This window comes from Silene latifolia, chromosome 10 (assembly GCF_048544455.1).
Source record: "Silene latifolia isolate original U9 population chromosome 10, ASM4854445v1, whole genome shotgun sequence".
NCBI classification, from domain to species: Eukaryota; Viridiplantae; Streptophyta; class Magnoliopsida; order Caryophyllales; family Caryophyllaceae; genus Silene; species Silene latifolia.
In genome coordinates, this window is record NC_133535.1 from 77,793,006 (window position 1) to 77,865,094 (window position 72,089).

The 72,089-nt window shown below is 40.9% G+C and overlaps 1 non-coding gene across 1 annotated transcript; it reads right to left on the reverse strand.

Moving 5' to 3' along the window:
• Positions 1 to 1,137: 1,137 nt before the first annotated feature.
• LOC141610259 (small nucleolar RNA R71) lies at positions 1,138 to 1,244 on the reverse strand. Its single transcript, XR_012528162.1, has one exon. It is a non-coding gene; the product is annotated as a small nucleolar RNA R71 (small nucleolar RNA).
• Positions 1,245 to 72,089: the final 70,845 nt, after the last annotated feature.

Here is a 72,089-nt window from a genome sequence, read left to right on the forward strand (position 1 = left end):
TTAGACCATGCATATAGTTGAGTAGGGAGGATTAAGTCGACTTGTAGGTGTTGTACAATCTAATCGATTCGGCTCCGGGACCTAAACCTTCCTAGGATTGTAAGATATAAACCAACTCGATCCTTTCACAACAATAATTGCTTGCTTATAATTTGAGAATATGTTTGTATGATCAATTTCCATGAATCCCCTATGAACCCATGACACCCTAGTGCTTTTAATCAATTGTTTACATCTCATTTTAGTCATCTTGCTTGTTTACTTTTATTGTTATTTAGTTTAGTTATCTTCTTATCTCAACCCAAATTGTGACACCCCTAGACACCACTACTTGCAATCGAAAATCTTACATCAATACCCGTCCCTTGGGATCCGACCTTTACTTGCCTCTTTACTAGTAGTAGAGTTGTTTGTGAAGTTATAAATATTGTTTTGGTCTAGGTGCTCCTAACGACAAGTAACCGAAATCTAAGCTCAAAGCGGACCGACCAAAAATGGCGCCGTTGCCGGGGATGGTGTTAACTTGATTTGATTTTCTTTGATTGTTATTAGTTGTGTCTTTCTTTGCCTTGGGGAAATAAAACTCCTCAAGGTTTGTTCTAATTGTTTTCGAGTTGTTTGATATTTTGCATGTCTAGAAGATCACAAGGTAACTTGTTACCCATTGATCACGAAATTGAAAGGACTTTGACAACTAATAGAAGACATGCTAGAAATACTTCGAGAGGTATTGGTGAGGTTGTAGATATTCAACCAAATAATATTGAGTTTATCAACCCTTTTGCAAGAGAAGGTGAGGAGAACCCAACACAAAACCCACCAAACAATCAACCCACAATGCCTAAGTTTTCATCACAAAATCCGCATTTATCCAATTAGTCGAAAGAAGCCAATTTGGGGGGATGCCTAGTGAAGACCCTCATTCTCACATGGAGACTTTTTGTGACTATTGTGATGCGATTTCACAAACCGGAGTGACTCATGACCAAATTCGATGGGTCTTATTTCCTTTTTCTCTAATTGGTACCGCAAAAACAATGGTTGAAGAGCCTTGATAAGGCTACTCTTGAAATTGACTCTTGGAAGAAGTTGGCTCTAGCTTTCTACAAAAAAATCTACCCTCCGGAAAAGACTAACATGCTAAGAGCCAAAATCACGGGTTTTAAGCAAAGGGACGAAAAATCTTTGTAAGAAGCATGGGAGCGATTCAAAGGAACTTGTCGCTCATGTCCTCATCATGGACTTAGCGAGTGGTTCTTGGTACAACAATTTTGGAATGGTCTTTATGAAGACTCAAGAAACATTCTCAACATGGGATCAAATGGTATGTTCACCGAAGTTGACGATAATCAAACTTGGAACAAGATTGAGGAAATGGCGGTCCATAATTCACAATATAGTGGATCTCGCAAGGCTACTAGAGGAGGAAAGCATGTAGTGGACTCTATTACTTGATTGGGTGCTCAACTTTGTGCTCATATTGATACCATCAATTTGAAGTTTGAGAAGGCTATGGCTAAGCGTGAAGAAGCCTCAAAATCACCAAAGCATCATGTTAATGCCATGGTAGCATCTTCGTCAATCCCAAGTGGGATATGTGAGAATTGTGGAACTTTGGGACATGACCAAAGTGAATGTAGGGGAACAAATGAGCAAGTGAATGCTTTTCAAGCATACAAAAGTGGTACCCCTTATTCCAACTATTACAATGAAAATACCAAATTCCATCCAAATCTCTCATACAAAAACCAAAATGTTCAAAACCCTCAACCAAAATACACCCCACCTCCCATGAGAAACCAAAATCAAAGACCCTTTTACAACCAAAACCAAGGTTATCAAAATCAAACTCCATACAATCAACAAAATGACCAAGGTTTTGATGTTCAAAAAGCGGTCCTCCAAATGCAAAAGAATCAACAAGAATTTTTCACTCAAATGCAAAAAGATAACCAAGAAAAAGACATCACCATCAACAACATCCTAGCCCACACAAAAATGTTAGAAACTCAAATGACCCAACTAGCATCTCCAAGCTCTCAAAGACAAAAGGGGCAATTACCACCTCAAAGTAATCCCCCAAGACATGAAACGATTAGTGCATCCACTTGAGGAGTGGTACAAGATATAAAGGGCCAAAGAAGAAAGTTGAGGATAAAGTTGTGGAAGGTAGTGACAAGGAAAGAGTTGTGCAAAACTCTACGGAAGAAGAACCCACCAATCAAGAAGTTTCAAAGAAAAGTGAAGAAAAGGCCAAAGAGAAGGAGCCCATTGTGATTAGACTTCCATTCCCGAGTCATCAAGCTAAGCCTAAGTTTGATGACCAACTTGGAAAATTCATGGAAATTGTGAAGAATTTAGAAGTCTCGATTCCTTTCACGGAATAGATCAATCATGTTCCGGCCTATGCAAAGTACCTGAAGGACATCCTTACGAAGAAGAAATCAATCCGGAAGCTTGAGACTATTGCCTTCACTAAGGTGAGTAGTGCCATCCTTCAAGGGAGTTCACCTCCAAAGCTCAAGGATCCGGGAAGTTTCTCCATTCCATGCACTATTGATGACACTACAATCAACAAAGCTTTATGTGACCTTGGGGCAAGTGTTAGTGTCATGCCATATTCGGTTAGCAAGAGGCTAGGAATGGGAGAACTCAAACGTACCAACATCACGCTTCAAATGGTGGATATATCAACAAAGACACCTTTAGGGGTATGGGAAGATGTTCCCGTGAGAATTGGAAAATTCTTCATCCCGGTGGATTTCGTTATTGTTGACATGGAAGAAGACTCCAACATTACTATTATCTTAGCAAGACCTTTCTTGTACACCTCGGGAGCGGTGGTCGATGTGAAGCATGGAGAGCTCACCCTTTAAGTGGGAGATGAAACCATCACTTTTAATCTTGACAAGACCATGAGAGCTCCCCGATTGCATGAGCCATGTTTTATGGTTGATCACTATAGCCGGAAGGATGATCGGAAGAAGTTGGAATTTCAATGGAAAAAGAAAGTTGATGATGCTCCATCAAAAGAACAAGGAAATAGAAACAATGAGAGCTTGAAAAGCTCACCCATGACAAGTGAAGAATATGGCCCCATTGGCCAAGACAAGAAAGAAGGAGAGTGGTCTTTATCAACTCAAGAAATTTTTAGTGATCAAGTAGACGAAGTTTGCGGTCTTTGGGATGATGAGTTTGAAGGGATATTCAATCCCTATATTGGTAATGCTATGACACAAGACCATCATGGAGAACAACAAGTGCAAAAATCTATTGAGGACCTTTATCAGGAGAATGAGCAAGCTTTCGACTACTTCTTCAAGGTGTTGAGTAACATCAACAACACCTTGAACATGCCTCCTTGACATCTCACATTAGAATGAGAGTTTGGTGGAGTCCTCCCTAACCCACCATTTGTAAATATTCTAACTCCCTAACTTGCATTTCAATTATTACATTGCATTTTTGTCATTTTTGAATTTATATTTTTGTGCCTTGATCAAGATATTCATCATTTTGAGAGAAGTGAGAGAGGGACTTATGATTTTATCGATGTGTAGGGCTTTACCTTAGTGTGGGGATAGCAATTGCCTAGGCTATTCATGCCTTTGTAGTGCCCCTACAATGAAGAACACGAGAATTGAAGAATGAAAATGACACGGGTTACGAAGTACCCACGGATGGACATGAATCCGTGTGGTCAAGGAAGAATCCGAGCGGCCAAATGGAAAATCCGCTCGTCCGGAAGAAACCCGAGCGTCCAAGTTACCAGACGCTCGTCTGGTAGAGCTGCACAAATCAGAAATTTGGTCTGACTGTGAATCCGAGCGTCTTAGCTGAGAAACGGCTCGTCTCATTCTGGACGGTCGTCCTTCAAGAAAGACGCTCGTCTTTTTACTGCAAAATTTTGGGATTTTCTCTGTAAAGGAATCCGAGCGTCCACCTAGAAACACGCTCGTCTTACCACGAAGAATCCGCTCGTCTTTCCAGGAATCCGCTCGTCCTGTGGCGTCTTTTCCTAAGCCAAATTTTTGAAGAATCCGAGCGTCCCAACACCTTGTCCGCTCGTCTTCCCCTGCAGTTTCAAATGTAACGGGTCTTTTTAAAACCCTCTTCTCCCTTTCATTCTCATTTCTTCAACATACAAACACTACCCAAAACCCCAAAACCCTCATCCTCTCTATCAACAAAAACAAATTTCCTCAACCAAACTCAACCAAATCAAATCCAAACTTCCTCACAACAAAAATTAATCACTCCTTTTGCAACAACAAGTGATTCAAACACCAAAATCTTCAAGTTTTGAGTCGATTTTTAGGATACAAAGCAACATTCATTCATCGTAAATCGATTTGGACATTACTAAAAATTGAAGATTTCAATCTTTCATTGGTGTAATCAAGCAAAGGAGAATGGCAAGAACTAAAGGAGGCAACAAGGCACCACAAAAGAAGACACTTTCCAAAAGGCAATTGGCTCTTCAAGCAAAACAAGTATCAAAGGCATTGGTGGTCCATGAGGCAAGGTTGGAGGTTCAACAACAAGATCCCCCTATGGAAGCTACAACATCAACAACTCCGGTCATTGAACAATTATCCAATTATCCGGAGGTAATTTTCACTTCCGACTCCCATAGGGAGAAATTCATTCACTTTGCTAAGAAAACCATCATGCCTACTAAGTTTATTTGTGAAGATGCATTGTCAAAATTGGGTGTCCTTGAACAAACCAAAACCTTCTTGGAGTCTATGGGGTTGGGTAAATTGTTTACAATGAAAGAATTTTCATTCCCCTCCCTCACCTTGGAATTTTTAAGTTCTTTGAAAGTCACAATGCTGGAGACTCGAACCAACATCGAGTTTCGTCTTGAAAATGTAGATAGACGCATAACTTATGGCGAATTGGGTAAGATATTAGGCCGTAGTGATAACTCGAAATATACAAAGATTCCTATCAAGTATGACCCCGCTCCTCTTTTGATGGCAATTTCCGGAAAGAAATTCATACGCTTTCATGATTGTCGTTCTCTCTTAGTCCACCATACGGGCATTAGAGTATGGCATAAGGTCATTGGGAATACTTTGATAGCTAGAAATGGCACAAATCATCTTACCAAGCTCGATTGTATTCTTCTTGAGTCGGCCTTGAACATTGGGAGGGAATTTACCAAGCCATACAATACTCTAAGACTTTTGGTTGAACGATGGCTTAATGTCGATTGTGGCAAAGAAGGCACCGCCTTTATTGTCAATGGAGGGCTAGTTACCCATTTGGCTAAGCATTTCAAACGGAATTTCAACAAAAACAACACTTATGTGACGGTTAAAGGAGGCCATCTTATTGATATAGACACCATGATTCACAAGTTTAAGTGGGTCAAGCACGACACTCTTGACAACAAATATGGGTGGTTAACAAACGAAGCTAGATCCTTCACCTTGCCTTCCAAAATTTGCCGATTGAATGTTCACCGACCTAACTACCTTCTCCCACTCCCCGAAGAGACCGAGTATATCATTCAACAACAAAGGGGCAAAATTGTCGAGCCCTCCTCCTTCATTATCACCCCACCTTACCCATTTGAATACCACGAGTTCAAAGCCAAAGATGTCGAAGTGGGAAATGATTACTTGACTCTACTCATGAAGGAAATGCATAAGCAAGCTTACAATGATAGAGTGGATGCTTACAAGGCCAGGTATCCACCCCTTCTACATCTAGCTAGGCAAGGACTTCTTGATCCGTCTTGTCCTTTGCCTAGTTGGGCGGATAGGGAAGTATTCTTTCCTCCCATTTCTAGTGGTGGTACACCGGGTGGAGAGGAGATGGTTAATGAAGAGGGTGGTGACAAAGAAGGAGAATAAGAAGAGGTTTAAGAAAAAGAAGTCCAAGAAGAGGAAGAGAAAAGTGAGGAAGAACAAGCAAGTGAAAGTGAGAGTGGAGATGATTCCACATCTATGGAGGTTGATGATGCCTCAAGAGAGGAATATGATGATGATGATGATGATGATGATACGATGGGTGAGGATTAGCAAACTTTGGAGGCTCCTACATTCTTACACCTCCCTTATGGTTTGTCTACTTCTCTTGTTTTTATTTTATCTTGGTTATTTTATTGGAGTCCTAACAACATTGGAGGACTAACACCTTGGCTTCATTAAGGTGTTCATTATTATTCTTCCCGACTTGTAAAATACAAAATGACAATCTTTAGTTTCATGCATTGCATTCCATGTGCATGAACTCCCCCGAAATTCATGACTTTAGAAATAATGTCTATTTTGGTTTGGGGAAGTCCATGCATATGCATTGGGAGCTAATTTAAATTATGCTCTCCGCCATAACAAAAACACATGCATCATGTAGTGTAGTTTAGTATAGTTTGCATTTAGTTTAGAAATCATGAATATTCATTGCATAATTTCCTATCGTATTGGCCATTGAGGACAATTCCCATACTAGTGTGGGGATGAGAAATTCTAACTTGTCTTTTATACAAAATCCAAAAAAATCATAAATTTCGAAAAATCCAAAAAAATTGTAAAATTGAAAATCCAAAAAACAAGTTCATTTCCTTTGTAATATAGTCTTGTATATATTGTTTTGTATATATTGTGTTTGTTCATCCTTGTTCACATTGATTGACTATGCCACATCCGAGACATGAGGATATTAAAGACCGCATGGTATGATCTTTCGAATCTCCTTTTTCCTCTTTATGTTAATTACTATATGGCTTTATTTTGATTGATGCGGTATAAACAATGTGAATTTAGGACTTGCATTTAGATTATTTGGCATACTAGTTGGTAGAAGCATATGCATTAGGATGTATATATGTTAGTTGCATCATGGCATATAGATTGCATGTTAGGAAAATTTTGCGAAACCGTCTATTTGGAAAGCTTGACAAGTATATATAGACCCTAGTAGATGCTTTTTCTTCTTAAGACTTTGCTTGTTAGAATACTTGTAAAACACCCTAGGATGTGTCATGCTAGTATCTCTTGACCCATGGATTAAGGCCTAGTCAAAAGTACCTTGTGGTGTGATAACTCCTTGCCTACCGTTTATTCCAAGGTGACCCTTGAAACCATGCAATCATTCATACATGTTCTACCATATATTTTGTCATCAAAGGGAATGGGCACAAAAATTGTTCAAAAGTTTGAGTTCAAGAAGTGAAATGAAAAGTCAAAAAGTTTGCAAAATTGCATCAAAAGAAAAGAGGATTAACAAAAATGAAAACTCCTATGCTTCAAATATAAGCACCCTCCCTACAAATGGGGTGACTATGAAAATATTCAAAAAAAAAAAAAAAAAAAAAAAAGTTGAAAAATTATCAAGTATTGAAATGCCAAACATCAAAAGAAAAGGGCAAAAATAAAGTGTTCTCAAATGTCAAATGCCACAAGAAATTGGGGGGAAAAACAACAACAAAAGCAAACTCCCAAATGAAACTCATTTACTATTGATCCCTTTTTCCATCGTATCCACTTTTGTGCATGGTAGAGAGGGGACGACCCTTCTTCTTGTCTAGGCAAGAAGGGGAATTCCGCGATCCTCCAGTGTTTCTAACATCATAGGGAGACTATTCTTGACAAAAGCATTTAACGATTGAGGACAAAGGTACCCTAGCTTGACACAACTTGGAGGTGATTTATTGGTATCCTTCTAGGCTTAGTAGTTTGAAGAAACCATATCTATGAAGGAGTGTGTACCCTTGAATTGCTTCCCTTTATATAATTTCCGCCACTTAGATGAGGAAAGTGGCTATTCTTTTTGTAGATGCATCCATTACTTGATTTTGTGTGCTTTAATGATTGGATGTGTCGCCATTTTGGTAAGACCCACCTTGCCTTGCAAGAAGGCATCCTACCTCATGCTTGTCTTATTGTGAGTTGAAGGGCGGATTGAGACCCGCTAATTGTCTCATATCGGCTAAATTAGTAGGATAGTTTAAATAAGGGTCCTAGTTTTGTCACCTCTTTACTAGGGACGAGCAAGGGTTCGGTTTGGGGATATTTGATGTGATCAATATTTGAGCATATTTAGTCCCCGAATTAGCCTCGTTCCTATGCTTTTTAGTGCATATTTGGGTCATTTACTATCTTTAGTCCTTTGTTTTGCATATTCTTTGAGGTTTTGTTTCCTTGGTAGGAGAGGAGTGCAAACCTTGCATTTTCATGGCAAAATAGAGCTAAATTGATCGAATCTAATGACCAAGCGTCAAAGAGAAGACAAGACTAGAAGGCCTTTGTACATAATGTAGTAGATGGGCAATGATGAAGAAGATCCTTGCATCTCCGACAAAATCCCGGAGGATTGTTGGAAGAAGAAAAGAAGAAAAGAAGAAATGGCACGCTGGACTAGGATCCGAGCGTCTCACCCATCGGGACGCTCGTCCAGAAGCTGCACAAGCCGATTGTCCAAGCTGCCAGGCCGCTCGTCCAACACCTACACGATCCGCTCGTCCCGACCTTTTGGACGCTCGGATTGTCTTCCACTGCAACACGTCCTTTTCTTTCTCTATTCGAGATGCGCATATTTTTGAAATACTATCTAAAAGGAGACCCGCATCTTTCCTTGAGATGAGCGATTCCTCAAGGACTTAATCGTCATTTAAGCCCTTAGTAACGTTAATTTGTGCACCTAATCCCCACTATAAATACCCCATTAGTCTAATTAGATTATCATGTTCTTCTTATCAATCTTTAGTGTAGTTTATATTATTCTAATCTATCTTTAATCTTGTAATCAACTTCTAATCAAGTTTTAATACAAATCTCATTTCCTTAATCCCTCTATTGTTCATCCTTTATTTTGGGTAATTGAAGATTATTTGGGTATATTAGGAGATTGACAACCTTCCATCAATCATCAAGTACTTCTATTATTCTTTGCATTATTAGTTTGGAATCATCATTAGGTATAATTCTCTTAATCCCTTTTTAATTATTGTTAATCATCTTCATTTATTCATCATGTTTTGCTTTGTTAATATGATTGACAACATTGTTAACATGTTAAACTTGATAATGAGTGAGTAGTTTCCTTAACTAGGGTTAATGGGGAATTAGGGGAAACCAACATGGGGGATGATTCATACTTAATCTAATATTTTGACATAATTTATTTGCTTGCTTGTTGTGATCTCAACTTATGCACGTGTTATGTTTGATGAAATGCGAGCCTATGAATCCTTGGATTTTTTACCCATCACTTACCTTTTCAATGAGACTTGTAAGACATAAACACCAACTCGAGTCTCATTAGACCATGCATATAGTTGAGTAGGGAGGATTAAGTCGACTTTTATGTGTTGTACAATCTAATCGATTCGGCTCCGGGACCCAAACCTTCCTAGGATTGTAAAATATAAACACACTTGATCCTATCACAACAATAATTGCTTGCTTATAATTTAAGAATATGTTTGTATGATCAATTCCCATGAATCCCCTATGAACCCATGACACCCTAGTGCTTTTAATCAATTGTTTACATCTCATTTTAGTCATCTTGCTTGTTTACTTTTATTGTTATTTAGTTTAGTGATCTTCTTATCTCAACCCAAATTGTGACACCCCTAGACACCACTACTTGCAATTGAAAATCCTACATCAATACCCGTCCCTTGGGATCCGACCTTTACTTTCCTCTTTACTAGTATTAGAGTTGGTTGTGAAGTTATAAATATTGTTTTGGTCTAGGTGCCCCTAACGACAAGTAACCGAAATCTAAGCTCAAAGCGGACCGACCAGAAACACTCATTATAAATGACAAGTTTAGTGATTACAAACCGTTCATTAATGAATAAATACAACTCATAGTTACTATACTCATCTACATAACTATACTCGTCTCGTGACTCATCAAGTTCGCCTCATCTCAAGTGTGCTATCCAAACAACATGTACTTAACCTACTCCCCATATGACCAAAGGATATCATATGGATTGACATAGGCCACCCCAAAAGAGATATGTGACAATTACACAGACACAACAAACGTCTTATTCAATAAACAAATAAAGTGTGACACGACTCAAGTGTCTGAACATGCAACATGACTACTAGTATGAATGACATAACATCAAATGACTACCACCGCGGTACCGGGACACGCCCAGATATACCGACAACCACACTAGTACAAGGACACGCCCTGACATACCGATAACCACAAACAGGTATCGGGACACGCCCAGACGTAACGGGTCTAGAAGCCAACCGGATCCCCTGCCAGACGCCATGTCTCAAGCACACGAGTCCCTCCGTAACTCATGCCATTAATGTGCACATCCCTCTTGGAGTAGGATGATCCAAGAGGCGACTTAAGCGTAAGACGGTCTCCCAACCATCTTACGTCTCCAAAACAAGAACAAGAACAAGAACATCAACAAATCCTCCAACATATATGATAATAACCAATACATGAACCACACTCAACATATCATAATCATCCTCTTAATGATGTGATTACCACTAAACATGTTATAATATAAATGCCACTAATGATGGGAGATCAACAAACTTCTTTAAACACATGCTAGAGGAGAGCCAAAATAGGGACAATGTTCTTCAAGACATTGTTACCCAAGGTGAGGAGTTGGAAATTCAAATTGTCCAAATAAAGGTAACCCAAGCAACCACTCCTCACGAATTCTTGAGCATTGACAATGAATGTGAATTTGAGGTAATGACCTTTGATGAAGAAGATGTGAAGTGGGAAGAGCCAATCTCCTTGAGCTCTTATGAGTATGAAAGTGTGGTATTTGATGAGGACGATATGAGGTTAAGTAAGCCAAATACTCTTAGCCTTTGTGAGTATGAGGGTGTGTCTTTTAATGCGATTTATGAGGTGTTGGAGAAAGAGTTAATTAAGATAAATGAAGCCCCTATTTATGATTCATATGAAGATGGCCATGATGACAAGATTATGGAATAAGCTTATGAGGAACACGTGTCTTGCAAGGACTTCCGGAATGAAGAAGAGGAATGGAGTTGTGATATTGCCTCACTTAAGGAGCCCATCCTTGAGAATATCTCGGTATGCTTCCATGAAAAAATGAATGTCTCTTTCCTATTTCTTATGAAGACCATTCCACACCTACCATGGAACCTATGATTGTTGGAGATGATATGGTGGACCTTCTCCAAAAAGTCAAATCGTAATAAAAAAGGTACTTAGTGGAAAAGCTCAAGAACAAAGTTGCAAATGAGTTTACTTGTGGAGATTTGGCACCCACAATCTGAATTCCTAAGGTATTCGGTCATCAATGTTATGAGAATTCTCCTTCTACTTTGCAAGGATTGACAAATCCAAATGCTATCATCATCACCAAAATTAGAAGAGAAGGTGGTGAGTGGAAGTCTCCGGACGAAAATAGGCCATATTTCATGCCTCGTGTTGATAAGAATCATGGGCTTGTTGGTTGAAGGCATTACAAAGGCTCAAGTGCCAAGGGCAAGGTGAAAAAGAAAGTGAATGACAAGCTCCCTTGGCCAAGCTTTATTTTGAATTGCAGCAAACCATATTCATGCTTATTTGGGGCGTGCTTACAAGCCTTTGACCTTCTTCTAAGAGCCTTGAGCTCTATGGACAATGAATTTCGACAAATCGAACTAGTTTGGTGGAGTCCTATCTCAAACCACCATTTGTAATATATGCTTTTCCACAATTTTGCATTGTACAATTTTGTATATACTTTTAGATTACTTGCATTTTCTTACATGAGAGTTGTGAGGGAGGGTTACATACCCATTCTTTGAGTATATTTTCAGAAAATGATAAGAAGGGATCACAAAAAGGGTGAAAGGGAAAGAATTCTAAATAAAACAAATGAAGGATTGACGAGGAGTAGCTCAAGATTCTCGTCCTGGCAACAAGACGCTCGTCCTGAGCCCTGCTGCAGGCAAGAAAGAACACTGTCACAAAATCTGCACGGATTGCCAAAAAGACGCTCGTCCCGACCATGATCCGCTCGGATCGACACTAGGACGCTCGTCTTGGACAATGCCTTGAGCAGAATTTTACACTAGCAGAGAATCTGAGCAGATTCTCAAGAGGACGCTCGTCACAACAAAAACCCGCTCGTCCTGTAACTAAGCCACTCATCCCCGCCTGAATGCAAAACACGAAGACATACTGTTTGAGAATCCGCGCGTCTCCTGAGCAGGACGCTCGGGCAGCAACCCCGGGACGCTCGGATCGACATTGGGACGCTCGGATGAGCACGACAATTGACTGGGTTGTTAACATATCCGCCTGACCCCAGCCCAAACCCGCTCGTTCCCACCCCTTCTTCGTTATAAACACCCCCCACCATCCCTATTTTTCCTTATCTTATCTACTCAAAATCGCATATCATCATCCACAAACAAACCCCAAAATAAAAACCAAGCAAAACCCTAACATTCACATCAAGAAAAATGATGAACCTAAGAAGCAAGAGCAAGAAATCAGCCGAGGCCACACCTAAACGTCGCAAGGGTGCTACTTCATCCGCCTCACGGGAGGCAAGAGGTCGAGAAAATGTAGTGATACATGGTGTTACACAACTTGAGTATTTCCCCGAGGTACTCTTCACCGACGATGACCACCGCCAAAGATTCGAGCAATTGCTAGGTAAGGACTATGAGCCTACTCAATTTATTGATATTGATGCATTAGAGATATTTGCCATAAGGCATCAAACGGAGATGTTTTTCAATGGTTTGGATCTTGGGAAGCTGTTCTATGCCCATGAGGACACTTACTTGAGTTTCACCCTCGAGTTTTTGTGTAGTCTCTGTGTTGTCACTAATCAACGGAGAAATATTGGTTTGGAGTTCCGTCTTTGCAATAGAGACCATAGGTTAACTCTAGACCAATTTGCAATTATTTTTGGTCTTGAAGTGCCGAGGGAAAATATCGATAAGCCCTTTGACTTCACCGTTAACCAACTATGGAGAGCCATTTCTGGGAGAGAACTCCATTCCTTTAAATAATGCTATACTTTTGCCATCCAACATCCAGTGATTCGGGTCACTGAACGGTTTATAGCCAGAACTATTAATGGAAGGCTAGAACAAGATAGGTGCACCCTTCTCGACTTGACCTTCCTAGAATCCTACTTGAATGTGCAAGGGACAAGGGCTTACAATTTTAACACACCCCTTGAGATGCTTACAAGGCTCAATGACTATGCTCAAGGGAATTCTAATATCAAGACCTTTGTGATTGGAGGCCTTATCACAATTATGGCCATTGAACTTTGCCCCGGGTTCAACCTTCATGGGAGCTATGAAAAGCTCAAAGGGAGCACTTTGATTGATGAGGATGCTATCTTCAACCACCACCGGTGGTGTACTTATAACCAAGACGGAAGTGTAGAGTGGTTCACAAAGGGATGCACATCACTTATTCTCTTAGGTTGGAACATACCACCTACCGAGCCCCGGTTGAGTTGGTACTCACCTAGACCGAGCTACTTACACCCCATTGATATCCATAACAACCCACCGCCAAGAGAAGAAGCACCTTGTCAACCTCGTGAGTTGCCAGAATGGGGAGATGCACCACCATCCAATATACCCATTCCACCTTACGCAACGCAACATGTACCATTCACTCCTCAGGATCCGAGAGCTCTAAACATGAATGATTATTGCAACTCATGCAAATGTCAATCTTGGAGTGCACGAAGGGAGGGTTGACAACTACTTGGCCCAATACCCCTCCTACTACAACATGGCTCAATAAGGGTACATCAATCCTAGAGGTCCTCATCCATCTTGGGCTCAACCACATCTCTTGTTCCCCAAATATGGCAATAAAGAAGGGAATTTTGGTGACCAATGTGGAGGATTCTTTGGCCAAGGAGGAGGTTATGACCGAGGAGGATCTAGCGGACGTGCGTACCACAATGATGATGATGATGATGATGAGTGAGATGGCTAGAGGTGTTTAACCACACCACTTCCATTTGTATGATACTCTTTCCCTATCTCTTATGTATAGTTGCATTGCATTTTAAATTATCTTGCATTTAGTTTACACCTCACTTGTATTTGTATTATATTCCATATTGCATATACATTAGTTAGTTCATATAGTATAGTTTGCATTGTAATACATCTCACATGTTGCATGTAGTTAGTTAGTTGCATTCATGTATAGCCTCTAATGACCAAACCTATTCCTTTCTACACTAGAAATAGTGCTTAAATCGGTTTGGGGAGGTTTGATCATAGGTGAAAACATGCATCATCTAGTGTAGATTAGTTTGTATTCATTTGTTATCTATGTCATATAGAATTGCATTTAGTTAGAGCATGCATTCATTCATATAATATCATTGCATTTGTACTTCATTTCCATAAATTCAAAAATCCAAAAAAAAAATGTATTTCTTTTTTTTATTCTTACTCCTACATGTACATTGAGGACAATGTCCAAAATAAAGTGGGGGATGGGAATTTATATTCCAAAACACATAAAAATTGAAAAATTTCGAAAAATCCCAAAAATATGTTCTTTAATTTCATAAAAACAAAATCCATAAAAATTTGAAAAACTCAAAAACCAAAAACATGTTCTTTAATTTAGTAGTGTAGAATTGTATATACTTGTGTTTTTGTTCTCTTCTCACATAGATACAACACTACATTTGAGGAAGTGGCTGGAGAATGTGAAGACCGCTTGGTATGATCGTTCTAATATCTATTTCCCTTCCAATATTCATATGAGGAGGATGGGCTTACATGTCAAGGAGGATTTGGTCTATTTTGTTATTGCGATTTGTGTATCTATGTGTTGTTAGGAGTTCCATTTAGTTTATGTGGCATAATAGTTTATAGAAGCATATGCATTAGAGTTGTATATATGTTAGTTGCATCATGGCATGTAGTTGTATGGTTAGAAAATTTTGTGAAAATGCCTATTTGGGAATCTTGACAAGTGTATATAAGGCCCTTGTAGATAATTTTTCTCCTTGAGACTTTGTTTGCTAGAATACCCTCAAGACACCCTAGGATGTGTCATACTAGTATCTTTTGACACATGGACTAAGGCCTAATCAAGATTACCTTGTGGTGTAATGACTCCTTGGCTACCTTTTATTACAAGGTGATCTTTGAAGCCATGCAACCGTTCTTACACTTCTATCATCATATTTTGTCAACAAAAAGGGAATGGGCACAAACATCACCAAATGGAGTTCAAGTTATCAATGTCAAAATTTTCTAATTGCATCAAAGAAAAGAGGAGTACAAAAATAAACTCCTATGCTTCAATAAAAGCACCCTCTTTACAAATTGGGGTGACTTTGAAAATGTTCAAAAATACAAAAAGTTGAAAACTGTCAAGCATCAAATCGCCAAACATCAAAGAAATGGCAAGAAATGTTTTTCAAATGTCAAATACCACAAGAAATAGGGGGAAAAAATCAAAAAGCAAACTACCAATGTGAAACTCAAAACATCTTGATCCCTTTTATCCATTGATCTTATTTGTTGCATGGTGGAGGGGGACGACCCTTCTTCTTGTCTAGGCAAGAGGGGGAATTCTGCGATCCTACAGTGTTTCTAACATCATAGGGAGCCTACTCTTGACAAAAGCATTTAGCGATTGAGGATAAAAGTACCCTAGTTTGACATAACTTGGAGGTGATTTGTTGGTATCCTTTTAGACTTAGTAGCTTGGAGAAACAATATCTATGATGGAGTGTGTACCCTTAAATTGCTTCCCTTGTAGATGATTTCCGCCACTTAGATGAGGAAGGTGGTTATTCTTTTGTAGATGCATCCATTACTTGTTTTTTGTGCTTAATGCTTGGATGTATCGCCATTTTGGCAAGCCCCACCTTGCCTTGCAAGAAGGCACCCTACCTCATGGATGTCTTGTTGTGAGTTGAAGGGGCGGAGTGAGACCCTCTAATTGTGTCACATCGGTTATATTATTAGATTAGAATAACTAAAGGTCTAGTTCTAGTCACCTCTTTACCCGGGACGAGTAAAGGTTCGGTTTGGGGATGTTTGATGTGACTTTTAATTGCGCACATTTAGTCCCCTAATTGAACCCATTTTGCATACTAATATAGCATTTCATGACCATTTTATCCATCAATTCCTTCCTATTTTGCTTTCCTATTGCATTGTATATGTCTTGTAGGAAAGAAGATAATGAAGTGGAATTCCCGTCTCTCGCGCATATTCGGAAGCTTGTTGATGATCTTGGATGGCCCAGTATGAAGAGGAGGCAAGAATGATGACCAAAGAAGTAAGAATAAAGAGTATATATAAGGATCGTAGACTTATAAGGAAGAAGATGGAACCCTGTGCCAGGATCCGTGCGTTCTAAGCACAGGACGAGCGCGCCAGAATGCTATGATTCGAGCGGCTCGATCACGGGACGAGCGGATTAAGGAGCTACGATCCGAGCGTGTCCCTTGTGATCCGAGTGGATCCCTTTACAGATTCAACCGTGCTTCAAGCCAGGACGCACGGATCTCCCTAGGAGTTGCTACATGATCCGCGCATTACCCTCGGGACTTGCAAAGCTCTACTCAACACTTAGCATTGTTATTTACTAATCTACCCTTGCTTAACCTAATGATGTACCACCATATATACTCCATTATATTACCTAGCTAAGAATCAAGTTTTCTTAGATTAAATCAAGCTCTCTTAGATTAGATTATAAGTAGATTAGAATAGATTAATCTCAATCATTCCACATTAATCTTTCCTTAATTATTGTTCAAGCATTCTTATTTATTATTGGGTAATTGAAGATTATTGGGTTATTATTGGAGAATTGACAAATCTTTATCAATCAATCAAGTTTTCTTCTATTATTCTTTCCTTTCCATTTGTCCATCTTAAAGTTTGGTATAATCTCTTTACCCTTTACTCTTTATTGTTTATTTCCTCACTCTCTTATCATGTTTTTACTTGTTGTGATGATTGACACCATTGATAACATGTCTTCCATGATAATGAGTGAGTAGTTACTTAGCTAGGATTGGAGGGGGGCTAGGGGAGTTAATAATGGAATGAATTTATGCATAATGAGTTCATATGAATGCTTGCTTATTGTTCTTCAACTTATGCACATGTTATGTTTGATGAAATGTTAGACTATGAAACCTTGCATTTTTTGACCATCTACTATCGTTTTAATGAGGCTTGTAAGATATAAACCAACTCAAGCCTTGTTAGACCTTGCTTATAGTTGAAATAGGGAAAACCCAAGTCGACTTGTAGGTGTTGTAAAGTCTTAACCGACTCAGCTCCGAGACGTAAGTTTCTCTAGGATTCGGTTTATCATGCATGTAGTTTAATAAAAAGAATTAAGTCGACTTGTAGGTGTTGTACAGTCACAAATGACTCGGCTCCGGGACCCAAATCTTTTTATGAATTATAAGACATGAACTAACCCAATTCCAACAATAATAATTGCTTGCTTCCACGTAACTCATTTATGCTATCTTACCATGATTCCCTTATGATCCCATGACATCCTAGTATCTTTAATAAATTGTTTGCATCTCTTGATTTATTGTCTGTTTTACTTTATTGCTTTCATTAGTTTAGACACACCAACTCCAACCCCAACAATTGTGACACTAGCATAAATTGAGATAGATAGACTTAGAACCCAAAGCACACCGTCCCGTGGATCGACCTTGACTTAACCACTAACTAGTTGTTTGTTGAGAAATATAAATGTGTTTGATTGGGCGTGTGACGACCGATTGACCATCAATTAGATAGGTGAAAGGAGGTGTACTTGAATCGGAAGCTCAGGGTATGGTCTTTTGGATTGTAGAAGAAGGAGCACAAGAATTCTAAGGTAAGGTTGTGGTAGCTTATTTCCACTAGGTTATACAATCCTTCCATTCCAAGCACGCTAAAGATACCATGCACTTGCACCTCTATCCCTAAGGCTTCTAAGGCATTCTCTGTTACACACCTAGTGGCGTTCATACGCCTGTCGGTGAGGGCCAAGAAGGGATTCATATGGGGTTCACTCTCAAATTCTAATCCCGGGTATCCTGGATGGGTAATGGCGGGTGGTGTCGCCGGTTCGGGTTGAGTTGACGGTTGTTTATCCCACGGTTACTCCTCGTGTTCCTTAACATGCTACAAGGGAAATCACACAACAAGACATTAAAGATAAAGATGAGAGTTGGGACTAAATTTGAAAATGGATGAAATTCTCTCCCAGTTCCCCAACTTATAAATTAACCATGTAGTGAGCATCAAAATGAAGTTTTTGACATAGTTAGTGTTAAATTTTGAGAAATTAATTTACATTTTTAAGATGAACTTTCTTGATTTACCTCATAGGGTAATAATAACCATCAAGTTCCTAACTTATAAACACTCTCAAAACCTTTTTCAAGACAAAATCAAAGTGTTCATGGCTACTTAGGAAGTTTTCAAGAGTTTCCCCCAGATTTCAAGATGGAAAATTTTCATTTTGAGATCACATACCGCATTATCAATTAGGATGGTAGTCTTATAAGGCAATTAACCCAACTTTACTCATGGAAATCAAAATTTGGGCATGACTTGTCTAGAATTCAAAAATTTAAGACGAAGTTTTAAGGCGAAATTTTCATATATTAAACAAAATCCATCCATAACAACAAAGGTTAAGCCTTTGTTGTCCAATTATTCACAACAACAATCACCAAAATCCATATATAAATTCTTTGTTAAAATTCCGTTTTCCTTGGTGATATGTACCAAAAATAAAACCTAGTACTACTAACAGAAGTTAGCGGTAAGTAGGGTCGATCTCCACAGGGAGGCGGTCGCTATCTACTTATCAATTTAGTCTGTCTGAGGTCACAAGATGGGGGGGGGGGGGGGGGTTGTAATGTTTGAACTAAACTAAAGAGCTTAAAGTAAGAAAAAAGAATAAGAGGGATTAACAATAAAGGAAGAGAACTAGGATTGTCGGGTCATCAATGAATATCGGCTAATTGCAGCTAAGGTCACATATCGGTCAATTGTATTGGTCGAAGGGGCAACGAATATCTCCTTTCGGTCTCAATTCGCCCTATAATACTATTAGCTTAGCTTCCGCTCTCACTAAAGCATCCTATTGTCCACTGCGGGTCTCACCCCTTCCAACCTTCCGGTCTAGGTTAAGGCTTACCAACATTAATTAAGCTAAATGCATCGATTCAAGTAGCTAGCTGCAATTAATTGTAGTAATTAACAACATAAACATGATAACAACGAGAGATCTGCAAACCTAATTAGCAACTAACGATAATTCATCGAATCCCCTATATCCTAGCAAGAGATTTAGCTAGACATAACGATAAATAAAGCAAGAGCAAAAGGCAAAGAAATAATAGACATCACAAAATAAAGAGAGAGCAAAGAAAGAAAGAGTAAAAGGAAGAATTACAGATTAAGAGATCCGGAAATTAGAGTCACAGTAACGTCGAACAGTATCCAGAGGTAAAACAAGAGAGAAAAAAAGGGAAAAGAGGAGAAAAGAAGAGAGTTTAGACCTAATGACGTCTTTCCTATTTATAGGAAAGACAATTATTAACCTAAACGATATTAAAACCTTGCGGCAGATAGAAAAGTACTCGATCGAGTCGTTTAAAACCTCTCGATCGAGTAAAATATAGCAAAACCTCTCGATCGAGGACTTTAAACTACTCGATCGAACACTATCTACTCGATCGAGTAGTTTCCAGCGTATAATTCCTGCTTCGCGCACTGAACTTCAAACGGCTGCCATTTCTTCGTTACTTGATCAAACAGAGCGTTTCCGGTGGCGTTGGAAAGCTAAGAGAACAAGATTTTATCTTTAATTAGAATAACCTGAAAATCGGTTGTACAACTCAAGATATGGCTCTTCTAATTAGGCACTGGTGATTTGAAGTTCTTCCTTTGCTCGCCTAGCTATCTTACTTCCTTGCGCGTCATAATTAGCAGTTTCGAAGCTCCGACTCAACTCATCTCCTAAATGCATGCATAAGGACATGTATTAAGCTTGATTATGCTCCTCTCCGGTTCATACCTGCAAATAATACAAGACAAACCAAAGTAGACAATTCGGGGGACATTTGTAGCTAAACACTACTAAATATGCATAAAGATGTGTGCAAATATGATACAAAAAGTCTATATAAAATGCACGCATCAATGAACAAAATTTTTGACACAAAAATTTGATTTTTAGCCACAACAATAATGTAGAAAGCTATTTGTTACTATGAATTATGTAAAAGCATGAAATTAATTGACAAAACTCAAGCACATTAGTGTAGATCTAATAAATTCAAGATGGAGAAACTAGAAGAAGAACGGTCTACTTACATTGTTAATTAGGAGAGATTTGAGACGAAAATTTTGAGTGGAAAACCTAGTCCAAGTAACAAATCACAAAAATGGAGTTTTGGAATTATTTTTAGAGAGATTTTGTTGTTGTTTGAATGAGGTGAAAATGAGATATGAGGAAGATAAGTAATGAAGAAAAGGGATTAAACTCGTGTAAAACCCATCCCAGGTCCACATGGTCGAGTGGCGAGTTCACTTGGTCGAGTGGCCGAGTTCACTCGGTCGAGTGCCCTATTTTCCAGGATGTTTCCAACTTCTGTAAAATGGCCCACTCGGTCGACTAAGAGGTTACTTGGTCGAGGGCGAATTCGTACTCGGTAGAGTGATTGCTTATGGTTTGAAATTTCAAGTCGAAATAGGACGATGAAATCCCTGGAACACAAAGATAAGGTTTAGGAGTCCACCGGCTCTCGGTGACTCACCCGAGTTAGCTCATACGTCAGCCTATTTTATCGCCTTTGGCACATTATCGTAGTACCAATAACTACTCTACCAACATAGTTCACCATTCATATACAACAAATACGCTAACATGCATTCATTTAACACACAGTGTAAAATTTAAAGAGCAATGTCATCATTCGCATTCCAACATATACCAACTATTTCCAAGCATACTACTCCTAACAACCTAACATATAACTTTCATACACCTTCATGAATAATGGCAAGTACTATATCATAAAAGAGCGTAATGTAAATACATATTCATGCAATCATGCCATTATAAAACTTCCACATAACGTTCACCCATACTCTTAACCACCCACGTAGTGACCAACCGAGACAATAGGCACTAGGTTTGATATGAGGGCGCCCACTCGTCCAAAATCCGTCTCCTATCGTACTCAAGTCGAGATCATTTTATTAGACACGCCTAGGTTCATTTTGGTTCATTGTTTTAGGTTCCAAAACTTGGCTCTGATACCACTTTGTAACACACCCTTCTTGTTCGGCCAAGGTAATTGGTAGTTGTTACCTTCTCGGTTTCCCGAGGCGGTAAATCGGAGAAACAATAAAAAAACACTCATTATAAATGACAAGTTTAGTGATTACAAACCGTTAACTAATGAATAAATATAACTCATGGTTACTATACTCATCTACATAACTATACTCGTCTCGTGACTCATCAAATTCGCCCCATCTCCCGTGTGCTATCCAAACAACTTGTACTTAACCTGCTACCCATATGACCAAAGATTATCATATAGATCGACACAGGCCACCCCAAAAGAGATAGGTGACAATTACACGGACACAACAAATGTCAGTTTCAATAAACATATAATGTGTGACACGACTCAAGTGTATGAACATGCAACATGACTACTAGTATGAATGACATAACATCAAATGACTACCACCACGGTACCGGGACATGCCCAGATATACAGATAACCACACTGGTACCGGGACACGCCCAGACATACCGATAACCACAAACAGGAACTGGTACATGCCCAGACGTACCGGGTCCGGAAGGCAACCGGATCCACCTGCTAGACGTCGTGTCTCAACCACACGAGTCCCTCCGTAACTCAAGCCATTAATGTGCACATCCCTCTTGGAGTGGGAAGCTCCAAGAGACGACTTCAGCGTAAGACGATCTCCCAACCGTCTTACGTCTCCAAAATAACAACAACAACAACAACAACAACAACAACAACAACAACAACAACAACAACAACAACAACAACAACAACAACAACAACAACAACAACAACAACAACAACAACAACAACAACAACAACAACAACAGCAACAACAACAACAACATCAACAAATCCTCCAACATATATGATAATAACCAATACATGAACCACAATCATCATATCATAATCATCCTCTTAATGATGTGATTACCACTAAACATGTTATAATGCAAATACCCTAATTATGTAAGACGAACTACAACATCAACATAAACAACATCACATTATTCAAACCGAGTAAGATTAACCTACGTTTTTCCAATCTCCTCAAGCTACTCGAATCCGGACCGAAACCGTCTCATCATGTACAAATCACATGATAACTATCACACTACATCCTATACTAATATACACTACAAAGCCCCTTGTTTTTACCCCTTAATTACCGCTATTACACATACTAATTACTAATTAATTACCTATAACGAATTCCCCCCAAAGGTGAGAAATCCTCTAGTCCAAGCTTGAATCCCAAATAGTAGGTGTTTGTGAGGTCTTAGAGAGAAGGCAGAGAGTTTGGAGAAATAGGGAGTAAGATGGAAATGATTTTAGGGTTAGGGGACAAAGGGGTTTAATCCCGTATTCTGAAACAGCGTCACTCGACCGAGTCCGAGTCCACTCGGTCGAGTGGACTCACTCGATCGAGTATACACTTCACTCGACCGTGTGGACCCACTCGATCCGCTGCAGCACCACTTGGTCTAGTGTAAGTTTATCCTTCCCTCCCAAGTTGTCTCTTATCGGTCTAAAGGTCCTTTCACGCGTCCCAAGGTCTAAATACGTGTCCCGCAAAAGGCCGGGTATTACATTCACCCATGAAAATGAAAAGTAAGTCAAAACTTTTAAATTGAAATCTGACATTAACAACAAGCGTTAAGCCTTTCTTGTTAAATATTACCCAACAATAAACGTGAAAATCCGGTTATCGACTCAAAAGCAAAATATCCAAGCTCATCCATGGTGGGAAAGAAAATTTAACATGAAATTTTGATTTTTGATGACACTAATAATACAGAAAATCAACCATTACTATGAAATTGAACAAAGTCATGTAATTATTTGATAAAGTTTGAATAAACAAGTGTATATATAAAACCATTTCAAATTGCAAATGAAGAAGATGAACTCAACTACATGGTCGAAATTTGAGAAGACATATAAAGAAAAGCAGAGTATCAAAGTGTAATTCAAACAACAAATCACAATATGAAAACTTTGAGTCATTTTAAGATAAATCAATGTCAAAGTTATGAGGTTCGAGATAGAATGAAAAGAGAAAGTAGAAAAAACAAATTTTACACGAATTCCTTAGCTCACCAGGCCCACTCGGCCGAGTACTTAGGGCATTCGGTCGAGTGCATCTCCACTCGGTCTAGTGACAAGTAACTCGATCGAGGGGAAATCTTCAATAAGTCTTTTAGTTTGTTAATATTTCCCACTCGATCGAGTGACAGGTCCACTCGGTCGAGTGACTAATCCACTCGGTCGAGTCACTGGTCAACTCGATCAAGTACTACTCTACTCGATTGGGTTTGGTCTCACACTCACTATCTTTGGTACATTACTCCAAAATCATAATTATTCTACCACTAACCATCATCATTTATACTCTGAACAACGACACTAGTGATACCCGTCGTTGTGAGTACCAAAAATAATATTTATAATTCCTATTAAAACTAACCTAGGATAGTGGTAACAGGGTCGAACCACAAGGAGGCGAATGTAATTAAAAGTTGTCTAAATTTAGTCTAAGGTAACAAGTGTAGGGGTTGATTTGATTTGGTCTATAGCTAATAACAATAAAAATTAAACTAAAGAAATATATTAAATCAAAAATAAAGAAGGGTACTAGGATGGTCGGTTCATTATAGTTTCGGCGGCAGCAAACTAAGTCAGTCTAAATCAAACATATGAGGCGGGAAAACAAGAGGTCCTCTCGGTCCACTCTTTACAGATAGCATCTTTCGATCTCGCTATAAGTCCCTAATATCACTAATACTGACTCTCGTCCTGAAAAGTGACTAATACTCTAAACTTTACCTATCTTTCGATCTCAGCATAGTTTAGTCATTTTAATTGGTGATCTAACAACCTTCCCTATCTTTCGATCTAATGGTCAGTCATATATTAAGCATTCAACTAGTCGCATGCATTCGATTCGTCAAATACAACATTTAAATCAATTAAAACGAAGGTAAACCTCACGTGGTCAGTCGATCGAACAGGTATGGCAGTCGATCGACTGACACGCGATTTCAGGCCATGATAATTCTAATGCCGCCTACACTATAATTCCCCTACATCCTAGCACGAATAAATTAGCTACTCATACTAAGAATGATAACAACAATAAGATTGACTATTAAATCTACTGAATTCATGATTAAAACGGAAAGATAAATAAATAACATAAAACGATAAAATTGACTTTGAATCTAACTAGCAATTTCTATACTATCAACGCAATAAAGATGAACTGAAATAGAACAGAAAGAATACCGAAATTACAGAGGAATTGTAACGGAATGATTAGAAGTACGAACGAAAATCCGATGCAAACCAATATTCCAAACCCTAATTATTGATATTCTAAAACTGATAAAACTGAATATAAAACTTAGATAATAATTCGATCCCTATTCTGATGTTCTAGGTTACGTTATATAGAAAATATGCGTAACACTTATTATCAAAACCTAAACACAATGGGCTTGCTTTTCCTCGATCTTTTAATTCTCGTCTGAAGTAGCGGTGTGGTCGATCGATCGATTGACCGGACCGATCGATCGATCGGGATGCGATGTCTGATAAGCTTCGGATCCGTGGATTGGTCGATCGACTAAAGTACTTGGTCGATCGATCGCTTTAGCTGTACTTGACTTCTATATTCTCGTGGATTTGTCTTTTGGGCCTTGAAATGCGCACCAAGCTCGTTCCTTAAGTGAATACTTCACGTCAAATGCAATGCAGGATACTCGGGGACGGATTTAGCTCAATTTCCGTTGAATTCTTCACATTACTGCTATAATGTACAAAAACACGAAAGTAGACGGAAATAGGGGAAATGGTAGCTTAAACTACACAAATGAGCTCTGAAATGCGTGTAAAATGAGGTATAAAACATCATATAAATGACACGCATCAAACTTCCCCAAACCAAACCCTTGCTTGTCCCCAAGCAAGAACTAGACTCGATCTAATGACCTAATGGAACGAGTTCAATCTCAGAGCGAATTACAACATGTAAAGCCTAAACCATTTTAATGCAACTAACAATCAATTAGCAACAATGAATCATGCAACCGAGTTATGAAGTCGTTAAAGACTGCTGAACCGTTAACTATAGAGACTTATCAAATTGGACTCTCATGGGTCGCTCATATCACACATAAGCACAGGTGAATATATAAGAGGATAGAAAGAATTCATTTTGTAAAGACTCTCACCTAACTACGACCTATAAGAACATGCCTGCAATATAATATGAAAACATACTCTACAACCGTACATATGCATTCCAACCAACAAAAGACCATGACACATACCGAGGTATATATGTGGATATGTGAGGTATGGGTAAGAAGGGGCAAAACATTTATAGGAAAGCGGAGGTACAGGTGATCAAGCTAGTACCAAAACTGAACCATATGGCAACATCCTTCTTCTTGCTCATAATCAAACGAAACGGTGCTATAGCAAGCACAAATCTCACAATCTCCGGTATAAAAGTAATCAACTAACTCCCCATAAGATACTAATGCAACATGGGAGCAAAAATCGCCATAAGATAAGGATTTTGAATTTATGCGAATTGATTTCTTCTTTTCTTTCGAATCTCAGTCGATCGACCAGAATTGGCAGTCGATCGACTGCTTTGAACAGTACAAAACTCTTTTTTTTTTCTTTTTCGAATCATTTTTCCTTTTTTTCTTTCTTTTCAACTTCTTTCTTTCCTTCTTTTCATTTACCCAACAAAATCTCAATAAGAGCAAATGCTACCAAAAACTAAGTAACAATCCCAAGAACATAGACTACTAGCTTGACAAGGGCAGGCTAAATGTAGGATGTAGTAATGGGACAAAAAGGCTGTTTTTGGCAGTGTGGAGCTTATGGGCAAAATGAAGAAAGGGAAACCTCTACCACATGTGCCAACAAACCACAAACCGAATGCATACATGTATTAAGCAGATTAAGTTCATATTTATGCACATTTATGTAACATGTCTCATAAGGAGTACTACTCACATCCTAGAGAAACTGGTCATGGGTATCACCAATTATAAGCTCTAATAACTCAGAATATGATGTAGTTTGCCAAAATTCTAAGCCAAGTCTTAAGTTCAGCAAGAAATCTAACGAAAACTCGTAGATATGCATATGTGATTCTACTAATAACATGTCAATTAGCAAGTCATAGGCGATAAAACAGATGCAAATGCAATGTCGTCATTGAAATACTACCGTTCCGACTCGACCTATATGCTAAAATAAACGTGAAAATTTTTTGAATTTTATGAAATTTTTCAATTTTTTTGGAATTTTTTTGTATATATATATATGAAATGAAATAAACAATGCAAGACAAAATGTAAACGTGAATGCAAGCAAATGATATGAGACGCAAAACCCTTCCCCAAACCAAATCGCACAATGTGCCCATTGTGCAAAATTATGTAATGAAGAAAAATGGAAAACGGGAATTTGCGAGAAAATAAAGAAATATGACATGAAGTGAAAATCGGGAACTCACAAGACTTTAAGCGCAGCAAAAGGAAATCTCCCCAAACCAGCGTGAGCTAGGAGGTTTCAGTAGCCAGCAATGCTACTAATAAGTACCTGAAAGACAAACAAATACCACGCATAAAACCGAGAAAGCAATAGCGAAGCGGTATAATGTGCACAAGGTCAGAAAAATAGAAGAAATAAATAATTTGACGGAAGATAAAGTGGAGTAGAAAACTCCCTCAAGTCCGCAAATCGACCAAACACAGCAGGGGAGAGGTCGTGAACAGATACAGCAATGCAGGGCGGTCGATCGGCCACATCACCCTGTCGATCGACCAAGGTGAAGGGAACAGTAACTCCTGGAAACTGCAGACCAGTCGATCAACCACATAGCCCAGTCGATCGACCAAGGTGAAGGGAACAGCAGCTCCTGGAAACTGTAGACCAGTCGATCGACTGAAAATACTGCTGTAACTTCTGAATTCTTCGTATTTGCTCAATTACTTGAGCTAATGAGGTCTAAAAACCTGCAAATGCACAATAATACGCGCCCAAAATTGCGCAAAACCCAAAGTAAAGTCTAAAGCACTTAGAAATCCTAAGCAACAAAAATAAATGCGAAGTCTCGCGCACACAAAAGCAATAAAAAAGAGTTTAAAAAGAAATAAAATGTTTGTAAGGCATGTGATCAACTAATAGTTGATCAAGAACGGCCACAGTATGGCCCACTTGGTCGGCTTTTGGCTACAAGAGGTAGCCTCAACGGTGCTCATCTTCTCAGCTGGACCTTTCTCAACTTCAGCATCCGTAGAGCTTGACGGATCAACAGCTTTATCATCTCCCCAATTAATGACCTCTTCCGACTCATCAAAGTCCAAGTCGGACTGTCTCACTTTGGCTGGCTCATCTTCAAGCTCCTCATCAGTGCCATAACGCAGGCATCCAAGACCGCCTCTCGAGACGATTTGCTCCTTCACAGCTGGAGCAACCCGCGGCTCTTCCTTCCCCAAACCAGCTGCTGCAATGTCCAAAACAACAGAATATTCCTCCTTCTTGCTCCCAGTCTGGGGCGGAGGTGTTATAACAGGAATAGGAATAGAGACAGGCATATTAGGAAGCACAAAGTATGATTTCTTTTCATAAACCGTATTACAGGTGACAGGCCACATGGGGTCTTTCTTCCTAGCTGTCTGGGCGAAGACAATAGAATGCTTCCCCACTTTGAAGGTCAGGGTCCCAGAACCAACATCAATAATCGCACCGGTGTGTGCGAAAATGGCCTACCTAGAATGATAGGTATGTGGGCATCCTCAGGCATATCTAGGACCACAAAGTCTACAGGGAAGAAAAACTTCCCTATTTGCACAGGGATGTCCTCTAAGACTCCTATAGGCTGGACCGCAGATCGGTCAGCCATCTGAACGGTCATGTTTGTAACTGCAAACCTATTCAATTTTAACTTTCTAGCTAGACTCAAGGGCATGACGCTAATGCTAGCTCCTAGGTCACATAATGCCTTCTCAATAGAGAAGGTACCTATATTACAAGGAACGGAAAAGCTACCCGGGTCCTCTAGCTTATGGGGTGCAGTGTGAGTCAAATAAGAACATCACTCTTTAGTGAGTGCGACAGTATACACTGTTTCAAGTGACCTCTTTTTAGAAAGCAATTGCTTCATGAACTTCATATAATCGGGCACTTGATTCACTAATTCAAGGAAAGGTACTTGTACGTTAAGACTACGAACAACATTTTCAAATTTATTGAAAGATACCTGTTCCTTTGTCGGCACTAGTCTCTCTGGATAAGAGGCTGAAAGAAGTAACTTAGCCCTCTCCTCTAAGTCTCGCATGCCGGCATCTGTGGACTTAGGCTGAAAGTCCACCACCTTCTCCTTATTGAAGCTTGACCCTTCTTCAGACCGTCTCAAATATGAACCATTGATTGACATTGGGTTGTACTTCGGAACCGGGACTGACCCATCAGCACTCGGGTCTTGCCCCAAAACTTTCGGAGTTGTCGTACCCCGAAACAAATGGTCTCTCAAATTATTGGGCATTGGAGGACGAAATTGCTCAATATCAGCAGGGGCCTCAGTCGATCGACCACCTTGCTCAGTCGATCGACTGAGGTCTACAGTTCCAGAAGCTCCTGTAACCCGCACTTCAGTCGATCGACCGGGTACATCAGTCGATCGACTGATATACCTAGTAGACGCCTTGTTCTTGCTATTTTTCGTTACAGCTTTCTTTTGACTCGGTTCCGCCTCATTCTTTCTAGCAGCGTCCTCGACCATGGCAGGCCTCTCCAGGGTAGACCCACTCCTCAAAGTAATGACATTTAGGGTCTCTTTCTGGTCAGTTTGAGTCGGTAAGTGTCCCGGAGCTCGAGTGGTACTCTTGCTAGCCAATTGAGCAATTTGGCTTTCTAAAAGTTTCATTCCGGCCTCTCTAGCTTGGGACTCTTTTTGCAACATATTCTTCAACTCAGCAAAGTCAGAATTTTGAGATTGTTGCTGCTGCGGCACATAGGGAGGTTTCTGATATTGTTGTTGCGTATGATGAGGGGGCTCATAGGCTTGCTGCTGCTGTTGCTGCTGCGGAGGTGGAGTTGGATTTAGGACATCCTAGCTACTCCACCTCAAGTTGGGATGAACATTAGGCTCATAGTAGGTGTTTGTCTGCCTATAATGTTGAAAGGCAGCGCAAGACTCAAAGGGACTATGACAATTTTTTGAAACATGTCCCTCAGCTCCACACGTTCTACAGACGAAACGACCGTCTGACACAGCATTTACTTGGTAAATACCTCCTTTTGAAGCTCCTCCCAGTTCATACTTGTCAAATCTCGCAGTGAGAACTTCAAGTGCAGCTACAGAAGGAGATTCAGTGCTTCTCCTTTGATTCCCCCTGGAATTCCCATACTCAGCCTTGTGGGTGGCTAAGTCATCAATGATCTTCCACCCCTTAGTCTCTCCCATATTCTCAGCAAATCGGCCATTGGCTGCAGTATCCAAAATAGCCCTCGATCGTCATACGACCCGTTATAGAACTGATTGCAAAGACTCCATTTTTCGAAACCATGGTGCGGTATGGTTCGCACCAACTTCTTGAAACGGACCCATGCTTCATGAAAATTCTCATCCGGCCCTTGTTTAAAGCTCGTGATCCGAGCTCTAATGGCATTCGTCTTCGAGGCGAGAAGTACTTCTTGTAAAATGCCGGGCTAAGGAATTCCAAATCGATGATCCCATGAGCGGCTCGGTCCGGATCTCTGTACCACTCCCTTGCGGATCACGGAGTGAGAATATAAACATAGTCTCGTTTATCCGGTCCCGAGTCACACCGGTCGGTGGGGGTATAGAGCGGCGATGTCGATAAATATCTACATATGCTTGGCTGCATCTTCATTTGCACTCCCCCGAATCGTTCCTCTCAACTAAGTTGATATAGGAAGGCTTCGGTTCGAATTTCCTATCGGCTCCGGGTAATTCGAACCCCTTGTAAAGATTTTCACTGTCGGCTCGAATGACTTGCTATAGTTGCTTCTTGACCATGACTGGAATTTCTGGAGAAGTGACTGTCTCACCAAGAAGTAGAAGCGAGGAGATGTAGGTGGATCTTCTTTGAACAGAGCGTTCTCGTAGTAACTTGACAGAGTACTCGGCTCTTCCTCTGTCGGCAATACCCTTGATGATCGTCTCAACTCGCGCAAGGATTTCTCAATCTCAGGATTGAACGGTACTAATTCACCACCCTGTGACCTGCGCATAAGAAGAAACTACAAAAAGAATATAAGAAAAGTTTAAGGAACAGATGTCCCTTAAACTAAGAAACAGACTAAAATAAAACAACTAAAAATTAGAACAATTGCCTCCCCGGCAACGGCGCCAAAATTTGATACCCGTCGTTGTGAGTACCAAAAATAATATTTATAATTCCTATTAAAACTAACCTAGGCTAGTGGTAACAGGGTCGAACCACAAGGAGGCGAATGTAATTAAAAGTTGTCTAAATTTAGTCTAAGGTAACAAGTGTGGGGGTTGATTTGATTTGGTCTATAGCTAATAACAATAAAAATTAAACTAAAGAAATATATTAAATAAAAAATAAAGAAGGGTACTAGGATGGTCGGTTCATTATAGTTTCGGCGGCAGCAAACTAAGTCGGTCTAAATCAAACACATGAGGCGGGAAAACAAGAGGTCCTCTCGGTCCACTCTTTACAGATAGCATCTTTCGATCTCGCTATAAGTCCCTAATATCACTAATACTGACTCTCGTCCTGAAAAGTGACTAATACTCTAAACTTTACCTATCTTTCGATCTCAGCATAGTTTAGTCATTTTAATTGGTGATCTAACAACCTTCCCTATCTTTCGATCTAATGGGTCAGTCATATATTAAGCATTCAACTAGTCGCATGCATTCGATTTGTCAAATACAACATTTAAATCAATTAAAACGAAGGTAAACCTCACGTGGTCAGTCGATCGACCAGGTATGGCAGTCGATCGACTGACACGCGATTTCAGGCCATGATAATTTTAATGCCGCCTACACTATAATTCCTCTACATCCTAGCACGAATAAATTAGCTACTCATACTAAGAATGATAACAACAATAAGATTGACTATTAAATCTACTGAATTCATGATTAAAACGGAAAGATAAATAAATAACATAAAACGATAAAATTGGCTTTGAATCTAACTAGCAATTTCAATACTAGCAACGCAATAAAGATGAACTGAAATAGAACAGAAAGAATACCGAAATTGCAGAGGAATTGTAACGGAATTATTAGAAGTACGAACGAAAATCCGATGCAAACCAATATTCCAAACCCTAATTATTGATATTATAAAACTGATAAAACTGAATGTAAAACTTAGATAATAATTTGATCCCTATTCTGATGTTCTAGGTTACGTTATATAGAAAATATGCGTAACACTTATTATCAAAACCTAAACACAATGGGCTTGCTTTTCCTCGATCTTTTAATTCTCGTCTGAAGTAGCGGTGTGGTCGATTGAGTGCTGGGACCGGTCGATCGACTGGGATGCAGTGTAGAGTAGCTTCTGGATCCCGTGGGTTGGTCGATCGACTAAGGGTACTGGTCGATCGACTGCTTTAGCTGGTACTTGACTTCTATAATCTCGTGGATTTGTCTTTTGGGCCTTGAAATGCGCACCAAGCTCGTTCCTTAAGTGAATACTTCACGTCAAATGCAATGCAGGATACTCGGGGACGGATTTAGCTCAATTTCCGTTGAATTCTTCACATTCCTGCAATAATGTACAAAAACACGAAAGTAGACGGAAATAGGGGAAATGGTAGCTTAAACTACACAAATGAGCTCTGAAATGCGTGTAAAATGAGGTATAAAACATCATATAAATGACACGCATCAACTAGCAAGTTTAAATACGCCTATGATATCGAAATGCCAAGATTGGGGACTAACATCCCTCACATCAACACACACTAATCATATCTACAACATATTACTCACATTAATCCACTTATCCATCAATCACATGCTATCTCATTCTACATGAACGATTCTATCATAATATAAACCTATTACGAGTCACAAAACACATGCATTCACACCACTTTCACCATGATCATATTTTATGCCATATTCAAACACACATTAAAACCATAACACATATACATTCATATCACCATTCAGATAATATTTCCCATACTCCTAGCCACCCACGTAGTGACCAACGGAGACGATAGGCACTAGCTTTAGCATGAGGGCGCCTAATCATGTAAAACCAATCTCCTATTGTACTCATGTCGGGTTCATTTTACTTATACTCTCCTAGATTCATTTTTGGTTTATTGGTTGTAGGTTCCAAAATCGTCGCTCTGATACCACTTTGCAACGCCCCAATTATCCGGCCAAGATAATTGAAGTATTACCGTCTTGGTTTTCCGAGGTTGTGTTTCAAAACTTTCACCAAAGAACACTTTATTAATGTAATGTTTAATGAATTACATAAATGTAAACTATACTCATCTAGTCAACTATACTCGTCTCGTGACTCATCAACCAAAGAACAACTCATGACAACTATACTCTTCTAGTCAACTATACTCGTCTCGTGACTCATCAAGCTCGTCCAGTCTCCCGCGTGCTATCCAAACAACATGTACTAAAACTGCTCCCCCATATGATCGGATATATCATATGGATCGACACAGGTCACCCCGAAAATAGGCGATAGCTACACAGACACAACAAACATGAGTTTCAATAATTAATTAAAGTGTGACACGACTCGAGTGTGTGAGCATGCAACATGACTATAACATGAATGGACCACTATCAAGCAACCACCACGACGGTACCGGGACACTGTCAGACATACCGATAACCACACTGGTACCGGGACACGCCCAGACATACCGATAACCACAAACACGCCCAGACGTACCGGGTCTGGAAGCCAACCGGATCTCCTGCCAGGCGTCGTGTCTCAACCATACGAGTCCCTTCGTAACTCAAGCTATTAATGTGGACATCCCTCTTAAAGTGGGAAGCTCCAAGAGGCGACTTAAGCATAAGACGGTCTCCCAACCGTCTTACGTCTCCAAAACAACAACAACAACAACAACAACAACAACAACAACAACAACAACAACAACAACAACAACAACAACAACAACAACAACAACAACAACAACAACAACAACAACAACAACAACAACAACAACAACAACAACAACAACAACAACAACAACAACTACAACAACAACTACAACTACAACTACACCAACACCAACACCAACACCAACACCACCACCACCACCACCACCACCAACAACAACAACAACAACAACAACTCTAACATATACGATGACAATATGCAACAACCATCACAATATAAAATGCATGACAGACAATATTCACCATGACATGCCAAAAATGCCATGGATACCAGATCCTCAAATATCCCGACTCCTCGAGTCGTCATGACCAACAACATGCAATACGACTCACTCAATGCAATTAAATGGTAAAAGACTCATTTTATAAATAAATACAACAATGAAACTGAGTAGGATAAACCTACCTCATAGCCTATATGCAGTGTAAAACCCAGGGTTTCACAACAAGCTAGGGTTGTTTGCAGGAGACACTAAAAATATCAAATGACGCTTAAAAATCCTGAAATTTTGTGACAATTAAGTTTTAGGGGTGAACTAAAACTGTGCCAAATTTCAAGATTTATGCGGAAGTTTAAGTATTTCTAAGACTACTCCTACACAGTATGCTCAGGAAATTGCAATTAAAAGACTTATTGTAGTGAATGCACTGAATTGATTAAAAAGGGGATATAGTTAAGATCCTAAACTCTCACAGAATTCTCACAGGAAATTTAAGAGATTAACTTAAGCAAATATAGACTCAAATCCACAAATAACACAGGATTGAAAGCCTATATTGCACAACATAATTAACAGGAATCACAATCAAACACAGGTTCAAATTAATTATGCTAAGCTGACTTTGATCAATTAGCCACAAAGATCACATGCTAATTATCAGGTCAGGACTCAAACTACAGTTTAAACACAAGTTTGAAGGTTTTGAGAGAAGTCTCAAGGCTAAATTTCATTCCAAAATAATCTACTTCAAACAGTTGAGACATAGGTCCTTATATAGGCCTTGTCTTGTATTACAATTCGAATAACCTAGCATCCACATGCCAAGATCTCTTTTAGGATGAGTACAAACAACATTAAAATATATTACAAGCTGGAATTGAGGTAACTAAGTGAAAATTAAAAACAATAGGGTAAAACAGACTGAAATAAAGCAACGATGTAGACTGATATTTGTCCATTGTGCACAGGTTGCTGTTATGTTGTTGGCTATCTGGATACTATCTAAATTCAAGGCTTCTTGTAGTTTTCTGTAGTTGATTTCGTGGAAGAATGGTGCAGTGGTCCCTTGATGTGACTCATATTTGAGCATATTTAGTCCCTGAATTAACCTCGTTCCCATGATTTCTAGCATATATTAGGGTCATTTCTTATCTTTAGTTTCCCATTTTGCATATTCTTTGAGGTTTTCTGTCCTTGGTAGGAGAGGATTGCTAGCCTTGCATTTATGGAGCAAAATGGAGCTAAATGGATCGCATCTAATGACTAAGCATCGAAGAGGAGACCGACACTAGAAGCCTAAGCAAATAAATGAAGTGAATTGGGCATTGATGAAAGATCCGTGCGTCCCTAAGACAGTCCCCACGGATTGTTAGGGAGCCAAGAACAAGAGAAGAACCCTATTCTATGATCCGAGCGTGCTGAGCTCAGGACGAGCGTCCCAGAGCCAGGATTCGAGCGTCCCGATAGCCAGCCCGAGCGGATCGCCTTACAGGACAAAACGTGCTTCGGGCAAGGACGTGCGGATTTTCTTGGGAGTTGCTACATGATCCGCGCATGTCCCTCGGGAGTTGCAAATTATCAAGCTTCTTCTAGGGTCTTAATCATCATTTAAGCCCTTTGTAACCCTAATCCTTGTACTTAATTTTAGTATAAATACCCTATTGTACTACCTAGATTAATACCTTATCATAATCAATCTCTTAATTTTATCTTAATCAAAGTTGTAATACACATTTCAATATTAATTACATCTTAATCTTTCATTAATCTCTCAATTGTTTTTAGTTTTAGTTGGGTAATTAGAAGATTATTTGGGGTTTATTGGAGGATTCACAACCTTCCATCAATCATCAAGTTTACTTCTATTATTTTTTGCTTTATTATTTGGATCATCTCACGTAGGTATAATCTCTTTTACCTTTGCTTAATTATTGTTAATCACATCATTTGTTCATCGTGTTTTTCTTTGTTAGTATGATTGACAAACTTATTAGCATGTTAAACTTGATCATGAGTGAGTAGTCCTTTAGCTAGGGTTAATGGGGAATCAGGGGAAACAATCATGGGAATTAATCTACGCTTAATCTAATATGCTTTCATAATTAATCGCTTGCTTATTGTGATTTCAACCTATGCACATGTTATGTTTGATAAAATGCTAAACTATGAAACCTTACATTTTTTACCCATCTCTTATCTTTTCAATGAGGCTTGTAAGAGAGAAACCAACTCGAGCCTTCTTAGACCATGCATAAAGTTGAATAGGAAGAGACTAAGTCGACTTGTAGGTGTTGTAAAGTCTTGATCGACTCGGCTCCGGGACCTAAATCTTCCTAGGGATTGTGAGATATCCATTAACTCGATCCCATCACAACAATAAGTTGCTTGTACTTATTTGAGAACATGTTTGTATAATCTATTTCCATGATTTCCTTATAAACCCATGACACCCTAGTGCCTTTAATCAATTGTGTAAAAACCCCTTTAATTGCTTTACTTTGTTTTCATTAATTTACATTTATCTTGTTGATTAGTTTAGACCACATCTCATCTCAACCCAATTTGTGACACTCTAAGACATAACTACTTGCAATTGAAATCTTAAATCGATACTCGTCCCTTGGGATCCGATCTTTGCTTACCACCCTACTAAAAGTAGTTTGTGAAGATATAAATATTGTTTTGGTTGATAGCGATAACGACTATGCATTACACAATAATACCCAACCAAAAATGGCGCCGTTGCCAGGGACGGTGTTCAATTGATTTTATTTTCGTTAATTGTTTATAGTTGTGTCTTTCTTTACCTTGGGGAAGAGCGTTTCCTCAAGGTACTTCTCACCATTTTCTCTTAGTTTATTTCGCAAGATGGATCTTATAGATTGTTATATATATGTAGAGGACCATGTGAGTACTACTCTCATGAAAGACCCTTTCCAAGCATTGGAAGCCTTAAAAGCAAGTGAGGCCAAAAACAAGCATTGGGCATTGGAAGTAGATCTCCTTGAAGCCTCTCTAGCCAACAAAGAGCCCACCTATGAGCAATCCATATTGATAAATGTTAATCTTGAGGAAGCATCACAATCCACTAAAGAAGAACAAGCAACTAAAGTCGAATATGCCATGAGGGTGGAATGTGTAATGGAGGTGGATGCATAGAATTCATCTAGAAGAAGATCATAGGCCGTGATTGTCAATGAAAAACTTGATGAGTATAAAAACTTGATGAGAATCAATTGGAAAGTTTACTTGAAGTGTTAAAAGAATATGAGAAAGCTATAGGCTATAGTCTAGATGATCTTAAGCGAATAAGCCCCAATTTTTGCATGCATAGAATTCATCAAGAAGAAGATCATAGGCCTACCATCCAAGGTCAAAGGAGACTAAACCCCCACATGCAAGAAGTTGTAAAAACGGAGGTTATAAAATTACTTGATCCGGGAATCGTTTATCCTATATTGGATTCTTTTTGGGTTAGCCCTGTTCAAGTGGTACCTAAGAAAGGAGGTACCACAGTGGTAACAAATGATAAGAACGAGTTTGAGAGGCTAGCCTCTAACAAATTATATTGCTACCCTGACGGGAACTCGGGATTCTTCCAAATCGTACTCGGGATTCTTCCAAATCCCGATACACCCGGATGCCCAACATAATACTACTTTCACATGTCCCTACGGTAATTTTGCATATAGGAGAATGCCCTTCGGGCTATGTAATGCTCCCGCTACTTTCCAATGATGCATGATGAGTATTTTTTCCGTTTACATAGAAACCATAATGGAAGTTTTTATGGATGATTTTAGCGTTTACGGAAAAGACTTTGAATCTTGTTTCCATAACCTTTCTCTTATATTGCAAAAGTGTTAAGATGTTAGCCTTGTCTTGAATTGGGAAAAGTGTCATTTTATGGTCAATGAAGGTATTGTCTTGGTAATTTAATCTCGAAAAAGAGCATCGAAGTTGACAATGCCAAAGTTGAGGTAATTGAAAAACTCCCACCCCCCGTAAATGTTAGAGGAGTGCGGAGCTTTCTCAGTCATCCGGGGTTCTATCGCCGTTTTATAAAAGACTTTTCCAAAATCGCGAAACCCCTTACTCAACTTTTGCTTAAGGATGCCCAATTCCAAATCACTAATGAGTGTGTTGAATCTTTTGATAGAATCAAGGAGGCACTAACCTCCGCATCAATCATCCAACCACCAAATTGGGAATTACCATTTGAGATCATGTGCGATGCAAGTAACTACGCCGTTGGAGCGATTCTTGGCCAACGGGTAGGAAAGGCTTTGCTTGCTATCTATTACATAAGTAAGACTCTTGATGCCGCCCAAGTGAACTACGACACCACAGAGAAGGAACTTCTCGCCATTGTCTATGCATTGGACAAATTTCGTTCTTATTTGCTTGGATCAAGAGTGATTGTCTTCTCGGACCACCGTGCTCTTAGACATCTCTTGATAAAGAAAGAAGCAAAACCAAGATTGTTGAGGTGGATCTTGCTACTTCAAGAATTTGATTTGGAGAAAAGGGATAAAAATGGAGCCGGGAATGTGGTAGCGGATCACTTATCAAGAATTCAATTCCATGATGATGAGGGAGAAACACAAATCAATGACTCTTTCCCTGATAATATTTTGATGGCCATCCATTCACAACTCGAGAAACACACAACACCATGGTTCGCCGACTATGCTAATTACATTGTGGGAGGAGTTATTCACCCAAACTTTAACTACAATCAAAGAAAGAGATTCTTGTTTGAAGTAAAGAGATACTTTTGGGACGATCCCAATCTTTATAAGGAATGTAGTGATGGACTTTACCGAAGATGTGTATCCCAATGGGAAGTTCAAGGTGTTTTAGAAGGATGTTATTCATCACCATATGGACGACATCATGGAGCACGAAGAACAATTGCTAAAGTCCTACAATCGGGCTTCTTTTGGCCTACCATGTTTGAAGATGCTAGAGAATTTATTCTCCATTGTGATCCTTGCCAAAGGACCGGAAACATTTCTTGGAGAAATGAGATGCCACAATGAGAAATATTGGAAGTAGAAATTTTCGATGTATGGGAAATTCTCAAGGAAACAAGTATATTCTTGTGGTCGTTGATTATGTGTCGAAATGAGTAGAAGCAATCGCTAACCCAACCGATGACGCAAAAACGGTTACTAAGCTTTTCAAGAAAGTAATGTTTCCAAGATTCGGAGTCCCTAGAGAAATTATTAGTGATGGAGGGACACACTTCCATGAAAAGAATCTCACATCTATTTTGACAAAATATGGTATTTAACATAGAATCGGCTTGGGATACCTGTTGGAATATGTGTCCTACGACAATAATGCGATCACAACTGTTGATCATGATGATCACATGTTTAAGTCTCATTCTAAAGAATACAATGGGAAGTAATATTTTACTGTCAACTGGTCCACACATATCGGTAATGATTGGCTGACTAGAGTTTGACATTACTGTCGTGAGACGGTGGTGATCAGTTGATCCCCTTAGGTCATACCTAAAGGGTAACACTCTTAATTGATTATTTAATTGATCGTATGACGATACGGGTTGATTAAATTACTTAAAATTGACGGACGATTTTGGAAGTAATATTTACGTATCTCATTATAATTTGATTAAATAAGATACGGTCTAAGTGATCGAATTGTTTTATTACTTAGATGAAATTATTGTTTAAGGAAACAATTGCATTTAAATGAACAATTTATTATAAATACAAGATGTTGTGATTTATAATTGGTAAAATATTTTGGTACAAGTAATTATGAATTACTAAGTCAATTTTGTATATGACGTATTTTTATTAATGCGTTGATTTTTAATATGTTAAAAATACATAACAATTTTACATGACATGTGACATGTGACAAATTGACAAAGATAAAATGAAATCCATTTTATCTTAATATGGACCGAAATTAGTGGGAGTATTAGGAAAATATTATGTTAATTAACTTAGAGGTAAACGTAATCATTTTTGCCTAAACCTAGCCATGCAAACCTAGTGTCTCTTGTGAAGAGCACCTTGCTCATGCATTGGCCCTAAAATCCCCTCCCTCTACCCGGTTTTATGAAGAGAAAAACCATGGGTTTTTCCTGTAATTTTTACCGAATATACACTACTTGAATATTAATATATTCATTCATTCATTCACACATCTAAAATAAGAGTTTTTAGAGAGATAAAATTCTTCCTTTTTCTCCCTTCTCTTAGCCAAAAATTAAGAGAACAAAAATAATATTTTGGTCAATTTTATTCAAATTAATATTGTTCTAGTATCAATAATATTAATTTTATTTAGAGGTTACCTTGGGTATTAGTCCTTGGGAGGGATTCTACACTTGAATTGGAGAGCTCAAAAACAAGTGACTAGGAGAACTCACTTGTGCCCAATAATCCGAAATATCAATGTAAGGGTTGATGATTTCTTCCTTATTCTTATTATTGTTTGCATGCATAAGATCAACATTTAATTTTATGACTAAATTAAATCATCACATATATGAATATGTTAAGTAATGAGATATAGATTTCTTACAAGCGGTATCAAGAGCCTTTGGTTGTTTGCATGCAAATCGGTTATAGTTTTTTCGAGTTATACGATTAACATATAAAACTTATAAATTTGTGTTTATTATGATATATCACGAAATCAATTATGCATGTTAAAGTTTCTGATCCTAAAATGTATTTAGGATATTTAGGTTAATTTATGGATTTTTATTGTTCATCTTGTATAATAATGGCATTAAAATGAGATTTTATGATAAAAATGTCATTTTCGGACTAAAATTAGCTAAACTTTGAATTTTCCAGTGGTTTTTGGATATGTTTTCACATAATTTTATTTTTAGATGACCTGTAACTTTTCAGAATTTTTGGAGTTTTTATGCTCGATATATGGATTTTTCATGATAAAAATCGAATTTAAATGAAAAATGGGTTAATATGAGATAAATTTCGAATCTGGTCATAAAAATTTAGTATGTTGTCACATGCAATTTTACAAGATGTGTGTAAAATAATAGGCTATAATGAAGTCTTTATGCATGATTTATGAATTTTTGATGAAAAATAGCATAAATAGTGACTTTAATAAGTGAATAATTGCTAAAACATACTTCATGACTTAGGAAAAACGTCACATATTGCATTTTATTACCTATTTTAGATCTAAAATTTAAAAGTTAATAAATATAATTTTTCTCATATTTTTATGATAATATTTGATAAATCCGAAAAACCGCAACATTGTTTTTCCGACACATTTTTGAAATTTTTAACCTAAGTTTTTGAACATTATGAGTGTCATGGTATTTTTCCAGAATGTTCATGAGTTTAAATTTCAAATTTTGAATTTATTTGAAATTTTTATGATTTATTTGGAGTTTATAGCATTTTATTGTAATTTTGAGTCCATTAATGAACAAATTTAAGAAATATAAGTTAATTATAGTCAATATGTTAGTGGAGACTAATTTTGAGTCCTAAGTTGGTTAGGGTAATTAACTTATGCATAAATATGATTTTATGTAATTTATTGTCATTTTAAAAGGTTGAATCACGCAAATTCGTAAAAACCGTTTAATATACGATATTGGCTCCTTAAAGGCGATTTAGCATAAAATTGGGCATGTTCATACATATTATAATGCTGCATTTTATTTATGATTGTCATAATTTTATTTTATGTAATTTTTGAATTATGTAATTTTACTTAGTATGGCCTTAGTTTTTAATTAGTATTACCCGAAATGTATGGGAATATCGATTCGGTTGTAATTTATTGTGATCTCGTATCACCGTTTTGTAATTTAATAGATTTATTTTTATTTTAATTACAAATGTATAATAGGAAATTATGTAATTTGTTATGTAATTTATTTATTTCGGAGTTCCTTGAAGACGGTGTCACTCAAGAAGGCGATACATAAAAACGGTGTTACCTCGAGACGCGTGCCAAAACCGAAGTTCAAGGGACCAATGGAGTTGGTTTCCGAATATGTAATAGTTAATTAGATTTTCTATTTTAGGAAGGCCATACTAGAATTTAATTTATGTTTTGCATTTTATTTATATGTTGCATGCATCGCTAAATCGCCATAACTAAAACATGCATTGTCATTTTAATCGAGTTTATCGACCGTGTCAATTAGAATTATCGTAGTTCACCGCTTTAGTTCACTTAAAACGTGATAGATAATAAATTGACATGACCTCTCGCTAAAATAATCAATTGAGACATAGCCTTACCAGAAAGTAGAAACCATGAAAACCTATTTCGTGAGGGAGTGCACTCGGCCACACCGGGGTACAAACCTTGTTACGTAGGGGATGTGGGTGATAAATGTCTATCCACCGAATTCATGTTGATGAGGGTTTCATCGGCCACACCGTGCCCAAGTTAATGTGGGTTTGGATCATGGATACATTTATTCGAAATTTGGATTGAACTCAACAAAAGTTTTTGATAAGGGTTTTATCGGCCACACCGTGCCCTTGTCGGATGTGTTTTGGGCTAAAGATAAATATTAATGTAATTTTATCGACCAAGAGTTCTAAAACTAGAATCGATTAAAGAGTTAATCCACCGATTTATATTAATAAGGGTTCCATCGGCCACACCGTGCCCAAGTTAATATGAATTTGGGTCTTGGAATCATTTATCTAAGTTGGGTAGAGGTCACTAGATAAATGTAATAAAACTTGTTTAAATTAAAAATTTTACGAGTATTATTATTATTTTGAAAACGACATATGTTTTATTCCTTCTATATTTTGTTTTGTAGACCGCTTCTATTTCTCAAAACAAATGGCCACTCCAAACACCAATGCCACACCTCTCACTAATACTTCATGGCTCCGATCCTTCATGGATCGATGTAAACTTGAAAAGAATGGGTCAAATTTCTCCGATTGGGATGCCCAACTCAAACTAGCCGCCCAAGGTGACGACAAGATTCGTTACCGCACCGAGGCCTCTCCACCCGAACCTAATGCTAGGTCGAGTGCCGCTACTAGGGAAGCATATGAGGCTTACCACAAGGAGTCCGCCGCAATGAAAAATGTATTGATCTTTGCGATGGAGGCGGATCTCCAAAGGAGAGCCTTTAAGATGGGCACCGCTAATGAAATCTATTCCAAGCTTGTGACAATGTTTTCAAAAACTCCGCGGATCGTCCAATATGAGGCGGCCGCGGCATTCTTTGATCTCGACTTCAAAGAGGGCCAAAAGGTTAGCCCTCACGTGCTCAAGTTAATAGAGCTCGTCGAGACCTTGAAGATTCAAAAGGTTGAAATCCCCAAAGAACTCATTGTAGATAGGATTCTACACTCCTTATCCAAAGTCAAGGCATATGTTCAATTCCGAGTGAATTTTAACATGCAAGACAAGGACGTGTCTCTTGAAGAGTTGCACAAGTTACTTGTGCAAGCCGAAAGAGACATGGGGTTAAATGTTAACCCACCTACGGATGTGCTTAACATAAGCACCAAAAGCAAGGGGAAGTTCAAGAAGAATGGGAAGAAGGGTAAGAAGCAAGCTCCCACTTTCACCAAAGCTAAGACTTATGAAGCTAGCACTTCCAAGATCAAGAAGGGTCCTCTTGATAAATGCCATTATTGTAATGGTATTGGACATTGGAAAAGAAATTGTTCCAAATATCTTGGTGACATTAAAGCTGGAAAGATCACTCCAGTAGATAAATGACTATCCTTTATTTTATGTTTCTAATTCAACTAAGGTATTGTGATACAAAGTTGTGGTAATGTATCCCCTTTTATTGTAAATAGGGCCTCCACCAAGCAAGGACAAGGGAAAAGAAAAGCAAGCTTAAGAAACCATCAAGAAGCTAGGAGTAGCTTACATGAAGCTTGGCTTTTTATTGTCTTATTTTAATTATGTTTCGGATTTTAGAACCTTTTGATTTCCGAGTTCGGCATGGAAATGTTTTATCCTTTCTAAACAATTGTTGTATTTTGGATTATGGTGACTTGGTTTGCAACCCAAGTCACCCGTTTTATCGCATTTTATCCTTGTTCTAAAATTCGTCTTTATATGCTTTCTCATAGAAACATATGATCATTCACTTAAAGTGATCTAATAGACAACTATAATGATGGGATTCATTATATATCCACACGCTTAAGGCTTGTGTATGATCAATTATAAAGTGATATTGAGTTGATGAACTCTCTTAAAGGAATGTCAATCACCAAGTACACTTATCAAATTTAAAACAAGTAGTCAACCTATGAGATAGTCCTCCTTATACTTCAAAATCATTATTTGTGTCTCATAAGCTATCTTTGAATCTCTAGTGTATTCATTCTAAAGATAGAGTGGGAGAAAATGAAGACACAAAGAACACCAAGCAAAATTTGTGTACTTGTGTAAATGAGATCTACGCAAGAAAGAATGATTTGTATACCTATACAGATAGTATACTCGAATAGATGATATCTACTGAGAAAAGAGACCAAGTGAAGTAATCAAAAGAATATGTTCTCAAGATAACTACACAAGGAGACCAAAAGAAAATTTTGGAATAAGAATGACTAAAGTAAAGTCTTAACAAGAGTTTTGACTAGTTTATGAACAACATTTGACCAATAGTTTCAATATTGATATTTACTTAAGAGCCAATATGAATCAAAGTTGCATCCTAGAAAATAAATGAGATTTATTACTAAAAGTTGCAAAGAATGATATGCCGATATCTACAAAAGCTAAATTAATTGTTAACCACGCTAATGTCATTACTTAACCTCATTATGAAAATAAAATGGTTAAACCTCCTTCCGAAAAGGGTATTTTGAGAAGGACGTATATTAGATATTATTCATATTTAAATAATGGCATTGCTACGCATCATTATAAAATGAATGAGTTAGAGATTAAAATCTCTTTCCAAAAGGTTAAGATGAAACCTCTTCAAAATAGGTATTTTGAAAGGATATGATGGGAACATATATGGTTTTATCTTAATAACTTAGCAAAGCAAAATATATTTCAATTCTTGAAATGTTTCGATTGAGTAGTCAATTGCGAAACATGTGGAATTAAGTGGGAGTTGGAAATTATCATGTAAAGACATGGAATTTAGTGGGAGCAATCATCTTGTAAAAGTTTATAACTCATTACTCATTGAGAATGACGAGCTAATACCTTCTTTCACAAAGAAGTATTTGAGTTTTCAATTCTGGATGAAAATGGACTATGATGAATCCAATCACATCATGAGATGTTGGATTAGTATTGAGATATACACATCGAATCAACGAGAAACGTAGGTTATTCATTTTAATGAAAATGGAATTGCCATTAGCAGTCATGGTCATTCATTGAACCTAAGAATGGTTGATGACATGATTAAAAGGTTACTAATGTTTCCGCCATCAGAATAATCATGCACATGTCCAATAATGAATCATATGTATAAGCGCATGATGATTCATTGGCGAGCCATAGAAGAATCGTCATGAATTCTCGAGGAGATTCGATGAGCGATTTCAGTGTTGGACAGAACACCCTGTTGTGTGTCAAGAGGTTGCACATATTAAAGTTTGAACACACGTAAGGATTTATGAAAATCCTGAGCTTTTCAAGCTAAAAGGAGAAATGAGAAGTTTGGAAAGATACTTAGTTGTAGTAGGAAGTTACTCAAAACTAATATTTTCTAATATGTTAGGACTTGTGAGAAGTGCTAAGCTAATCATCTTGACAATTGTTGCAAGACTCTACAAAACATATACCTAGTGCATTATAAGTGGGTGGAGTACTTGAACAGTGCAAGTCATATCATCCACCACAAATTCGTTGGTTGTGTGATAAACAACCAGGAAGTTCTTTCAAGATAAAGAACCCAAACCGAGGTTGGGAACCTATATGTGCACTTGGTAAGGTTCATGCTATGAGAGATAACATGAATGTAAAGGAAAATGCGATTAAAGAAGTTTGAACACATGGACACATGATATGTTAAACTTCCATTGCAATCGTCTGGTGTTTACACACTTACGATATGCATCACAAGGTTGTAATACGGTATTGACTACCCGAATGTGATGTCGACATTTGTCGTTTGAGTTATTATTAACTCACCTTATACTTTGTTACATCCAAACGGGTTGTAGAGATAATTGAACCCCGTTAAAGTGAACACGGATTGGCATTGTATTCGCCCATAGTTACTTACATGAGGTGACGTCTCGAAGTGACTAGAATGTGATGCGATTGATGGCGAGTTCAAGTGCCATGGAGTCATATGATAATGACTAGTCGATCATATAGGCAGACTGTTAGGAACACTTTGTCGGGCCTTATGACCGCTTATAGAGTTCTGGCAAATTTATACAGCCTGGTCGTGGCGAGAGCTACTATAGTATTCTAATGAGTCGATTCTTTTGACTAAAGACTATTCACCTAAGATGGCACAGTTTCAGATTAACTTTGATTTGTGTTACTACGACCTTCGTAAATGGGGTCAAATGGGCATATTTTGGGTTATGATGGTTGTGGCTAGTCGAAGGGAATGAGTGCGATAGGAATTGTCCGCCCCTAGTCAGGGTTATAACAATATCTCAGGGCCACTCGAGGAGTAATGAACTGGAAATGCGTGGCCACGCTCGGAAGATATCTATGGTAGATAAATCCGGTCAATCAGTTATTCTCCAGATCGAGGAAACCACTCTTGATATGATCACTTGCAAGTACGACCTGAAAGGCACCTTGCATTGAGTGGGAGATAGTAATAGGACAAGAGAATTGGTGACGCACACTTGTCGAGGACAAGTGGGAGATTGTTGGAATATGTGTCCTCCGACAATAATGCGATCACAACTGTTGATCAAGATGATCACATGTTTAAGTCTCATTCTAAAGAATACAATTGGGAAGTAATAGTTTACTGCCAACTAGTCCACACATATCGGTAATGATTGGCTGACTAGAGTTTGATATTACTGTCGTGTGACGGTGGTGATCAGTTAATCCCCTTAGGTCATACCTAAAGGGTAACACTCTTAATTGATTATTTATTTGATCGTATGACGATACGGTTGATTAAATTACTTAAAATTGACGGACGATTTTGGAAGTAATATTTACGTATCTCATTATAATTTGATTAAATAAGATACAGTCTAAGTGATCGAATTGTTTTATTACTTAGATGAAATTATTGTTTAAGGAAACAATTGCATTTGAATGAACAATTTATTATAAATACAAGATGTTGTGATTTATAATTGGTAAAATATTTTGGTACAAGTAATTATGAATTACTAAGTCAATTTTGTATATGACGTATTTTTATTAATGCGTTGATTTTTAAAATGTTAAAAATACATAACAATTTTACATGACATGTGACATGTGACAAATTGACAAAGATAAAATGGAATCCATTTTATCTTAATATGGACCGAAATTAGTGGGAGTATTAGGAAAATATTATGTTAATTAACTTAGTGGTAAACATAATCATTTTTGCCTAAACCTAGCCATGCAAACCTAGTGTCTCTTGTGAAGAGCACCTTGCTCATGCATTGGCCCTAAAATCCCCTCTCTCTACCCGGTTTTGTGAAGAGAAAAACCATGGGGTTTTCCTCTAATTTTTACCTAATATACACTACTTGAATATTAATATATTCATTCATTCATTCATTCACACATCTAAAATAAGAGTTTTTAGAGAGATAAAATTCTTCCTTTTTCTCCCTTCTCTTAGCCGAAAATTAAGAGAACAAAAATAATATTTTGGTCAATTTTATTCAAATTAATATTGTTCTAGTATCAATAATATTAATTTTATTTAGAGGTTACCTTGGGTATTAGTCCTTGGGAGGGATTCTACACTTGAATCCTTGTTCATCCAATATTTGGAGAGCTCAAGAACAAGTGAGTAGGAGAACTCACTTGTGCCCAATAATCCGAAATATCAATGTAAGGGTTGATGATTTCTTCCTTATTCTTATTATTGTTTGCATGCATAAGATCAACATTGAATCTTATGACTAAATTAAATCATCACATATATGAATATGTTAAGTAATGAGATATAGATTTCTTACAATACCATCCTCAAACAAGCGGTCAAGTCAAAGTTTCGAATAGAGAGATTAAGCAAATTATTGAGAATGTTGTTAACAAAACTCGTAAGGATTGGAGCATGAAGCTTGATGACACACTCTTTGGGCTTATAGGACGGCCTATAAGACTCCCTTAGGAGCCTCCCCTTACAAGCTAGTATATGGAAAGGCATGCCATTTGCCAATTGAGTTGGAGTACAAAGACTTTTGGGCAATCAAAGCTCTCAACCTTGATCTTAAACTAAGTGGAGAGAAGAGGATCTTGCAAATTCAAGACTTGGAGGAATTCCGACTACACTCTTACGAGAATGCAAAGATCTAAAAAGAAAGAACCAAATTGCTTCATGACAAGAGGATGTTGGAGTAAGTGTCCTCTATAATAGTGCGATTACATTATTAAATCTCATAATAAGAATACGTAAGGGATAATTCAATTATATAGTCAACTGATCAACTTTAATCGGTAATGATTGGCTAACTAGAGTTTGACATTACCGTCGTTTGACGGTGGTGATCAATTGGCCCCTTAAGGTCACACCTATAGGACGATTCCCAAACTGTAAAGTTAATTAATCGTATATTGATACGAATTAATTAAATCCTTAAATTGAACAAATTTATTTATAAGTGAGAATTTTATATCTTATTGTAACAGGATTAAATAAGATTTACTCCCTCCTATTCACTATATTCTTCCCCTTTCCTTTTTGTACAAGAAATAAGAAAGTGAATCTGGACCACACAAAACACACTACCCCACATGTAATTTAATATGGACCACACAAAACAACCCAAAAAAGGAAATAGGGAAGAAAACTCGAATAATCCGAATAAGGAAATAGAGAAGAATATAGTGAATAGGAGGGAGTAGTTTTGTAAATAATATGTTATGTTACTAAAATTGGTTAATATTCATGAAATATTTGTGTTCCGGGTGTAATTCCGGCACAGGATTATGACCACTTAAGCTTGTAGAATGACGTCGTTGCTTGTCTCTTCCTTTCGCTCTCTCCTGTAAAGATGAACAAACTGAGGGCTCGGCTTGGTACCGAGCGTACTCACTCCGACGCTCAAGTCAGTAAACTTAAAGAGATAAGTTGTGTGTTAACTTGGCAAAGTATATTGTAGAGAGATAAGTGAGTTTATACCCGATTAAGATGATATTTTGGATCCTTTTCTCAATGAGAGAAGTGGAGTATTTATAGACTTTCGCCTTTTGTCACGTAGTGGCCAAGTGGCTAGCAGATGGAAAGACTATCTTACCCTCGGCCGAGGGACCCATGCCGGGCCGGCAGGCCTGGTTGACTCCATGCCGAGGGGACTGGATGTGAGTACGCGGATATGCCTCTCGGCCGGCTAGTTTGCCGAGACCGAGACCCAAGTGACAGGCCGACAGGCTTTGTCGGTTAGGCTGTCTAAAATGTTGACTTGCTGTCTTTTGGCTTTGACCTTGCTCAATATGTTGACTCGGTCAGTGGGTGCAGAATATGCCCCATCAATTTGCCCCCAGCGTAGTCTATGCCGTGGTATGGACCTTCGATGTGTGTTGAGCGTATTCTGCGCATGTCGATCTTCTTCCTCGGCTTGGTTACATTCCGCCGTACCTATCCCCCTCCACATGGTTGTGTAATGGACATCCAATGTGGAAAAGAAAATGGCACCGGCCGAGACCAAGGTTGAGAGTGCCGTGTGCTTTGATTGCCCCATTTGGTTTGCCAAGCTTGGTTGATCAGCTGGCCGTTAGCAAGTAGATACCAAGGAGCGTGTTGAAGAAGATTCATCACTGTATGTCGATTGACATTCCGTGGCTGCATGCTTGACACGTGGCTTGGTGCTGATTGGTGGACGCTTCATGGGCTTTGCTCTGATTGGTCCACTGAATGGGCTTTGCTCTATAAATAGAGCAGTGTGCCCCTCATTTTGACCTACAAACTTCTTTTTCTCAAAAAATTTCCTCTCTCTAGTTTTTTTCGAAGAAACTTCTCTCTAGTTTTCGAAGCGTTACTCGGCGTAACACTTTCTTCCAAGGTAAACAAACAAATTTTTTCCCAACTTTTTACTTGTTAATTAATTGTTATCACCATGTCTGATGCTGATGCTCTGCCCAGTACCTCTACTCCGGGGGGCGAACCGTCGCATCCTGATGAACAGGAGCCACTGGTTGTCACCCCGATAGGGTTCGGGGGGCGCTTGTCGCCTTCTCCTGAAGTTGATGAGAAATTTTTGGAGGGTTTTGATGATGATGATGAGGAAAAGACCCATTCTGATGTAGAGAGGCCGCATTTCTCGTGGCACGGCGACGCCTGCTCGATTAAACCCGATCGTGTTTGGACGAACAAGTTCGCTAGTTGTTCCGGGCCTGAACTTTTTGAAGACCATTACTCCTTCGGCAGGGGGTATAGAATCATTGTCCCTGAGGGTGATCAGGCGGTCTGTTGCCCTCCCGAAGGCTGTGTCGGCGTGTATATCAGACATCCGGAGTATGGGCTCCGATTTCCTCTTAATGAACACGTCGCCGCCATAATCAAAGCCATGAATGTCGCCGTGGCACAACTGCATCCGTTGGCCATTAGGACTATTATTGGCTTTGTATGGTTATGTCTTTTTAAAGGGGAGGCCCCAACGGTGAACCTCTTCCGCCGGCTCCACCATCTTTGGCAGACTACCCTAGGCGGCTCAGGGTGGTACAGCATACAGACCGAGCCGGGTTATGTCACCGTTTCCAAGCTGAACTCTTGTAAAGACTGGAAGGGGCGGTGGGTATATGTTGCGGTTTCGGAGGACTATCCACTGCCCCGGTCCTTCCAGCGCCGCGTCAATTTGCGGTGTGAGAGTCAGGGGGAGCATGATAGATATGTCTCTCGGAATAAGATTAAGATGGACGCCAAGAAGGTCTATCTTAAGGACGACGAAGTGCGGGCAATGAGCCTGTTCGAGGCTGAGAAAGATGGCACGCCGAAGGGATGGATGCCTCCGACGCAGATCGTCCTTCAAGACGAGCCGCTTTGTCATGTCGGCCTCATACCGGCCCTCGGCCAGGGTGAGTGGGGTCGGTGTGAGGCCCACCTTTACTTTTATGCTTCTGTATTTGAGCCTTGGTTTATTTCTTTTGCTTAACTGTTGATTTTGTTTCTTGCAGATCGATTTGGCCGGGATCTCTCCGTCTCTATTCTAAACAAGTTGGGACTTGACCAGGACGGGAGAGTTGTTGAGCTGCACCCTAAGGCCGTGCCACGTGATCGCAGACCGGCCCCGCACGAGCTTATGGAGCAGGCGATGAAGGCAATGGATGTGGCGGCGACTCAAGCGGAGATCGGCGGTAACGTGCCGCGCCGGAGTCCAAAAACAACGTCTACGGCGGCTACGACGTCAACTCCCACTCAATCTCCAATCCCCGCAGTCCAAAAGGATCAGGTGGTCGTCAATGGTGACGAGGACGTCACCGTTCTGGAGGGTCCTTCTACTTCAAATAAGAGGAAGGAAGCGACGCCTGCTGCTGCTGTTACCAAGGCAGGGAAAGAAAAGGGGTCAGCCGGCCCTCTGTCCAAGAAGGCTAAGACTGGTATGGATCTAACCCATGGCTCGGATTTAGCAGGTTCTTTAGGCGTTCCTGATGACAGGCTTTCTGATATGTCAATGAATGTTGACATGGATGCTTTATCTGGGTTTTTTATAGATCCGCCGTCGCCGGGCTCGTTCTCACCGAACGGCAATTGGAGAAGCAGCCTGTGCAGACGGGCGATAAAAATGTCACCGCCGACTCCTCATCCCAGAAGGTTTCCCCCGTTCAGCTCAGGGCGGAAGGCATAAGGTTGGCCAAGAGGCTGGTGAAGTGGGTTGAACTAGCCGGCACTCATCTCGTCGAGCAAGAAAAGCTCATGGCTCAAACTACCCCTACGCTTGAACGGCTTAGGCTCGAGCTTGCCGCTGCTAAGAAGGAGGCCGAGAGGTCGAAGAGGGACTTCCTGGCCACCATGAAAGACTTCCTCGCTGAGCGAAAGCTTAAGGAGGAGGCCGAGAGAGACAAGGTTGAGGCTGCGTTGGCTGATGCTGCTAAGCTGCGGGAGGAGAGAAACAAATTTGAGGGCGGCTATCAGGCTATGGTTGAGCAGAGGGAAAGATGGAAGTCCCTGCATTCGGCCGAGGCGAAGGAGCACAAGGGCACAAAGGCTATCCTTTCTCAGAGGGAGAAGGATATTGAAATGCTGAAAACCGTCATCATCCCTGACATGTGTGCCCGGTACCGGGACCAAGCTAAAGATGCTACCATGGATGCGATTAAAGGGCTCTTTCCTGAAGGTACCTTCCCGTGGCAAGATTTGGACAGGCTTCTTGATGAGAAGGCGGCTGCTACGGAGGCCAAGACCGCGGATGAGGCGAAGGCGGCGAAGGCTGCTCAGGAAGCTGAGGCCAAGGCGGCCCGTGATGCTAAGGTGAAGGAGGCTAGAGAGGAGGCTGAGAGGGCAAAGGCAAGTGAAGCTGCCAAGTCATCCTCCGGGCTGCCCATCGTTGGTGATGCTGCTACTGCTGCCGGTGGTGATACGTGCCTAATGTATAGTCTTTTTGGCCTATTTCAGCACGTATTTCCATGCATATTCTATGCTATTTTTATAGTATTTTGCCCCGAATTGGCTACTTTGGTGTATTTTGTCCTTTTTGTAGGAATGATCGCAAAAGTAGCGAAACCATGCTCTTTTCTGCCCTTTTGCATGCATCTAGAGGAGACGGGATTATCCCAGAGTGAGATGTTGCACTGAGAAGTGTCGTTGCACGCACTACGAGGTACTTGAGTGAAGACGCAAGCTGAATTGAAGATCCAAGTGGTCTATCGAGCTGTTTGGAGGACGATCGAATGGTCCCTGAAGCTCCTGAGCTCGATCGAGAGGTTCCTTCCTCGATCGAGTAATCACTTTGATCAAATCCTCGATCGAGAACCCCGCTTGTTCGATCGAGGAGTTCTCTTTGAGATACTTGGTCGATCGAGTGGTTTTGCCTACTCGATCGAGAAGATTTCCGTCTGTGGGCTTTAATTAGTCCGTGTTTTGTTAATTACGCAATAAACACTTAGACTTTGCCTATTTAACCGAGGATTACTAGGTTAATTAGGCATCTTTTTTATGCTTTTGATCTCCTTCTACTCTTAGACGATATCTACATTCCTTCACATTAGCCTCTTTGTTACTTTTTCAACGTTAGATTGCTCTTCGGATTCCGTTCTTTACGCCGGAATTTCTCGGATTGTAATTCTCTTTCCCTCCTTAATATTAATTAACCTTCATTTGTTGTTTACTACATGTTTTTATGCTTTTTATTCTTCTTGCCCTAATTGTTATCATTGCTTTTTATCATCATATCGTTATGTCTTCTCACTGGAATTTGTATCTTTGTTAGTTTATCGATAGTCATGAGTAGCTAATCTCCTTTCATGTTGGGATTAGGGGACCTACGATAGAATGATGACGACGTAGTGAATGAATTAGACGAACTGATATAAGAGACTCTGTCACTATAGCAATATAACTGTAATCACCGACCTAGTTGAGTGCACGCTTCTATGTCACCTATTAAACTGGCTACAATTAACCCTGGATCGAAAGATTGGATTAAATAGGCCTGCTATAAACAGTAAACTACCCTAATGAGGACGAAAGTTAAGTTAGTGGTACTTTAGGGTGGGAAGTGGACCGAAAGGACCTTCTAATATCCGTCTCACAATTAGTTCGTCTGAGTCATTTATTGCCGAGTTGTCGTACTACCGTAGTGAACCGAAGTCCCGACATGCCCCTCTCTTATTGATAGTTTAAAATCATTTTCTTGCTTTACTGCTCTCTTCCTTATTTCTCTTCCTTTTACTCCGTAGTTTAGAACCAAAAATTAATCAACCCCAATTGTTACCTTGGAATTAGAAATAGATAGCTGTAGTTACATTCCTCCCTGTGGATTCGATACTCGACTGCCTCTACTACATATTTAGTTGAGACCGTTAGGTTTTATTTTTGACAGTGTGCACGCGACAGACGTGTCAAATTTTGGCGCCGTTGTTGGGAGGCAATTGTTCCAATTACTAGCTGTTTTTATTTTTAATTCTCCTTTTTAGTTTAAGGAACTTCGTTCCTTAAGCTATTCTCATATCTTGTCCGTAGTTTCATCTTATGCGCAGTCGCAAGGTGGTCCATTGCTACCTTTTGATCCCGAGATTGAGAGATCCTGTCGCGCAAAGAGGAGACTATTTCGAGAGCAACAGAAGAGCCCGTTCTCGCAGCAATTTTACGAGAACGAGCTTTTCAAGACAACCCACCGTCTTCTCCGCTTTCCGACTGTTCACTTGAGTCTATCGCTTTCCCAGAATTTCCCGAAATGGCTGAGGAAGCATCCATCGCTAGTCACTCCGAGCCCACAGCTGACAACCTTTATAAGGGGTTCGAACTGCCTGGAGATGCCAGGAAATTCGAACCTAAGCCGTCTTACATCAGCATGGTAGAGAAAAATCAGTTCGGGGGAGCCGCTAAGGAAGATGCAGCTCAGCATATGGAGACCTTCATCGACTACTGCTGCTCCATACCTCCTCCCACTGGTGTGACAGCTGATCAGATCAAAGAAACTATGTTCATCTTCTCACTCCGCGATGCTGCAAGGGAGTGGTACAGGGATTTGGACAAAGCTGTTCACGGCATAACAGATTGGAATTCGCTAGCACTGGCATTTTATAAGAAGTATTTCTCTGCTTCGAGAACCATAGCCATCAGAGCTCAGATAACCAGTTTCAAACAAGGGCCCGACGAGAATTTCCATGAAGCGTGGCTTCGTTTTAAGAAACTAGTGCGTACCATACCGCACCACGGTTTCGAGAAATGGAGCCTATGTAACCATTTTTACAATGGTTTATATGATGATCAGAGAGCAATACTAGACGCGGCAGCCAATGGTCGATTTTCTGACAACTTGGGGCCGACGAAAGGTTGGAAAATAATAGATGATTTAGCCACTCATAGGGTGAATACGGAATTCAAGAGGAAACCAACGGAGAGCCGTGAATCCTCTTCAGTGGCCGCATTAGAAGCCCTTACCGCTAGGTTCGACAAGTATGAACTAGGGGGAGCTTTCAAGCCGGGGATGTACCAGTTAATGCTATGACAGACGGTCCTTTCGTGCATACGAGATGCGGGGTAGATGGACATGTCGGCTGATTCATCGTCCTAGTCCTTATGAGCAATGTGCTGCCTTTCAACACTATAGGCAAAACAACACTCATTACGAGCCAAATATCCACCCCAATTTGAGGTGGAGTAATCGAACAACGTACTTAACCCCACCGCTCCTCCAAATCAGCGGCACCCTATATTCCTCCACACCGGAAGCAACAAGGCTATCGTCGAAGCCTCCGTCTTTCAACCCGCCTAACCAAGGTGCCTCGTCATCTAGTGGGGTGAGTGAGATGGGTGAGTTGAAGTCTATGATGCAATCCATTGCTAAGCAATTACAACAGAAGGACACGGCATTCAAGGCACTTGAGACTCAAGTTGCTCAATTGGCGGAAAATCAATCTTCAAGGAAGCCCGGTCATTTGCCAACTCAAAATGACAAGAACCCAAATGAAACGGTTCATTTGATAGAATTGAGAAGTGGTCTTTCTTACGAGGGACCGGAAGTGCAGAAATCAGACCCAAGGGCAGTTGTCGCTGATAATGAACAGGGTTCTGGTAAGAAAAAGGGACCTACGACACAGGAATTACTCGATCGACTGAAGTCTGGTGCTGAAACAGTTCGATCGAGTGGAATTGGTAAGGAAGCTGGTCGATCGAGTGAGCACAGTGCTCGATCGAATGGAAAGGAAGATGAGGTTGATCGATCGAGTGGGGACGTTGCTCGATCGACCACAGTTGCTGAAGAAGGAGCTCGATCGAGTGAACATATTGCTCGATCGAGTGATATTACTGACGGGAAGCTTATTCGAGAGCCTGCTAGTGCTCGTTTAAGCGATGAATTACCAGAAAGGCCTCGTTCGAGAGGTAAGAAGCGCCCAAAGGACACCGAACTTGCTCCGGAAGACACTTTGGAGGCGAGAAACAAGGGACTCGAAATTCCAATTACGGTTCCCTTCCCAAGGCGGCTGCAGAATACCAAGATAAATCAACAGTTTAGCAAATTTGTTGAGCTGTTGAAGAGTTTGGAAGTTTCCGTGCCGTTCACTGAGTTGCTTATGAAGGTACCCTCTTATTTACGATTTATGAAAGATATTTTAGCACGTAAGAGGACCATTAATGATAATGAGACAGTAGCCTTGACTGAGTTGGGGTCACCCTTATCTCAAAATAAGCTACCTCTTAAGCAATCAGACCCGGGTAGTTTTTCGATCCCCTGTCACATAGGTATGCAGTTGATTGATAATGCGCTATGCGATTTAAGCGCTAGCGTAAGTGTTTTGCCTTTGTCTCTAGCTAAGAGACTTGGTGTGACAAAGCCGAGTTGCACCAATATGACTGTCCCGGATGGCCGACCGTAGTCTATCACGGCCACTAGGTGTAGCGGAAGACGTACCTGTTAGGATCGGGAAGTTCTTTATTCCCGTTGACTTTGTCGTCCTAGATATTCCCGAAGATGTGCACACCCCTATCATTTTAGGGAGACCATTTTTGTCCACTGCCCGTGCAGTGATAGATGTCGGGGGGAAGACTTTGACCTTCCAGGTAGGGGATGAGGAGTTGACTTTTCGTCAGTCCCAATTCCGAAGGGCTCCCATGCAAGCTCAGCCTTGCAATGCTCTCTCTTCTGTTGACCCTATTATTGACACTCCAGATGAAAATTTGGAGAACATTGCTATTATTGCTAACCCTCCGCCTCAGATTGAGAGCAACAAGGAGGAAAATTCGTCTGTTTGTCCTTACTGCGGTGCGGATGAAGGCAAGGAAGGAGCGATCAAAGGACAGGTGGAACCAATGTCACTCAAACTGGAGCCAAGAAGGCCAAGGAAGGCGACGAGCGACGAGAACAAAGACAGTTCGAACCTACATAGATTTGAACTATGTTCCTCCTCCTCTCAGAAATTCAAGTTCATGGAAGTCAAAGAGGACGGTCAGTATCGCTGAAGTGACATCCTCCAGTCAGAAGCCCACGAAGAGGCTACTGACAGCTGATGGGAATTAAACGGGGAAATGCCCCGTGTAACAAAGTGTAATAGACAAGTTTCGAATTTCCTTTGAATTGGTTTATTTACGTTTTAATTAGGACAATTAGCTTAGACAATTCTTTTTAGCTTAAACTAAGACTATAGACTGTGTTGCTGCATTTTTGGTATTTTTGGGATGTGTTTGGATTTGTTTTACGCAGGTTTGGGGAAATACACGCATTTCGAGGAAGTACAGATGGAAATTCAAAGGAATTCACACGAGGAAGCCCTCGATCGAGTACTTTTGTACTCGATCGAATGGAAATTGGTCGATCGAGGAGCCTGCTGTTCGATCGAGCAAGGGGAACAGCAAAGACCTCGATCGAGTGACTTAAAATCACTCGATCGAGTGAAATGAACAGTGAACGGGAGTCTTTCTATACTTAACTCCTTTTTATTTCAGTTTTCATTTCTAAATTGTTTTAACCCCTAATTTCCGTCTAACCTCTACCCTAATTGCGATTGATTTTTCCCCAAACCCCCATTTCTTGCCCAAATTCATCAAATCTACCATCTACATCCTCTTGTTAATCAATTATTCTTCCATAACCCCTTATTTTCCCCCTCTTTCTTGCTCGTTTTTACGGTTTTTAAAGGGATTAGGGTTCGCGGGTTTTTGATTAAAAATCCGCCTTGCTTGCTCGTTTTTGAAGTTTAATTGCACATTGTAGGTTAATCATCATCAAGTAAGTATTTCTATCACACTCCTTGCTATTTCTCTTGATTTATTTCGAATTTTTGAGATGATTTTGCATTAGGGTTCGAAAATTCCATGTGTAGTCGAATTTATTCGATTAATTTGTGTTTATTTGCCCTTGCTTAGCTTGATGATGATCTATTAGCAATCCCTCGCTGTTTTTGCATGATCAATTCGAATTTTGCGCGATTTCCGCGTCTAGGGTTCCTGTGAGTCGAAATTTCGACTGTCAGACGGTTGTTTTGTTTTGTAATTGCGGTTTTTGCCTACTTGTTACTGTTGTTAACCGCTATTAACTGCTTTCCCGTCCCCTATCGCCTTTACATGCCTTGAATTATTGGAATCTTGCGCTGTAAGCGATTATTTTCGCCTGCAAGGAGTCATACACGCCCCCATTATAGGTTTTCATGCTGTATTAGCCTTTTGCAGTCACTGCTTATTCACTTAATCACCGTTCACATGCCCCCTTTCGAATCTTTTTGAGGAATTGCTTGTCTTTGATTTCTGGAAGTCGAATTTTCCGACTAATAGGGCTTTTCTTTTGCTGTCACATGCTGGTTAACGCTTCATTTTAATCACGGTTAGCAGCATATTACTTATTCGTGCCCTTTTGATACTTTGCAGGATGGACGCGAGCTCTCCTTCTTCTACTAGTACGTCCTCCAGCTCTTCTGAGAGCGAGCAAGTGGCCCCTGCTGTTGCCACTAGCTCCGCTTTGGTTACCACTGCAAAGACTTTGTGTTACTTGTCTCAGGTGCAGGGGACAGGTGTCTGACGCACCTAGCTCAGCCGGGAGCTCGGTTCAGGCCTCACCAGCCATCACTCCCAGGCCTTTCTCTTTACTGGACTGTGGACGGACACCCCGCTTTCCGCAGATTGGCATGGTGCCACCGAGGCCATACCAGCAGGCTAGTCAGTTAGCCATCACTTCCGGCTCTTCAGAGGCCGTTGTTACGGGAGAGGGCGCTCTCGCACCTGTACCGAAGCTACCCACGGTACGTTTCACTTCAGAGGCTCACCGGACACGGTTAGTTTCTTTACTTCGTTGCCCCCTCTCCTCTACCCGTTTTCTTGCGCGGACCGACCTAGAGACCTTAGGTATTTACGAGGAGGTCCGTAGTTTGTTGAACGGGACGGGTATGTCGGGTCCGATTACCATGCGAGAGATTACCATTCGTACCCTCACGTACGAGTTCTTTAGCTCCTTTTCCTTTGACACCGACTTTTACGCCGCCGACCACTCCGGTTCCTGTATTTACTTTCGACTCCGCAACGAGTCACATCACTGGACTTTGGCTCAGTTTGGGCAGGTTTTAGGCCTAGTTAGTGACGGCCTCACTGCCCCACCTCGAGACCTTCTTCAGCCACTCTGGGCTGCCCTGTCTCACACTCCCTTCCACTCACGGAAGGCAGCTCACGTTCACTTACCTGCGCCCCGTTACTACTTGCGTCTGTTAGGAGAGACCATTTTTGGGCGCCCTGAGCCCAATAACTTGACCAACACTGAGCTAGCGATTCTCGCGGGGTACCTCAACATTGACTCCGGTTCCCCGTTTGTTCTAAACATTGCCTATCTGGTAGCTCAGTATTGGAACGGTATTGGGACTCGGGTCAAGACCGCAGTTGTCTGTGGCGGGCTAGTGACTAGGATCGCCCGCCACCTTTACCCTACTGACACTTCACTCACTTTTTTTGATGAGGTGGCTTACCTTGACCTGGAGGCCATGGGTGTCTTGACCTGGTTCCCGAGGGCGAAGGGGAGCGCGAGGACGTGGAAGATCTGTGGTTCCACGTCTGTTACCTTGCCGTGCTCTACCCTTCCGCCACTTTTACCGCTCCCTACTGCTGCTGAGGGAGCGAGGCCACCTCCACCTACCTACCACCTTATTTTCACCCCTCCCTCTTCTTCTTCTAAGAAGAGGAAGCTAGAGGCCGGAGCCTCTTCCAGCTCCCAGACTCAGGCCCAGGCTGGACCGACACCCACGCCTCAGCCTACACCTTCACTCACTCCACCCCCACTTGACCCTCCTTCTGGTTCGGTTTTTCCGGCCAATTTTGTCTGCCCTCCTGCTTTAGAGGCGCCCGAGGTCATGGACCAAGGGCGTCGTGATGCCGTGCTCTCGGATATGTGCAGGTACATCACTGAGATGAGGCGGGATATGGCTTTAGCTGTATTCCCACTCTACGAGTTCCACATCCGAGCCCGGCGACCGATTCCAGAGGGGTGGCCGCATCCTTCCTTCTACCGTTACCCAGCGGACGGGTACCCTCCACTTTCTTCTGACTCAGAGGAGGAGCCGGAGGAGACAGAGGTAGCACGAGAGGTGCGGCTACGGGCAGAGCAGGCGGCAGCGAGAGCTGCCAGAGAGGAGGCGGCTGACCCTCCGTTCGTACCCGGACCGGAGGACCTGGTTGGAGGTGACGACTGAGTCTCCCCCTTGTTTGTTGCTGGTTTGGGGAGACTGTTTTGCTGAGTCGGAGTACCTGAGAGACGGCGGTGCCGACGAGGAGTAGCTACTGGTCTACTCACTTCCCCAGTTTTCTGGCTGGTTTGGGGAAGTTCGTGCTTTGTATGTTTTCTTACTCTTTTTATTTCGTCTCCTTTATTTTTATTTTATTGGTTGTATACCCCCATCCCCCATTATTCTGCTGGTGTATGCTGGAGGACAACGAGGGCGTTGTCCGTTTTGGTTTGGGGAGGATATTGCATCCTTTTGAGTCTGCATCTGCATTGGTTTTGCATTCACGTTTCATTTTTCAGTTTGCATTTGTTCTTCATTATCAAAAATCCAAAAAAAAAAAATTTAAATTTAGAAAAATTCAAAAATTCAAAAAATTTCACGTTTATTTTTGCATTTAGGTTGAGTCGGAACGGTAGATTCCCGTGATGAAATTGCACTATAGCTTGTCATATTACTTGAGCCTTGCACTTTATTGATAGTTTTGAGCTTGGTCATACGCATAGTCTACGAATTTCTGTTCAAATAATAGCTGACTGTTTAGACTTGACCTGATTAACTGGCAAACTACTTAAAAATTCTGAGTTTTAGAGCCCATAACTGGTGACATTCATGACCAGTTCATTAGGAATTTTGAGAGTAGTACTCCTTGCATAGCATGTTTGTCTCTTTTGCACATTTATGACATTCAATTTCTCGTCAAATGCACATATTCGGGTTTGTGGTTGGTGTCACATGCAGGGAGGGTCTTGCAATTCCCCTTCCTTATATTTTTCACCCATTTAGCTCCACATTAGCCAAATTTTCCTTTTGACCCATTAGCTACATCCCAAACTAAGCCTGCCTAGTCAAGCTAGTTAGTATGTTCTTTTGTGGTATGAGTTTTCGTCTGCAGTTTGGCCGTATCTCTTTTTTATGGAGTTGTTGGAAATTAAGGAAGGAGGAAAGAGAGAAAAAAAAAAAAACGTGAAGTAAGAAAAAGAAAAGAAAATGAAAAAAACATGAGATTCACGTGAAGAAAGAAAAAGAAAGAGAAACATTGTGAAAAAATGATTGTCCCCTCTTGTCAGAATTAGTTGCTTCAGACGATATGTTTAAAAAAGGGAACTTTGTGACCGTCTGACTCCTCTACTCTTATTTTATCATTTTTGAGGAGATTGTGTTTCCGATCTAGTGAGTTTTGTGCCATGAAGGGCACCTGTGTTAGTCTTTCAGTCAGTTTGAGATCCGGATGGTTTATTATGGTCCTGTTAGGAACTAGCTTGACGCTTTTACCTCCACATTTCCATAACTTGTTTTGCCTTTTCTCACCTGAACCTCACTATTCCCATATTATTTGCATACCCTCGGCTGTGACGGACATTGTTGGTTGGAATTTGTGCATTAGTACTTGAATTGTCTTTCATCTTTGTTGCATGCATGCTATGTAGGTCGCAGTTAGGTGAGTGACTGTCTTTTCTTCTCTCTTTTACATATAACATTTGCCCTTTGCTTCATGAGAGAAGAGTGACCACGTGAGAGTCCAGTTTTGTTGGTCTTGCAAGGTCGATAGGTCAGCTTTATTTATGAACAGCTTATAATTCGTTTGCGTATTGACTACCTAGCTTTAACTGTTGATTTCTGTTGCATTAGTTTGGTTCAAGTAGACAAGCTAAGCTAGCTCTGAGTTATCATTTCCGTTCCATTAGTTTAGTTTTGAGTTTACTCGAGGGCGAGTAAAGGTTTGGTTTGGGGAGATTTGATACGTGCCTAATGTATAGTATTTTTGGCCTATTTCAAAGACGTATTTCCATGCATATTCTATGCTATTTTTATAGTATTTTGCCCCGAATTGGCTACTTTGGTGTATTTTGTCCTTTTTGTAGGAATGATCGCAAAAGTAGCGAAACCATGCTCTTTTCTGCCCTTTTGCATGCATTTAGAGGAGACGGGATTATCCCAGAGTGAGATGTTGCATTGAGAAGTGTCGTTGCACGCACTACGAGGTACTTGAGTGAAGACGCAAGCTGAATTGAAGATCCAAGTGGTCTATCGAGCTGTTTGGAGGACGATCGAATGGTCCCCGAAGCTCCACGAGCTCGATCGAGAGGTTCCTTCCTCGATCGAGTAATCTGCCTTTGATCAAATCCTCGATCGAGAACCCTGCTGTTCGATCGAGGAGTTCCTGCTGAGATACTGGTCGATCGAGTGGTTTTGCCTACTCGATCGAGAAGATTTCCGTCTGTGGGCTTTAATTAGTCCGTGTTTTGTTAATTACGCAATAAACACTTAGACTTTGCCTATTTAACCGAGGATTACTAGGTTAATTAGGCATCTTTTTTATGCTTTTGATCTCCTTCTACTCTTAGACGATATCTACATTCCTTCACATTAGCCTACTCATTACTTTTTCAACGTTAGATTGCTCTTCGGATTCCGTTCTTTACGCCGGAATTTCTCGGATTGTAATTCTCTTTCCCTCCTTAATATTAATTAACCTTCATTTGTTGTTTACTACATGTTTTTATGCTTTTTATTCTTCTTGCCCTAATTGTTATCATTGCTTTTTATCATCATATCGTTATGTCTTCTGCATGGGAATTTGTATCTTTGTTAGTTTATCGATAGTCATGAGTAGCTAATCTCCTTTCATGTTGGGATTAGGGGACCTACGATAGAATGATGACGACGTAGTGAATGAATTAGACGAATTGATATAAGAGACTCTGTCACTATAGCAATATAACTGTAATCACCGACCTAGTTGAGTGCACGCTTCTATGTCACCTATTAAATCGGCTACAATTAACCCTGGATCGAAAGATTGGATTAAATAGGCCTGCTATAAAACAATAAACTACCCTAATGAGGACGAAAGTTAAGTTAGTGGTACTTTAGGGTGGGAAGTGGACCGAAAGGACCTTCTAATATCCGTCTCACAATTAGTTCGTCTGAGTCATTTATTGCCGAGTTGTCGTACTACCGTAGTGAACCGAAGTCCCGACATGCCCCTCTCTTATTGATAGTTTAAAATCATTTTCTTGCTTTACTGCTCTCTTCCTTATTTCTCTTCCTTTTACTCCGTAGTTTAGAACCAAAAATTAATCAACCCCAATTGTTACCTTGGAATTAGAAATAGATAGCTGTAGTTACATTCCTCCCTGTGGATTCGATACTCGACTGCCTCTACTACATATTTAGTTGAGACCGTTAGGTTTTATTTTTGACAGGTACGCGACAGACGTGTCAGGTGGCGAGCAGCAACAAGCATAGGGGGACGGGCGATCGTCACCAGATTCACCCGGCCCTTCGGACAGCTTCAGCTGTTCGGGGGCTAACTATTGAGCCTTTCCTCCCTGCCATCCTTTTGGCGCTTCATGTCTTATGTTGTAATCTTTTGTTGTACCTTCTTTTTTTGTTAAACTTTGGTAGGTTGTGTTTAGGCTATCCCTATGGGGACGGCCGTCGACTTTGTTTTGCCTCATTTGTAAACATTTTTCAATAAAGTTTGTTTATTTGCCTTCGGCTTGGCCGAGGCTTTTGATCTCATCCTCCATTAAGTTGTCTTCTTACGTTTTTAAACATATTGAGCGCTATTTCGTTTTACCTTCGGCTTGGCCGAGGCAGTTAGATTGCGTATCTCAACTGTACTTAAACGTTTTTAAATATGTTGGCATGTCGGTCGCATCCTCCTCCACTCCCGGTCTTAGCCGAGGCGGTCAGATTTGCGCTTCCCAACTGCTGTTGTGAACATGTTAGCGTATCGGTCGTTTCCCCGTCACTCCCGGCCGTGGCCGAGGCAATTGAGGTTACGGCTCGACAGCGTTCGTATCTATAGACATATTGATCGCTTCCTCTGCCACTCCCGGATTGGCCGAGGCAGTCAGATTTGCGTTTCTCAACTGTACTTATACGTTCTTAAGCATGTTGGTCGCTTTCGCGAGTATCAACTGCATTGGTAGTGACTGCCCGGCTGGCGTCTACTAAGCATGTTGGTCGCTTTTGCGAGTATCAACTGCCATTGTAGTGACTGCCCGGCTTTGGCCGTGGCATCTACTTTGGTACGACTACGGAGGGGACAAGCATTTCGATGGAAAACTTGGATCACTCTTCATAAGATATAATCACGCGTTGGGTGCCCACAACGGTCTCGGACACCTCCGCCGCTATACGAAATACTTCCTAAGGTTGTCGGTGTTCCAGTGGCTCATTAGAGGCACACCCTCCATGTCTGTCAGCCGGTATGTCCCCGGCCTCATTTCTTCAACTACCCTGTAGGGTCCTTCCTAGTTGGCCGTCATTTTACCATGGATGTTTCCTTTGTTTGTTGCGGCCGACTTTCTCAGGACTAGATCTCCTACTCTTAAGTCCCTTTTGTGGACCCTACGGTTGTATGCTCTTCTCATTCGGTTTTGATAAACTGCCAAGTTGAGCCGTGCCGTATCTCGACTTTCTTCGACCAGGTCTAGGAAGGCTCTCAGGCCTTCCTCATTTTCGACTGGGTCAAAGGTTTGCGTTCTGAATGTTGGCACCGCTGCTTCAACTGGCAGGACGGCCTCAGACCCATAGATTAGGTGGAGTGGATTGTACCCTGTTGCTTCTTTTTCCGTGGTTCGAAGTGACCACAGGACGTCGGGTAATTCATCAGCCCATCTTCCCTTTAGATCTTCAACCTTCTTTTTCAACCCGTTCAGTATTGTTTTATTAGCTGCCTCCGCCTGCCCGTTGCTCTGAGGGTGGCAGACGGAGGAGTATGCAAATTTGATACCGAGCTCTTCCAACCAATTCATTACCATGTCGCTCCAAAACTCTCGGTCGTGGTCAAATACAATGACTTGGGGTAACCCAAAACGAGTTATGACATTCTCCCAAATCACCTTTCTTACGGCCGCCGTGGTCTTGGCAGGTACCGCGACAGCCTCGACCCATTTGGTGATGTAGTCAACGGCGACGATCAGGTACTTCCTTCCTCCGGAGGCCGTCGGAAATGGCCCTAATAAATCCATCCCCCACTGTGCAAATGGTAGGGGCTAAAATCATCGGCTGCGGTCTCGGGAAGGTGCATGTATTACCGGAGCATGCATCTGACAATTCTTGCACTTCTTGGTTTTTGCCCTGGAATCTTTCAGCATGGTAGGCCAGAAGTAGCCGGCTCGGAGAGCTTTGTGGGCTAGCGTTCTCGCCCCCATGTGATGTCCGCAGATGCCTTCGTGAATCTCTGTCAGTATAAGCTCCGCGTCGGCTGGGCCGACACATTTCAAGAGTGGTCTTATTACGGACCTTCTGTACAATTCTCCCTCAAACACTAAGTACCTTGCAGCGTTCCTTCTTATCTTCTGAGACAGGCTGCGGTCCTCCGGCAACTCTTTTGTCAGCTTGTATTTCATTATCGGAGTCATCCACGTCGTCTCGGCTTCGATGTCGCCCACCATGCCGACGGTCTCAATGATGCTTTTAGCATTTCTGATATCCACCAGCACGGTTCGACTGACATTCTTGATGCTTGAACTGGCAAGTTTTGAGAGAGCGTCGGCTCGGTTGTTCTCAGACCTGGGGATGCACTGTATTTGGAAAGATTTTAATTTTGAGGTGTCAGCTTTTACCCTTTCCAGGCACCTTACCATCCCGTCGTCTCGAGTCTCAGACTCTCCTCTGATTTGATTAGTCACTAGGAGCGAGTCTGTTTTCAACACAATATGCTCCGCCCCGGCAGCTCTAGCTAACTCGACTCCAGTTATCACCGCCTCATATTCGGATTCGTTATTTGAGGCCGAGAAGGTAAACTTCAAGGCGTACTCAAACTCGTCTCCGTTAGGGCTGGTGATAAGGATGCCGGCTCCTGAGCTGTTCGCCGTGGAGGACCCGTCGGTATACACTTCCCATACGCCGGGATGTGATTCTTCTTGATATGTGCACTCAGCCAGGAAGTCTGCTAGCGCTTGCCCCTTTATCGAAGGTCTCGGCTTGTACTGAATACCAAAGCCGGAGAGCTCCACTGCCCATTTGATAAGTCTGTCGGATTTTTTGAATTTTTCTAACGCTTTCTCCAATGGCTGGTCGGTTAAGACCGTCGCGGGATGCGCATCGAAGTAGGGTTTCAGTTTCCTTGCGGCAACGACGACGGCGAGGGCTGCCTTTTCGATTAGTGGGTAATTTCTTTCGGCGGCCATCAGTGTATGGCTGATAAAGTAAATTGGGTATTGCTGCTTATTTTCTTCCCTGACGATTACGACACTGACCGTGGCCGAGGTAACTGCTAAGTATAAATATAGCGTCTCTCCCAGCGTCGGCCTGGACAGGGTCGGTAGTGTCAGAAGGTGGGCTTTCAGTTGCTTGAAAGTCGTGCTCTGTTCCTCCCCCCAGCTAAAGTTTTTATTCCCTTTTAGCACTTTAAAGAACGGAGTGCTCTTGTCGGCCAACCGAGAGATGAAACGGGCGAGAGCCGCCATCCTTCTGGTCAGCATCATAACCTCTTTTCGATTTCTCGGCTCCGGTAGGTCTAGTATTGCTTGGACTTTCTCTGGATTGGCATCAATTCCCCTGGCGCTGACAAGCACGCCGAGGAACTTGCCGGCCCGGACACCGAAGTTGCATTTCATTGGGTTAAGCTTCATCTTATATTTCCTTAGTGAACAAAATGTTTCGCTCAAATCGGCCAAGTGCTCGCTGTCAGACTTGCTTTTTACAATAGCATCGTCAACGTAAGCCTCGATGTTTCGCCCTTTTTGATCTTAAAACACTTTGTCCACCAACCTAGTGTAAGTTGCGCCAGCGTTCTTCAAACCGAACGGCATCATTTTATACATGTATATGCCGTTACCCGTGATGAATGCGCACTTAGGCATGTCTTCCTCGGCCATGAATACCTGATGGTACCATGAGAAGGCGTCTAGCAGGCTTAGCATAGTGTAGCCTGCCGTCGCGTCAATTAAACTATCTATTCGAGGCAAGGGATAGCAATCTTTAGGGCACGCTTTATTAAGATTGGTAAAATCAACACACATCCTCCACGCGCCTGATGACTTCCTCACCATTACAACATTTGCTAGCCACTCAGGATAAGTACAAGGCATGATAAAGCCCGCCTCTAATAATTTGTCTACTTCGGCTTTGATGGCCTCATCCTTCTCGGCCGAGGAGTTCCTCATCTTCTGCTTGACAGGGCGAGCGGTGGAGAGTACGTTCAGCTTGTGAACAATCACCTCCCGGCTCACGCCTGGCATCTCGGCGGCTGAGTATGCGAAGACATCTTTGTTTTTCCTCAGTAGGTCTAGGAGATCGGCTCTGAATTTTGGCTCCAGGCCGACACTGACAGTTACGGTGCGCCCTGGGTCAATTTCCACTTCCTCGGTCTCGGCTCCTTCGACCATGCCGACGTTAGTGTTCATCGGATCACCCTCCTGCTGCAAGGATGGGCTCTTCCCTTTCTCCGACTTCTTCGCCACTTTGAGGGATTGCATCTTGCACCCCCTGGCAGACACTTGGATGTTGACTATTTCGTCTCTCTCGTCCTTTGAGACGAGCTTTTGTGCTTCCCCCCGGTCCGAGATGTACATCAGTGTCAGGGCCCAGATAGACATCACTGCATCGGCCTCGCTCAAAGTGACTCGGCCTATGAGAACATTGTAGGCAGACGAACCATCAATAACCACGAACTCAGATAAAACATTCTTAGCCGCGTCCGCTTGGCCGAACATCACCGACAGTCTGATTGACCCCAGGGGTACCAGGCCGGCCCCGGAGAAGCTGTATAGCGGGTTAGCGCAGGGGCTCAGGTCTTCAATCTTCAGACCGAGATTGAGAAAGCACTCCCTGAACATGATGTTCGTGTAGGCGCCTGTGTCAATTAGGCACCTTTTGACCAAGTGGTTGGCTATATCTAGGTGGACTACAAGCGGGACGCTGTGCGGGGCGACGACTCCCTCGTAGTCCTTCTTCCCAATGGTTATATCGGGGATGGTGGAAGCGGGGATCGCTGTCTTGGGCACAAAGTTGATGGCTTGGTACAACTCATTCAGGTGCCGTTTGTGCCCATTAGCTGACCCACCGTTCTCGTTCCCCCCGATGACAACCTGGATCACTCCCATCCGTTGGAATACTGATTTTATATTCGCCCCATCGGCGCTTGCTCCTGGGCCTCCAGCTACATATTTGCTGAGGCTCTCCTTTCGGATCTGCTCTTCGATGGCGTTCCTCAGATGTCGGCAGTTGTCAGTTTTGTGACCGGTGTGGCCGTGGTATTCGCAAAACTGGCTTGTGTCACCGTCCCCCCTCGCCTTGGGGGGCCTTGCCCACTTATGTCCATCATTCTTGCTTAGGGTGAAGACCTCGGCCGAAGATGCAACCAGGGAGGTGAGACTACTGTACCGCTTCTGGTTGTACGGTCCCGAACTCCCCCCGGCGCCCGCCGAGTTCTGTTTCCTATTAAATCTCTCAGGCCGTGACCTATTCCCGTCACGGCGACCTTCGTCTGTGTTGTCACGGCGGCTCTTCCTCTCTGGGTGCCCAGCTTCACTGTGGCCTACCCAGGTTTTGTGATAGTCCTCCATCTTTACGGCTCGGTCGGCCATCTTTCTGGCGGAGTCCAGGTTTAGGTCTTCACACTTGATCAGCTCGTTTTTGAACTCGCCTTTCGGGAGGCCTTTCATCAGTGCGAAGGCCGCCAGTTCGGTGTTCAGCTCACGGATCTGCTGAACTTTTGCGTCGAATCTCTTCACGTAGCTTCGGAGAGACTCGTCCTCCCCCTGTCGGATAGTGAGGAGATCTGATGTTTCCACGGCCCTTCTCTTGTTGCAAGCATACTGGGCTATGAAATTGTCTCTCAGGTCGGCATAACAGTATACCGAGCCATTCGGTAGCCCCTTGTACCAACTCTGAGCCATCCCATGCAGGGTCGTTGGGAAGACTCGGCACCACACCTCATCAGGCTGCTCCCATACCGACATGTACGACTCGAAAGCCTCGTCATGGTCGCTTGGGTCGCTATTCCCTTTGTATGATAGGGGCGGCAGCTTTAGTTTAGTCGGCACAGGGACTTCGAGGACATAGGCACTGAGGGGCTGTCTGACCACGTGTCGAATGACACGCGGCGATCGGCTCCTCGCAACCTTAGTCCGGCTTCTCTCCCTCTGGCGGGAAGGGCTTCTTGTTGTCCGACTTTGGTGAGTCGGACTTCTTTCATTCCTTCGGGGGTGGCCTCGTTGTTGCCGCGGCGACGCTGTCCTCCCGCGAGTGGGGGAAGGACTTAGGTCTGCCACTGGCACCACAGGTTCTGGCGGCGTCCTAGCATGCCCAGCTCCTTGTATCGCTTCGGACAAGTTGTTCGGAGTCACTTTATGGGCCCTGGTCATCTGTGGATGCGCTGCCGTCACCGTCGTCGTGACGGGGGTGATCGGCGTACTACCCATCAGGTCCAGGAATAGCTTTAGTTTGGCTGCATCGACCACATGTCCCATGACAGTGACTTGGCCGGTAGGCAGCGGTGTTTCTGGCTCTTTCGGCATCCCATACGCCGGCTCAGTGACTTGGCCGGTGGGGGACTGCCCGATCTCGGAATTATGGAACGTGTCATCCTGATAGAATGCCATTCCTTCACTCACAGTTTCTTGTTGCTTTGACATCTTCTTAGCTCGTTGAATGGGTTTTTCTTTTGGTTTTTTTTTTGTAAGGGAGGTGACTAACTTTTAGTATCTATTCCCACAGATGGCGCCAATTGTTCCGGGTGTAATTCCGGCACAGGATTATGACCACTTAAGCTTGTAGAATGACGTCGTTGCTTGTCTCTTCCTTTCGCTCTCTCCTGTAAAGATGAACAAACTGAGGGCTCGGCTTGGTACCGAGCGTACTCACTCCGACGCTCAAGTCAGTAAACTTAAAGAGATAAGTTGTGTGTTAACTTGGAAAAGTATATTATAGAGAGATAAGTGAGTTTATACCAGATTAAGATGATATTTTGGATCCTTTTCTCAATGAGAGAAGTGGAGTATTTATAGACTTTCACCTTTTGTCACGTAGTGGCCAAGTGGCCAAGTGGCCAGCAGGTGGAAAGACTATCTTACCCTCGGCCGAGGGACCCATGCCGGGCCGGCAGGCCTGGTTGACTCCATGCCGAGGAGATTGGATGTGAGTACGCGGATATGCCTCTCGGCCGGCTAGTTGCCGAGACCGAGACCCAGTGACAGCCGACGGCTTTGTTTGTTAGGGTCGTCTAATACGTTGACTTGCTGTCTTTTGGCTTTGACCTTGCTCAATATGTTGACTCGGTCAGCGGGTGCAGAATATGCCACATCAATTTGAGATAAGCGTAATTAGTTAGTTATAATTACAAAATGTTGTAGATTATATTAACTAGACCTAATGTGACCTATTTTATATACATGTAATTGTGAATTACTTGTTAATTTGTTAAATATAATTTTATTTTATATATAATGATATTTAATTTGTTAAATATGCATTATTATGCCTAATGACATGTTACATATCACATGTCACAACATATTACAAATGACAAATTACAAAGATAAAATGGAGTCCATTTTATGAAGGGTGGACCGGTTTTATGGGTAGTGTGTTAGGGCTTTGTGAAGTTGATTATTTTTATGGGATAAACATAATCATCACTCTTACACACCTAAATACTAGCCTATTGTTTTGATAAGACAAAAAGCAAGAGTAGGCTTGCCTTTCCCAAAGGCCAAAACCGGCACTGTAATACCCCAAATAATTATTCTTGATTATTTGTTATATTGTATTTCTATTTAAAAAAAAAAAGAATTTTTAGTTGTGAAAAATAAAAGGCTTAGTAATATAAACTTATATTGTCTTTTTACTAATCATTCCCCTTGTTAGACTAGGTTTAGCCGCCTAGCTTCTTTTGTTAATCCAATTTGTTTTCTTTTGTAACATACGTATACCCTAAGTCGTTTTCTTTATAAGAGGCATATACCACTTCCTTAACCCTTAAGTTTACCAAGTTAATGCACAGTACGTCATATTTATCTCCATCTAAATCTTTCTTGATATTTGCAATACAAATTGATTACTTGTTCCATCGTTTCTCGTCAATTTCTTAACCGTGCATATTTTGAACTATCGGAGATTTTATGATCGATTTCTATCAACTTTTCTAATTTTAAGGTAACACGACTCTACCGATCCTATTAATTTTACTATTGTTCGAGGTTGTATGAATTATTTGTTAACTGTTGTCAATCAATTACGATTTTTATGTGTTTGAGATTTTTATCTATGTTGAATTATTAATGGTTGATTCTTATACAAATAATTAGTATTTTCTATCAATAAGTTTATCTTATTATTGGTGAGATGGGTCAGATCTATAAATATTGTCGAAAAGCATGATTATGTATACTAAGATATGACGGAGTATGTTAATGGATATTAGAATTGGTATTCGTGGGTAGCGGCAATATTGAGTTTGGAGAGAGTCTTTAGTTGATAATGGTTTGGTGGTAATAAAAAAACATAGTCATTACATTGTCGTACACTTAGCACTTTAGTGGTGAATATGGAATAGCACAGTGGATAAATTATTTATCAAGATTTATTACTTGGACCATTTGAGATTGAGATTATTGACTCTGTCCGTATTGTAAATTTTAATTGCCATTTCCTTTAACCTTGACTCGTGGGTGAGTAGCTTAAAATCTTGTACTTTAAGTGTTGAGCAGTTCCTTTAATGGAATATTTGACAATATCGATATTCAAATTGAGATGGAAATTGGTTACTAGTATTGAGTTATGAGTTATGGGGCCTTTGAGCCGAGTTATTTTTATGGTCCAGTGCGACCATGGTTATTGAGTTATTTGATTTTGAAATCGATATTGAGATGGAAGAAGTGTTTCGCGGTCTTATCCGCCAGTTCACTCACCCCTTGTCCTTGGCTTAGGTTCGATGATGAAAATACGATACTTGGTTATATTATGAGAAGGAGTAATG